General features: G+C 39.0%; 2 protein-coding genes across 2 annotated transcripts; both read left to right on the top strand.

The window, feature by feature from the left end:
* Positions 1-38,926: 38,926 nt before the first annotated feature.
* Positions 38,927-47,145, top strand: LOC122661420. Its single transcript, XM_043856802.1, has 11 exons — positions 38,927-39,252; positions 40,178-40,299; positions 41,263-41,707; positions 41,808-41,923; positions 42,222-42,999; positions 43,337-43,801; positions 43,912-44,100; positions 44,239-44,466; positions 45,309-45,657; positions 45,744-45,927; positions 46,487-47,145. Exons 1-11 carry the CDS (start codon positions 39,043-39,045, stop codon positions 46,974-46,976), a joined length of 3,576 nt encoding a protein of 1,191 aa, XP_043712737.1. The 5' UTR covers positions 38,927-39,042; the 3' UTR covers positions 46,977-47,145.
* A 3,167-nt stretch (positions 47,146-50,312) lies between these two features.
* LOC122660779 (50S ribosomal protein L17, chloroplastic) lies at positions 50,313-51,161 on the top strand. The gene is made up of 2 exons (XM_043856012.1): positions 50,313-50,569; positions 50,715-51,161. Exons 1-2 carry the CDS (start codon positions 50,338-50,340, stop codon positions 51,119-51,121), a joined length of 639 nt encoding a protein of 212 aa, XP_043711947.1. The 5' UTR covers positions 50,313-50,337; the 3' UTR covers positions 51,122-51,161.
* Positions 51,162-59,119: the final 7,958 nt, after the last annotated feature.

Raw genomic sequence — 59,119 nt, 5'->3', positions numbered from 1 at the left:
TATATGTACCCCTTCAAGTACCAATACATGACCACCACCTTTGGGTGTATGACCACACATTAGAGTTGAAGGACATCCCACAACTGTATGAGACCGGTGTTTCACAAATCCAACAAGGAAGGTCGCTTTGGCGGCTGCATCCTGTCGAACCCATGGAACCCTCTCTTGGGATATTCCAAAATTACTTACATCCTTTAACAAATTGTGTTATTTTATACTTTATGACAAGGGGCTCAACTGTCTCAAAATTAACACAAATATGCCAACAGTATTGTTCATCAAGGTAGGTATTCCAGCAATTCAGAAATTGGTTCGGTTCCCAATAGAACGAACCGATAAATTACATAAAGGGCATGCATTAAAAGAATACCAAAAATATTTAAAATATTCATATCTGATCAAAACAGATGGCACCACTGTGTAGAGCACAGAAAAACAGAGCCAACGCAAAAAACGGGACCCCAAACGGAGTCTCGTAGCCCCCAGAAAGCCCGGTCAAAGTTCAAGTCAAAATCTGGTTGACTGTACTGGTCAAAGCGGTCCAAAAGTCAAACCAAATCAATTTGGTTCAACCCCCGGTCTGATCGAACCGGTGCAGACCCGGTCCAACCGGGTTCGGGTCAGACCAAATCGGGTCAGCAGGCGGGTCAACGGGTCGGGTTTTCGGGTCAGAAATCGGGTTGACCCGACCCCGAGCGGCGCACGTTAGCATCGCCTGTACATAGAATCAGGCGCACGATAGCAAAACCGAGATTCCTTTTTTTTTTTTTTTTTTAATATCTGCGGCAGTGAAGATCACCGCGGCTCGCCGCGCTGAGCGTGAGAGCGCGTCGCAGCCGCCGCGGTGATCCACCCACCGAAAACTCGATTTTGCGAGCTCTACGCCCCATGTGATCGGATTCTGCTTTCCGGCTAAAAAATCGACGAATGCCAGATGTCCGTACGGGTTTTTGGAAAACTGAAAAAAACCCTAAAAACCTTGATTCGAATCGAAAAATTCTCGATTCCCTTATTATGTTCTATTATTTTGAATCCATATAGGTTCAAGAACGGATCTATGGAGGCTCTGATACCACATGTTAGAATAAATCAATCCGAATAGGGACAAAATCCCAAAAGCCAGGATCTCCATAGGGCGTTCAAGAACACAATCAAATAAATAATAGAAAATAGGGATAGAACCACTGACCTTGTTTCGCATCCATAGTGATGATTGCAGCGTAAAATAAAGAACAAAGATCTAGGTGCTTCCCCTCTATTCCCAAAGTAACTGGCCTGATGAGAATACCGAATGCGCAGGGACGACGAACACTGAATATCTCCTTCTCTTTCAAGAATGCACTCCTCAATAGTAATTGAGAATAATAAGTTGTGATAGGTAGAGGGGGAGCTCTCCTTATATAGTAATCCCTATAGGGTCTGACTCATCACAGTCCCAATAAGAATCTATCTGGCCACACTAAGCCAGTCCACATTAGACTTCTAATATAACTTAATGACCCCCACTTTATTAGACCAAAACCCTAATTAGCCTGGTTTAGGGATTTAATTATGTCCATATAGAATTTTATTAGAACTAAAATTCTAACATGATTACCATATCAAACCCATCCAGTTGCCATTTCTAGCAAAGGGTAATGAAGTTCTATCACGCCACTACTTGCTATACTTCTCATACTGCTGCTTCAAAAGCATCTGTTCTGGATTCTTCTCTGCCACTTTGTTTTTCTGTTGTACCTGGTAATGAAGCATTTTTGGACATTGGAGATTGTAGAAAAGAATCCATTCTAGTAGTCCTACTTAAGACTCTTACTCTTTCTTTCTTTCTCTTCTCTTGCATAATTGTATATGTTCCTTGCAACTGTTTCCAACCTACCACCAAAATTTGTTACAATTCTCTCTATGTGCTTGATCTGTAGTACATTCCCTGCCCCACTGACTCCTACAAGCTGTGCCAGATACGCTAGGGTTGCCACCAGAAAAGCACAGTTCTTTGTTTCCAAATCAGCAAACACATCGCTGTCGAAGATACGTGCATACTTCCAGGTTCTGATTCCCGGGGATTCTGCTGCACCCTCCTTTGGATAATCATATCTGTCCATGATTTCCATTATCACGGCGAGACCTTCTTTTGTCATACGATGGTGTAGAAGAGCCAAGAGATCTGATGCATCTAGTTCGAGCTTCACAGCATTCTGTATGAACAGTGGATATCCATGCATTCCAGTGACTGCTAAGTGTTGCTCAAATAACATCTTACACATACCTTGATCTATCGGGTTGACATCTCTAAAGCCGTACAGGATTGGGATTATGCTATTCCTAAAAAGCCTGTTGTTCAGCAAAAGATTCCTAAGTGCGTCCACACAGCCGGTGTCAAGTGTAACCTTGATTGGGAGCTCAGCCTGGTAAAAATTCTTATACTGCATCTCTATGTGCTCCCAAGCCCTCTCATAGTTTGCACTTGTTTTGGTTATCATCCTCAGCGCAGAGGCACATATGTAAGCAGCGGCCTGCTCAAAGAGTTCATACTTTATCCCCTTCCTTGGGGTATCAACCGACTTAATGGCTCTCATGACCTCGTCAGAGGGTAGACTTTCACACTTAGTCTCTACCAGTGGGTTTCTTGCCTTGTTATCTTTGTACACCTGCTCATCAGTCTTCACTGTAGACCTCAAGTTCCATGCAGCAAGATACAAACATCCCACAGAGTAGTAACTAACTCTGGAGGTCAAACGGCGTAATCCCTCATCTAGGACAGCCAACCTCTTGTCATCATTCTCCAGTGTAGAGAGCTTGACTAGGGTCAACTTGCTGTGTGCCTTAAGCCCCTCATCTTTCCAGTCGTTAGTGGAGTCCCTGGAGTGTGTTAACTTGATTCTCTCAAGACCCTTGTACATGTTGTCCTCGAGCATCTTGTGGTTTAAGTAGAGCCTGAGCTCATTTATTCTTCTAGTCATCTTATCAGTGTGCCCTTGCGTATCCTGCTGGATCCCTCCATCAGCATCATCTCCTGCAGTCTGGACAACGGTGACTCTTGGAAGTGTTGTTGTAACTGACCCCCCTGCAGCAGCTGAAGATTCCCCCTCATCTTTCCAGTCGTTAGTGGAGCGTGTTAACCTAATTTTCCTGTCAACACTCGTACTTGTCCTTGATCTCGGGGTTTATGAAGATCCTTGGGGCATTTGTTCTTCTAGTCTGCTCATGAGTGTGCCCTTGCCTTCCTGCTAGGTCCGTCCCTCCATCAGCATCATCTCCTGCAGTCTGGACAATGGTGACTCTTGGAAGTGTTGTTGTAACTGACCCCCCTGCATCAGCTGAAGTTGCTGTTTGCTGTATCACAGGTACTGTCTCAATAACCCTCGGAGGTGGTGTGGGTCCTGACATCCTAAGAAGTTGGAGAAAGATAAGAACGTTTATGTGCAACTTTAGGGAACAAGTACTTTTCAGTAAAGCTGAACACTCCAACTATTACTATCTTTTTCTTGAGAGTTGCTCTCCACTTAAGACTCTTACTCAATACAACACAAAGTACAAATAACACTCTCTTAAAACCCCTACTAATACAACTGACTGATACGGTAACAGAAAAGAGAAATTGAATTTAAAAATAACATAAATAATAATTCATATTTTGAGGAACTTGAGAACTCTAACCACTGAATTTTCAGTTGAGCTCCTTTAAGGCTCAGAACTAACTAACAAATCAGGAATCACAATTTTCTACTGTTAGAAGTATCTTGTGGAGGGTAAAATGGGAATGATCCATTCTCGAGAATAGCGTCAGCCATATGGCACTAGGCTTATCTCCTCTCATTTTGGTTTTCTGTTTTACCCTTGCAACACTTTATATTAATGATAATATCTGGCCTCTCTCATAACATTGAGAGTCCAGCTTTCCCATTCTCCTTTCTTCTTCTTCTTTCTTTCTTTCTTTCCCTTCCCCTATATCTCTGTTATTTACATCTACCATAGAGACAAGGGTCCAATTATATCATCTTAAGGGTCTTCAGTACAGGCAAAAGTGAGAGCACTAGAAGACTTTAGAACAGAATTTGATGATTAGATTTAAATCAGAATGACTAGAATAAGTTCAGACACTTACTTGGTTAAAACAGAGTACTGGAATGCTAATTTCAGTCACTACCAGAACTGCAATATAAGAACATAAAACATGGTATATATGTGTAGAACTAGTAAAACTGGCCTACATTATCAGTGGACCCTCAGGTCCATAGCGGGACAAAATGGACCGGGGTATCCGTCAGGTCCCTGACCGAGAGACCGAGGTATCCCTCAGGTCCATACACGGGCAGGATGGGCCGAGGATACCCCCTTAGTCCATAGCTGGTCAAAGTGAGCCGAGGAGCCTTGGGAACTAGGGGTCGAGCAGAAACCCCAGCCGAGCAGAGCTGACCAGGTTAGAGCCCCAGAGCAGCTAAGGACCGAGCAAAAACCCCAGTGCCGAGGGCCGATCAAAAACTTGGCTAAAAAAATCAACTCCCTCGGACCCATTCTGTGTCCACGGGAGTGGGAGGCATCTATTGTATACAAAAATACCCCATCAATGGCCACTTGACACGTGGCTCGAGATCACCATACAAGCACATAACAACTAGGATGTCGAGAACCTCATCAAGGGTGTGATGTCATCAAAGGACATCACCACAAAATAGGGATCGCATACGTCCGTTTCCTAACCAACGCCAACATCACCAATGCTAGCAAGAGCATCGAGATTCGTAACTTCCTTAAAGATAAGTCCGCGCACGATTAGGAGGTGGTTGAGGTAAACCATCAAATCAAGGCTCCAGTACAGCTGAACCTCAATAGTAACTAACCCTCCATTAGGAGACATTTCCCTCAAGTCATTGGGATAACGAGCCCCATTCTGACATGCACAGGGAATATTCAAACAAGGCAGTGCCTCAACTGCCAGGGGGACTTAGCAACCGCCTCGATAATTGCCCCTCCTTTAAATAGTAAAAAGGGGAACCAGGTATGAAATAATCTCTTGAACTTACACACTTATAGCTCTCTCCATACTCCCTCTACTCATTGTCTGTTGCAGTGGGCTGACTTAGGCACTGAAGAGTCCTCTCTCGGAGTCCACTCCAGGTCTCTTCAATGTCCTTTTTGTTTCGCAGGTAATCCACGTCATCAGACCAGATTCCGGCGGCAACAGTGTGTGACACATTGCTCATTGTTTACCAAAAAAAGAACTTTCTAAAAAAACTTATAGAATTAGAAGAACTATGCGTCTTGGACGAAATATTAAAGGAACACCCAAAGACCCATATACAAAAGCTTTGTAAAGTAACATCACAAAGAAACAATACAATTGGTCAAGATGTACAACAAGGGTCATATCCATACTATTTTGCACGTCTTGACAAATATAATCTCTTTCGCCTTTTCATTTACGCTGTATGCTTGATCAGTTGTGAAGAATTTGAAGATATTTTTTTCTCTATAAGAAGACTTAGTGAATGTCTGCTTCATCTCTTGATAGAAGGCTACAAATTTGTTGCAATTACTTCAAAAAAAATAAAAAGTCCCCTCTTCAATTTTTTTGGGAAGGGGACGGGGAGGGGGTAACCGTAGAACTCTTTAAAAGAAAACAAGGCAATCAACTAAGACAAAAAATTTCTGCCCTTCTAATTTGGTTTTTTTTTTTTCTTTGGGCCTGCCAGGAGGATGTGACCCTAGAACTACAAGAAAACAGGGCTTTAGAATCAAAAAATTTCTCCTCTTCAAATTTGGGTTCTTATTTTTTTCTTCCCTGTATCTTCACTTTTTAACCATTGACTACGAACCAGCTGTTTTTGATATTTTAAGGCAATGGTAATTCTCTTAATCATTTTAATCTCATAGTAGGCTTCAATCATTTTAATCACATATTAGGCTTGGTTTAATCATCTCTCTCTATAAATAATATATTACATTCGTATTAGACCAGGTAATATATATAAAAATGTAGGCCTTAATAGTTTTATTTCCTTTCTTCTTCTGGCCAACTCTGTATAGACAACATTAATGTATGCTGGCTACTATATCCATGGTTTCATGGCTTACAAACAAGAATGCAACTGAATTAATGAACTTTTCTTTCTTTTCAGTTCATCAATCTTCAAAATAATAAGCTTCACTGAGAAACCTTAACCTTCAAACAGTGTCTAACTAGCACAAGGGAAAAAATGATACCTGTAGAAGTGAGATTTGAGTTCTCGCAAATAGTACACCTACTGGATTTTCTCGTCAGTGTCTGGTATTAAAAAGCCACGCCACAAATTCCGTAGAAATCCTAGAAAAGAAAAATGATTCTAAATCCTCAGAAAATTAATTATGAAAATTTAAAAAATCTGTGAGAAACAGCAAGTTAATCAACTCAAGAGAGAGAATGACAGGCTGAGAAAGAGTACAGCGGAGATGGTGAACGAGGAACAGCAACTTAATCCACTTAAGAGACAAGGATAGACTGAGTGAAAGAGAGCACAGCGGAGATAGTGAACGGTTTTGTTTTCCGGACAGAGAGAACAAGGGAGAGACAGTGGGAGGAGACAGAAATTAGGACTCGCGGGTTTGGGAGAAATAGAGTGTGAGCAGGAACATAGACAGAAAACATGGTTAAATGTTCAGAAGGATGGGTTAGAAAAATAAGAAATCACACACCCAATAATTTTTATCACCTGCCGTTCCCCTGACCGAACACACTGTTTCGGGTGGGCCAATCAAGGTCAGGGTTGGATTTTTCAGCCTAATTATTGGATCAGACTTGGGCCCAGGTAAAGGCACTTAGGGTTGGATTAGGGTTTTATAAAACACAATCCAACCCGACCTGCTGCAACCCTAAATATAACAGCCCTAAATATAACAGGATGTAGGAGAAGGGTGAAAGACATGAATGGTTTCTACCAAACCAAAAAAAAAGGAGACATGAATGGTAAAGTGATATTGAATTACTTGACTCTCCCACCTTCCTCATCTGATTGGAAGCAATGATTCAAAAGCGAGGAGAGAGAAAAGAAGAGGGCTACCTTTATACCTTTATGACAGATGGTAGGAGGTCAGATCACCTCAGAGAAAGAAAAAGTTAAAACCTCAAAAGTATGGTTATTGGAATCCTGCCCAATCCAACCTTGTAGCAGCCCTAAATAACAGGATGTAGGAGAAAATTGGTAGGATAGAAGACATGAATAGTTTCTATAAAAAAAAAAACAGGAAACATGAATGGTAAAGTGAGATTGAATTACTTGACTCTCCCACCTTCCTCATTTGATTGAAATGAATGATTTAAAAGTGAGGAGAGAGAAAGGAAGAGCGCTACCTTTATGACAGATGGTAGGAGGTCGGATCACCTCAGAGAAAGAAAAAGTTAAAACCTCAAAAGTATGGTTATTGGAATCTTTGCTCATTAATTTGTGTATTATATGTGTATAATATATGCATTTATGATCTATTCGACATTAGGGTCCAACACCATCTCCATCTTGTATATTTGAAACAGGTTGACCTCCTTGTTTCTCTCATGGTACAATCCTCGTCGAGCCTCCCTTTCTCCTCGGTCCACAGAGACAAAATATAAGACTAGCGCCAACAGTTTTTCATCGAAAGAAAAGACTCACCGAACTAGAATCAATCACTAATTAATATTAAAATAATCGAAAAGAATTATCTCGAATTATAATACTTGAATTTTGAATTTTGAATTTTTTTTGATAGATAGAATTTTGGAACTTCAAAAACGTGATCCGACTAGAAAATCCATTTGAAAGTTGAAACACGTTTAATTCGCATATCTGTTTTTTTTTTTAATAATGAGATTTTTTTTATTTTTTTATTTTTTGGCCAATACTGAACAAAGTTGTGAAAGAATTTTAAATTATTATTTAAACTTAATCATTTATTCAAAGTTTTTATAAACATTTTTGTGATGCCCATCAGCTTTGCTGCTCACACATGCTCCTGGTGTGTATTAGGACCATGATTTAAGGAATCGGTATCAGATCGGCCTGATTAGCCAATTCGTATCATTATCAATGGAAATTGATATGACACTAATCCAAGGTACTGACCAAGGATAAAAATGTAATAAAACTATTTTTAATTGAAATTTAGGGATAAAACCATCCAATCAGGATCGATACAAGAAGATTTGGATCAATATCATATCAATCTCGATACCAATCCCAATACCGATTACTAAAACCCTGATTAGGACTACAAAGGACTCCCTGTCGTTTATACATCTAAAATCTCTGCCAGTGGATTTCATTCCTATCTCTTGATTATTCAATTTGGACGGTTTCAATCTTTTCTTACGAGATCGAATCGTTCCCCAACCGGGTCCCATCCCCAGTTCTGTTCACTCTGTTTTTTTTTTGGGTGAGTGGTAGCAGCGCTACCTCTTCCACCTTAAACTCACCCCCTAAGTTTGATAAATAAAGCCAGCAACCTGCTCACCGTTAAAACAAGTTTCTTCTTTTCCTTATCTTCTTCTTCATCGCAGGGTAATGTGGGTGCATGTTTTAGGACAGGGATAATGTGTAGGACGTTGTGAGCAACGGATAGTAAACGAAGCCTTGCACGAAGCGGTTGAAAAGGTTTTAGGGTGCACCAGAGTTCAGGGAGGCTCAAGGAGTGGAGTTCAGTCGTTCAGAGCAGGCTGCAGTAGCTTCAACATAGATGCAGAGACGGGCAACCACAAGAGGCAACAGAGAAGATCGAGCACCCAAAGAGAGCCACGATCCCTTTGTTTCATGTCTCTTTTTGAAACGGACCTGAAATGGTGTCTTTGCTCTCTCAAGAGAGATCAAGAGAGAGAGAGAGAGAGAGAGAGAGAGAGAGAGATAATTTTCTCCTCACTAAAATCAATCTTACTGATTCTGATGATCTTTGGAGATGCTCATTAAGTACATCTGGAAAATTTTCTACTTAGAATGCCTCCAGATTCTTTTCTCCAACTGACCACCATCCACTTTTACTTTCAAATTGGTGGCGAATTTTCTGGAAACTCAATATCCTTCCCAAATTTAAAATGTTCCTTTGGGTGTCTGTCATGCAGGATTACCTGTTAAAGCATCTCTCTCATAATGGATAGCGATCGACCCTACATGTCATTTTTGTGGTTGTTGTGATGAATTCATTTGGCACCTTCTTCTTTCATGTGATTAGACTAAGCATATTTGGGCATCTAGCCCCCTTGGATTGAGAACAGAGCTTCTCTCCACCCTTCTCTTATATAGTTGTGCCACCTTATTCACTTCCCAGAGTTTGGACAAACAATCTTCTATTTTTTTTTTCCCAGTTTTTATTATTATTTGTTTCTATATTTGGTATGCACAGAACAAAGTGGTGCATAGATTAGCGAAAACTAATCCATTTTTTATCATTTGATCTGTAAATAAATGGTTATCGGATTTAAGCATCTCCCCACCTTCATGTAATCTCACGACATCACAGAATGATCCAAGTACACCCCTTGTACCATCTTCCTCCTACCCACTGAATTTTAAGGCATCTAATCAATACTTTCGTTATCCTATCTTAATCTGCGCATGAATTTCTAACCATGCTTTAGGATTAACAGGATAGGCTTTTTGCTTTTTGTTAGCTGGACAGGATACTCTAATCAATACAGGTTTTTTACAAACAAAAGATAGTATGGAAGCTGAGCTTTACAGTGTCCTAGCAGGACGGAAGTTATGCTTTGCAAGAAAATGTGACCCCTAAAGAAATATGGTGCAACAACAGGGACCTCACAGACCTTCTTCATGCTACTAATCGTACCTTAGTTCCTTGGTAGCTTCTAGATAGGTTTTTTGAGTTGGCTGACCTTACTAGTAATTTTACAACTTGTAAATTTTTATGGTGCAACAATGAAAACTCTCGTCTTAACCAAGGTTCTCAAACTCGGGTTTCGACTAGGTTTCGACCAACCAGAAATCGAGTTCGTCTCAGTTTCGACCATATCTCGGTCAAAACCTGGAACTTTTTCTCCAGGCTAATTCGAACCTTGGTTTCGAGGCTCAAAAGTTGTTTTTTTGCCCTGATTCTTGTTGAGCTGCCTATTTTTAACATTTTAAATCCAATCCATGCATTAGTTTCACATAGAGAACATTAAAAATAATACTTGTTGTTTTGATCCAAGTTTGATACTATATATTGTTCTTAAACATTGTATTGAATAAGGTTTGACCGAACATAACACTTTCAATATAAATTAGATTTAAGCAATCTTAGATTTGTTAGAAAGTTTTGTTTTGACAACTTTCCAACAAGTCCAAGATTGCTTAAATATGGCTTATATTGAAGGAGTTATGTACTGGTCAAACTTAATTTGGTGTGCGCAAATGCTATCAAAATCGCTCTGAATGAAAATATTTTTTTGGATTTCAAAACAAATGAATATTTTGTCGTACTTTTGGATTTTAACAATGTTTTACCATATTAAGATTTATAGAATTTTAGATTTGAGAAAGAAAGTTGAAAATTGTACCTGCCGTCGAAAATCCAGTTTTTGTTCTTGACCTGGGGGTTGACTTTTTTTCTTTTGGAATTTAATTTTAACTATTTTTATTTTATTCAAATAGAGGGGTATTTGCTTATTTATGAATAATATATTAAGTAAATGAAAAATAAATGTAGAAACATTTACTTAAATGATATTAGGCATAAATAAGTATCTGTCCTGGTTATTGGCATACTTAAGTATATGCACTGTTTCGAGCCAGGTATCCCCAAGTTTGGGCATAAGTGTCGAAACTTGTGAAATTACCAATATCTCAGTCAAAACTGGTCGAAACCATTGAATTTCGGTCGAAACTCTGGATTTTTTAAAATCACCCTTCAACTTGTCTCGGAAACTTGCGAAACCAAGTTAACTCGGTGGTTTCGATAGGTTTCGATCGAGTTCTTTTTCCATGGTCTTAACTCAACAATTGGCCTATAAGGGTTTGAAGAAATGTAATCTCTCTTATGGTTTTCCTTTTTATAATATATAATATTTTCTTTTATCATAAAAAATAGATAAATTAGATTAAAAGGGCAATATCAAAAAAGATTTTTTTTTTGTGGGAGGGGGGGGGGGGGAGTATCAACATTGAACTAATTATAGGGGCATTCCCAGTGCACAAGACTCCTGCCATTGTAGGGTCTGGGGAGGTCCCCTGATTTTACAGAGAGGCTGTTTTTAGGCTCGAACCCGTGACCATTTGGTCACAATGGAGCAACATTTTCATTGCACCAAAGCTTGATCTCTAAAGTTGAACTAAATATGAGCATACTAAATTCATGGATAATTTTGGTTTGAAAACTTGAAAAGATCCTTGTGAATAATTTGACTTATATGGCTAAAAATATTTACAATGCACAAATAAATAAATAAGAAAAAAGGTTCTCACGTCGACGTGTGGTGATACTTTCCCACGCTCTTTCACATCTTGGCTTTGTGTGTTCCGCACTGATACTTTCTCTTCCTTGACCATGTGGGCCCCCTATTGACGAAGAAACTTTTTCCACCATGTTGGTGTGGGGATCCGTCTCCATATAAAAAAAATTTAACTTTTTTCTTTCTTGCAATTTTTAGATGTAAATATTTCACCAAATTTAACCGTTCTTGACTCTTTGTTTGTTTGTTTGTTTGTTTTTTTTTTTGGCTAAAGGTCATCAAAGAATTATATTGAAAAGGAAACAATGATTCAAAAGTTTAACATCAAGGCATACCCAGACGAATACAAAGACACACAAGAAGGGAAAACCACATCCAAACAAAGAAACTCCAACAAGGAGAATCACAGTAGCAGAATCTATATCGAGGGCGACCTAAGGCATCCTCCAGTAAAGACAAGTTAACAGAAGAGGGGAAGACAGTAACTGAGGGAGAAGAAACCCCAATTTTTGTTGTTGCTTTAGCAAGGTAATTTGTCACAGTGTTAGCCTCCCTAAAGCAGTGAGAGATCTCCCATTGGATGGTCGAAAGAAAAAAAATTGAGATCACTCGATTGCTGCCTGACGAACCAAGGAAAAAACCTTGAATTGAGCAAGTGGCATAAAGGAGCGCACCAATGAAATGTGACCAAACAGTTTTGCACATAGGAGGAAGCAAGAACATTTCATCTAACTAGGAGAGAGATAGAGAGAGGCCGGGTACTATTTTTACCCTCCCCTCTCATAGAATCTTTTCCCTTTCTTTATTTTTTCTTTTGGTGAGGTTGTTTGTTTCAGCTAAAAGTCAAATAAGAACAAAATTTACAAGTGGAATTCTATTTTGTCATATCGATTTTATCAGCTTATTTTCATTTTACATGATTTTTACCAAGATATAAATGGAGCCATTTGGTTACCACTTACAAGAAAAGGAAAATTGAGGGTTCAAAATTGTGTAGTGTGTCATCCAATTAAAAGAAAAACGACTTTAATTGATCAAATAAGTCGTATAACCGAGGAGGAAATGACCCGGTAAATGAAAATCCCCACCAAGACTAAAATCCAAAACTTCCAAATTATGATTAATTCTCAGACATTAATTAGACGAGTATAGAAAATCTAAGCCAACATTCCTAAACTCCTCATCTAAATACTTAAAAACTCTAGAGAAGGAAAAAAAAAAAAAAAAAAAAAACCCTCCACAACTCTTCTAACCTTAATGTTTTTTGGGTGCTCAATGCCCCCTATGGAGCAGCCAGTGGTTGGGAGTATAGGGGGTGGGTGCTGGCCAGCCCTGGCAGCCATTGTGTGGTAGGTTGTCTCGAACACGAGAAACAGCCTAAGACCACGGTGTGGCAAGCAAGGTTTAAACCACCAGAGCAAGCTGGTGTCCGCATCCAACCTTAACTTGAGATCGGATCAAATGGCGATGTGATCTTAACTGCTACTAAAGCTTTATTTTACCAATGGCGTATAAAACAGAAGTGCATTTATGCATTTTTTGAGACAAGTTACTTTTGTTGAGTATATTCTATAACCCATTTATATATTCTTTTCATCTTTCTCATTCGACTGGCCAAGACAATAATTCTTTGGAAAGGATGAACAAAGGATCGAGAGTATACGCAGTGCACTTTGGGAATGATGGCGTCTTTAAGTAAACCTGGTTTCGTCATTCTTGGAATGCATTCTAAGTCAATAAAATATTCCAAGAAGTCATACCAAATGGAGCCTGTCTTTCACCCCTGATCTTAATTTTCTGGACCCATTATTTATTTAACCATATATTTGTCGTCTTATCTTCTCCATCTCAAGATTTTGTGGGTTCTAGGCATCTCTCTATTCCCTGAAGGTATCAATTCTAAATCTAAAGAGAATGAACCATATAATTATGCTTAAAAAGTTTTTGGAATTGTATAATATACATTTTAAATTAAGTTTGCATTTGGTATGATTTTGCTGTGTTTTGTATGCATTCTTGGATGATAAAAGCAACTATTTTTATCATCTGAGAATGCAAAATCGACCTAGAATGCATACCAAACACAACTCATGAAATGCTTGTAGTAGAACTCGATCCTAGTATAACCGCAGATAGAGTTGTTTGGAAGACAAGGACCCATGTAGCCAACCCCTTATAGGGGAATGTTTCTAGGATGCTACTTTGACTTTTTCCTTTACTTATTATCCATTCCTCTTCCTTATACTTCTTGAACGTCTTTTTACTTCTCTTATTTCTTTTACTGTAAAGCTTTATCGGATTCAGATAGCCGACCCCATTTAATTGGGATAATGTTATGGTTGTTGTTGTTGTAATGCATTCCAATAACGCATACCAAACAACACAAATTTATGCACGTGCAAGAATCTTATTGATGACTAGGAGAGCAAGAACCAACTGGATAGGAGTAGAATGATAGATGTAATTACTATGATATCCTTCTTTTTGGTAAAATGACTGCTGTGTGATTATCTCAAATTTACGGAACCCACACTCAAAAATATTGAATGGGCCGGGCCTCGAGAGGGATAGAGGGTTGGGTGTTTTCTTCAGTCATTTGGTCCAGCAATTTATAAGCCCAATAAAAAACTTTCAAGGAATTTATAGTCTGAGTTACGAATTCTTGAAGTAGATTTTGCCATTTTGGATGTACCGAAGCGAGAAAATAGGAAGAAAAAAACAGGTTTCAAAATGCATTCTAGACCCAAAATTTTATATTTTTGTCATGTTACAAAGGGAGATGGGGAGGAGACCAGATGAGGAACAAATGGCTTGAAAACTGCTCTATCATACTAGCTCAATCCAACTGCACTAGCAGCTATCCTCTAGACCCAAAATCTATTCTAAGAATGCATACCAAACACACAAAGTAAGTGCTTACAGTATAGAGCTCATTAATGGATGATATAAATGTTCAAATTCATTTAAATGAGCATTTGTTACACTTGAATTCAAAGACGTGGTTAAAGCAATACTAGGTTAAGATACACAAGATGCCATCTTGCATTATTGTTTAGTTGGTCACGTCTAGTGGTGTCAAAAGCTGGTCTGCATTGGTAGGCCCAATTGAAATCGACCGGGTAAAGCCCAAAACTGATTGACCAGTGAGTTAAATGGTCTGGTTTTGGGCTAGATCTCTTATTATTTGGGTGTTTATGGTGCTTGGTTGTAGCCCGATGGACAACCGATCGAGTTTGACCAACTCGTTTATAGCCTGTTTACAGTCTGTTATAGTCCAATTAACCCTTTTAAAGATCGATTATAGCTTGATTAATCCGACTAACTTGATCCTAAATGAAACCAACCGGGACCGACCGCTTGCCAACCCTAGTCACATCTATGTTGATTGTGGGGGAAAAATAGGCTTGTTTGTAAACTTATCTTCACCTCTTAACCATTAACTGAACTAGCTGCTTTTGTTATTTTAAGGCAATGATAATTCTCAATCATTTTAATCTCATTTAAGGTTTAATCATTTTAATTATTCACTCTTCTAAGGGAGCCCATTAAGATCATGGGTCGGATATTAAGATCCAGAATCATTAGTGATAGGTCCACTCCCTTAGAAGAGTGAATAAGATTAGACTCATGTCCAGCCCATGATCTTAATGGGCTCTAAAATTGAATTTTATTTTAATATTTAAGCTTAATCTTAGTTTATTCCACCCCCAGCCCCACCCCCAAAAAAAAAGAAAAAAAAAAAAAAGATCAGAATCCTAGATAGCGTGTGTGCCTCTCGCCACCCACCTTAATCACTATTCTAATTATTACCTTTTTGGTCAAAGTTTTTAGAATCATTGGCCTTGTTTATTCAATAGTTTTCATCAGCCAATGGAAGAAAGATGGAGGAATCAACATTTACTATTCGTTTATTTCTTAAGAAAAAGTTCACCATTCCTTTCTTAAAAACAAAACAATGCATGCATAAACAATTTGTATTATGGGAGAGGGATGGGTATGCTAACGGTACACCGTATGTTAGCACCCTATGTGTCTATATCTATCTTCTCCCTTTGAAATGACTCCCTTACCCTTCAAAGGGGGAAGAGAGAGAGAGAGAGAGACATAAGGTGCTAGCATAGAGTATACCGCTAGCATAGCCAACCTTTTCCCTTGTATTACAAGAAAAAGTAAAAAAAAACATTTACCTAGTCTTGTGGGCCCCTGCACGTAGACATAAGCGATTGTGAAATTACTATCCTACTCCCATAAAAAGACGAAAATCTTAGAATCGTTATTCCCTCCAATTCATTGCCCTCTTCAATTCCTCCAATTCCTCATATGGGAGAAAAAATGACCACCCTACCCTACCCCTGCCCGAAAACACTGCCCAAGGTGGAGTCCACTCCCTCCTATTAGAGGAATTGGAGGAATTGTAAGTGCCCGCAAATTGGAGGTGATAATTATTTGAAATCTTGTCCTCTGCGATGTTTGCATCTGAGCTTTCATTACCCTACACGAACGTGCTAGTCTAAGAGATCTAGAGAACAATCTCTCGTCCTATAAATAAATTACATTCTCCTTCTTTTCTGACACTTTACTCATATTAACAAACCGTGTGATATCCTCCCCCATACCCCACTAACTGAACATAATAATGATTTCATCCCATGCCGTCGGGTGTCGATCCTCTGCCCTTGTTTTATAATCTAGATTTTTGGTGGTGGTGGACTTTAGCTACATCACCGAAAACATGAATTGATGAGATTGACTTAGAGGATGATATACACAACTGATATCGACAATGAACTAAAAATTGTGACCAGACTCACCATATAACACTAACTTGGTGCTTGGTGAAAACAACAACAAAAGGGAAATACATAGATGTCATCTTCCCAAATTGTCAAGTCATGTTTAGAGTTTGTGGACTTTTTAAAAAGGAAAGAAAAGGATGGGAGACAAGGTGGCATGGGAGGGGTGGCCGTATGGGGACTAGTGAATGAGGTATGTGGCATAGGCATGGTTTCAAATGTCAAAACCTATTTTTATCTACCAATCCATTTCTTTGACAAATCACCATGTATCTTTTAGAATTGATTTTAAAATTCTCAAAGTCATGATTCCTTTGGATAGTGATTCAAAAGTCTTATTGGTGTTATCAAGTTCTTTCAATATGGTGGCCCCTCTTATAATCAAGCAAATTTTTTTTCACATGAAATGACTTATTTGTTCTCTATTTATGAAACTGTTTCTTTGCTCTTCATTGGTGAACAAAGGCATGGATATGAAGATCCACAATCATTAGTCCAACCCATGATCTTAATGGGCTCTAAAAATGAATTAAATTATCATATATAAGCTCTATCTTAATTTATTCTCCCAAAAAATAATCGATCACAATCCTATGCGAATAGCGTATGTGTGCCTCTGGCCAGCCACCCTAGTCACTATTTTAATTATTATCTTTTTAGTCAAAGTTTTTAAAATCATTGACCTTATTTATTCAATAGCTTTCCTCTAACAATGGAAGACACATGGAGGAATCAACATTTACTCTTTCTTTATTTCTTAAAGAAAAGATTCACTATTTCTTTCTTAGAAGCAAAACAATGCATGCATAAATTATTGGACAAAGTTTTTCTCCACAACGATATCCTAGGGTTTTGATATGTTCCAAAATACCCTTCCAATATTCATTCGTCTTTTTACATCCCTTGGTAAATAAGATCTGATTCATCGGGGGTGAAGAGAAACTCGATCCTCAACTATTTGTTCTATGAAAAAATTGACCCCTACAATCTACATCTACGCATCCACGATGTAAGAATTTTTTTCACAGTCTTTTTCCTTCCTGACACTTGTTCATATCTTCATCTTAAAACATCTTTTATAGTCAATAATTTTAGTGGAGTGGTGGTGCACTTCATGTACATCTAAAATAATATGAATTAATGGGATTGAAAAATAATATTAACTTGGTGCTTGGTGAAAACAATAGAAGAAAAATACTTAGACATCATCTTCCCAAATTGTCAAATCATGTTTAGAGTTTGTGGGCCTTGTAAAGGTAAGAAAAGGTTGGGAGGCAAGGTGGCATGGGAGGTGTGGCCAGCACGTGCGGAATGGAGTATGTGGCACAGGAATGGTTTCAAATGTCAAAACCTATTTTTATGTACCAATCTATTTCTTGACAAATCACCATGTATCCTTAGAATTGATTTTAATATTCTCATAGTCATGATTCCTTTGGATAGTGATTCAAAAGTCTTACTAGAGCTATCAAGTCTTTCAATATGGTAGGCCCTTTTAAACAAACTTGTTTCTCTTCTTTTTCTCACATGAAATGACTTATTTATCCCTTATATATGAAATCGTTTCCTCACATTTCATTGGTGAATCCTCTCCGCAACAAATGTTACCATAATATTTTATTAAACCAAATAAATAATTATTACTTTTTGTGATTTTTGAGTTAGACCTCCATGTGTAGTTCTCTTCTTTGTTGAATGAGGGTGCTACTTATTTAATGGGAGAAAAAACGCCATCCAGTCATATGTTGTGATATGTACTTACGCTCAGATTCAATCAAAAGTGAAATGATCACCCTACCCCGGTAAAAAGGTAAGGGTGTATCAATCATTTCGTATTCAATTGTGTCTAAACATAGGTACACGTCACATTACACGATCGGGTGACATTCCTTTTACCTTATTTAATACGTAGTCTCTTTTCTGAAAGCCATTATCTTTATGGAAATGACTTGTGGTTAGGCCCACCCAAATACGCCATTGGTTTTGCTTTCTTCTACTCAATTTATCAAGTCTCAAGAATAATTATAATGATCTCCCCACCATGTTTTAATTTTTAAGATTAGTCTTCTCACATGGGAAAAAAAAGTAGGGACCCCACTTGAGGGTGCAACGAGAGTGATTTTGCATTTGGTGCTAGTTTCTGCCATTAGATGGGAATCAAATTAGATAGGGCAATATCACCTATAAAGTATAAATTAAGTATGAACATAGTTATTACCAAAAAATTTTACTGAGTAAATTCACGGATAATTTTGATTTAAAAACTTAGGGAAGATTATTGTTTAGGGTTTTGAGAATAATTTATAATTTTAGAGGGGTTTTCTTTTTTACACCCCTTAAAGGTATCAAATAATTTGTCTTTTATTTTTTTAGTTTAATGATTTTCTTATTGATACCTTTTTTTTTTTTTTTTTTGATAAACTATTGATACCTTCTTGAAATGTCTAAAAATTATAATTTTACTATTTTATATTTTTAGGGTAAATCTTGTTATTTCACATGTATACAAGAAAAATATACAATAACAACAATAACTTTTGATAATTACATAATGACAAGTAACTTTCAAATTTTGAAAGTCTTTTCATCAAGAGACATTTATAAAAGAGAGAGAGAGATCTATACCTTGACAGTGTTGGATGCTTTCCCACGCACCCTGTTATGTCTTGACCATGTAAACATCACATCAATACTCTCTTTACTCCTTGACCATGAGGTCGGGTCCTCTATTGATGAAATCTTTCCCGCACAATTGGTGTGGCATTGGATATCCTCTCCCCCAACACACACGTATTATCGATGTGGAGAACCCTCTCCTATAATAATTTTAAAAAAAAGAAATACTTAAATTTTTACTTCCCAAGTTTTTAGATGTGTTGTGGCAAAATTTGAGTTGATGTCTACTTGGCTGAGTTGGCCTGCACAAACAAACAACACAAGACAAAAGAGTGCCAGCCTGAACCGGTTAGTACACTCTGATGCCTAAGTCAGATATCCACAACAGATAAAATGCTCAAATTCAAAGAATAAGAAGTAAGAGAGTCCCCTTTACCTAGGATAGGCATTGCTATTTATAAGGTTTAAATGCTAGATCAATATAGGAATTATTCGATTGGAGATGATAAATAGTATCTCATGTAGGGATATGTGTCATCCTTAAGATGAGACACCTGTTGGGTTGGGAGTCATGAGAAAAGTGTGACCTTAACCAGCTCGGGCAATGGTCAGTTTAATTAACCCTATGGGTTTAGAGGCTTGTTGCCCAAGCTTTGAGTTTAATCTGAGTAGACTAGGCCCGTTCTTTTCCTGACTTGGTAGTCGTTCTTCTACTCGGGTTATTTCCCGCTGTCCGGTCAAAGCGTCTGGCTTTACATAGCTTGGTCTACCCATGCCTTCTATGGTTCAGCCTAGGTCATGGGGTCGGTTCGGTATTCTTCTTATTTGCCACATGTCACTTGTCGATTGATTGATCATAATTATGGTTCATCAAGATGTAAACATTTTACCCAAATTAATCCATTATTGAGTTTTTGTCTGTTGTTTTGATGGAACTTTGAGCACTTTTTTGACTTGGTAAATCGAGTTAAACCCAATTATTTGGATTCTGATACATATTCCCCTAATCTGAAATTACCAAGCAGAGGGGTCTGAATGGCATATAATAGACATCTAGTAGAGAAATTTTTCAAATGATTCCAGTGGCTAATTTGTTAGGAAAAATGTCCTTTACATGCATGGCCCAATTCAAGCTCATTTATATGGTAATAATTTTGTAAATGTGTCAGTTTTAGTTGGTATTGAATTTGACATGATGTCTCTTAATAAACCCGTTGTGAGATCCTCTACCCTTGTTTTATAATCTAGAATTTTGGTGGTGCGGTGGTGCACTTCACGTACAGTTACATATATGAATTGGTGAGGTTAGAATATATGATTGGCATTTACAGTAACCCAAAAATGTGACCAACTTAGAGGTTCCCTTATGTGATATGGGCAATCCAATGTCCAAAACTCACCATATAACACTTAGTTGGTGTTTGTTGGAACCAACAAAAGATAAATACTTGCACGTCATCTTCCCAAATTGCTCAATCATGTTTGAAGTTTGGACTTTGGAAAGAATGGGAGGTGTAATCTTGTGGAGAATGACTAAATGAGTGGTGTAGCATAGGTATAATTTCAAAAGTCAAAACCTATCTTTTTCAAAGTCATGATTCCTTTGGTTTGTAATTCAAGGTTTTATTGATAGGTGGCTTGTGCTCCTCTCCAGGGAGCCCAGTACGCCCAGGAGGCATTCAGCCGTTGGGCTGTGCTGTACACATCTCTAAGTGTGTGCATCGAGATGTGTGCGGCACAGTCCAACCCTTGGATGCCCCCTGGGCATGCCCAGGGCTCTGAGCTCCATGGAGAGAAGCCGGATCCTAGGTGCTATCAAGGTTTTCAATTTGGTTGCTCCCTTATAATTCCCTCTCTCTGATCTCTATGGCAAGAGATCACTACTTGGTCGTGTAGTAAGAGGGTCAAAAGAGCATACATTAGGGTATCATCACAGATAGGATTTTAGATTTCAGGAGGGGTTGGGCGATAATTTCTTGCATTTCTATGTTCTATGTTTAGACTTAGGAGCCATGCGACCAAGCACCTTTCTTTTTACATGCATTGGAATTACCTTTTTGTTCCTTGTGTATGACATGGTTTTGTAACTTTTAATTGATGCATTTTCTATGCCCCGCTTGTTTAGAGAACCCTTTCTACAATAAACATTATAGGTTGATTGTAGTTACCTTTCTTCTGGGAATGAATTGGTCAATATTACTTTAGGTTGAAGGGTTAGGACTGATTGCTTCCCCTTGGTTTTGTGACTTGGTTTCTTTGTTTTAGTTAGTTTTTGTTTTTTAATTAATTTGAACGTGAGTGCTATTTTATTTAAAATAATTTAAAATAGAATAAAATTTCAATCTTGGATATTAATTATAAGAGAGGTATAAAGTAGTTGTCTTTTTTTTTTTTTTTGTTTATAATTGTGTAAAGGGGGAGAGAGAATTGGCTTGGATTAAAAGAAAGGGAGAAAATGATGACTGATCACTTTATAAAGTCAGGTTCATGTGATTTAAGCACCCAATAATTAACCATTTTAATTGTACTTAAGTTGGATAAACCTTCAACTTAAAGTATGACATAGGATTTGTATGCTTCTAGTTCTACCAAAGTCTCACAAGTTATATGCAAACTAAAATCTCCGTATAATTGGAAGGAGTTTGAATTTTAAGGATTGAAAGAAAACTTGAAAACTAATTGATTATTAGAAGACTCTATATGACAAATTTTGTCTAATTTATTTTAAGGTATGAGTAGAGTGGTTTCATATGACGCAGAGTGCAGTTTCACTCCAATAGAAAGGGGGTGAGAAATTGTCTTATAAAGAGCATTTATTAAGGAGAGAGACTGTGGGGTCTATGAGTTGGATGTAAAAGAATGTGTGCAAGAATCTACACACTAACCTCCTGCGCTTCCTTTTCCCTTTAAGTTATTAGGGAAAGGATTGAACCTAAGGTGTTTTCCACCTCTACATACATTCCGTTTTTTTTATTCATTTATTCAAGAACAAAAAAAAAAAAAATGAAATGTATATAAACGTTGGATACACTTACGCTCATAGAGCCTTTTCCCAAGTTATTAATAAAGTTTGGGGAAAATGTTCTCTACACTGGGGGTGCTGGATGTACCCAAACACATGGGGTGTGGACCAAATGACTGGGCCCATACTAAACAGATCTTAAGAGAGGCATTAACCAGAAGTAGGGTCGGGAGGTATTGGGACTATCTATCCATCCACGGAGCAGCTAGCGGGAGACCGACCTATTGGACCTGGTAAAAAGGCAAATGAAAGGACCTGCCCCTTGAGTGATCAAAATGATTGCCCCATCCTCCCCCATGTGTTTGGGCGCAGCTTGCACCCCCCTGCACTCCTAAGCAGAAAACATCACCCCTAAAGTTTAAACTCATTAGTAGAGAAAGGTGTTAGAATAAAAAAATTCTGAATTTCAACCAAATAAGCAATAATAGCTAGTTAAGAAGTGAGAAGGAGAGGGGGCTCTCGAGAAAGTAACTTCGCGGTTAATCTCCTTCATTTTCCTACTATTTTTTTTTTTCCATTACATGGCCACTGGTGGCCCACGAAGCATCAATCACTCCTATATTCCCTGTTGAGAGTGGGAATGACAAATGGAGTAAATCAGCATGTTCATGGGACAGCCTATTCCCATGAGGCAAAATACGAGAAGGTAAAGACTTGATTCCCTTCTTTGGACCAGAGGTGATAGATGGGAAGAAGGTCGCTCGCTGCAATGTGGTGGACTTGGCGGAGGAAAAGGATCGGTGGGAACCTGCTCTCGTTGGATATGTCTTTGGCCCCAGACCATCATTTGCTACCATGAAATGTTATGTCTGAGAGAGGTGAGCACACACGGGTGAAGTAGAGATGTTTGGACTTGAAAGCAGAATTTTCATCTTCGACTTCCAGGCTGTTGATTTGAGTCGACAAATCCTTGACAAATGACATTGGACCTTGGGTGCTCAGCCGCTGATCCTATGGCCATGGTCATCAGATATTTCGTTAAGCAAGAAGGAGGAGACTCAACTGCCTTTGTGGGTTCGGCTATATGGCCTCAACCTCCCCTTCTAGGGGAACCGAACTCTAGTTAGAATTGCCAGTGTGTTGGGTAAGCCTATATGTGCAGACTGAAGAACTTTCCAAAGGGAGCGGTTATGATTTGCTCCTTTTTGTGTGTTAATCAAGGCAGAGGATGAACTCCCTTCGACCATTCCTATCGTTTTGGACGATGGATCTGTAATGGAACAGAAGGTGGTGTATGACTAAACTCCACCCACTTGAAATACTTGTAAAGCGTTCAGTCATGGTGAACAATCTTATCCTGTTGTTGCTGCTGAGCAGACACAAATCCATTGGACAGTGCCATGATGTAGTGATGGAAGAGGGTCAATGGCAGGAGCCGAGTAGACGCTGTGCCAAAGGGAAACGACCATTGCCGGCAGAGTTCGATGCTACACCAACACCTAGAATTGTAGCTCCAGCCGGCAATCACATCCCTTCGAGTTCACAATGTACCACAACTGCCAACGAAGGTGGTCGCTCCATGTCCTTGGCACATGATGACGTGACTCGAGTACACTCAGAGAGCTCCAACCAAATAGCGTCGATCGTGGGATTTGGTAATGGACAGATTGAGAATATGCATGCACCATCTATTAACCATCCCACCCATGAAGTTGTTATCCAAACTGGGTTGACCCCACCTACCAACATTGCCATACCAGTAACCGTAATCACGAATAGTGGCAATGGAGCATCAAATTTGGCACGTGCTGGTCGAAATGGAGGCCTGAGGAGTGATGGCCATCCAGCTATTGAGACTTCGGGTCGTGCCATGGCTTAGTCTATTGATGATAATGCTGGTCGCCATGGATCCTCCTCATGCGCGGCCAAAAAGGGGAATCATTTTGTAATTTTGTAGGACACCATTACTACATCATTGACAGAAAGAAACAGGAGTCTCAGATGTCGGAGCATCCCAGTGCATAGCTCCAATTCTACCACCTGTCAATGATTAAGTTAGGTGTCTGGAATACTAGGGGAATTAACGAACCTGGTGATGATATCCATGAGCTGAGCGAGTGCTTTCGAAATTGTATCTTTACACACCATGTGTTAGAAATATCCAACAATCCTAGCTTTCCTTGGCTAGAAATATCCAACAATCCTAGCTTTCAGACTTGTAGCCAAGGGCTTTATAAGTTATAAGGATATTGTTAGAAATCTGTAACAAAAAGGAGAGGTCAGAAAGATGGCCTGAGTCGAACGAAATCGTTCTGTCCTTAAGATAGTATTTGCACTCTCCTAATCCTGCAAAGGGTTGCAGCAAACCTGCCTCCCAAGATAAATCAGGCGGATTGTTACTAGTTGCAGAGATAGTAACACTGTGAAGCTATCAGAGATTTTTTTTTTGACATCTGGACTGAGAAAATTCGTGGCCCATTTATAGGCCCACAAGGCCTGTTCGGATGGGTCACACCCATTGGCTCATATGGCTTGACCTGACAGGTCATGACTATAAGTGCGCCATCAAAGAGCCACATTGTGCCTCACGCATGCGTATGCACACGCGTACGCTCTTGGACGGTTACCGTCCTCGCTCGCAAGTGCACCGTACAATCTCTTCTAGCATTACATGTGATAATAATAACTACTAACTACTAACACATATAACCCCAATGAGCTTTCCTTTCATAACCGATGTGGGATTAAAAGTCCACATCAATATTTTGAAAAATTCCAACAATTTCCCCCAATTTTTTTAAAATAATTGAGCCTCAGTCAATAAACTCTCTGTACTTCTAAATCATACTTACATAAAGGTGTCTTTCGACTTGGACCTTTATGTTGTCAAAATACATTAGTACTTGTCAAAAACGAAATAACCGTAGCCTTAAACTTAGAATTTTATAGCGACAAATGTAATATACTAGACATATGACTTACTTGAACATAGTTTCAATAACACCCGCACATTTATGGCATTGTGCTTTCATCTTAGGTTTTCATAAGTGCCTTAGAGACAAGCTTTGAATCTCGTAAAAGCGGCCCCACTTCCTGCACTTATATAGGTGAATCTAATAAAATGCAATTGTATGACTTGCATTTCCTATAAGGCATAGACTCATTGAAGGATTGATCCTACCCTCTGTCGGTTTCTCCATACAAACATTCACTACCTTGAGATGTCAAGAGATCTTATCTCTACTAGTTAAATGCATAACCGGTTATTACTACAAGTGTTTTTCCATTGAACTAGTTAACTAGATGTTGGTCTAGTGTCTAGTTGGTTTCCACTTGCAGGTTACCTCTCATTTAAAAGCTTTAAACCCATCTCCCTGGAAGTCTTCCATACCACATCCCTACCCAGGCCTTTTGTAAAGGGATCAGTCAAATTTTTCTTTGACTTTACATAACTAATAGTCACAACTCCTTTGATGAGTTGTTCTCTTACATAGCTATGTCTTAAACTGATATGCCTTAACTTTTCATTGTAGACTTTATTATAAGCCCTTGATAATGTTGCTTCATTATCACAAGATATTGATATAGTAGGCATTGGCTTAGGCCACAGAAGAATCTCTGTTAAGAGGTTCCTAAGCCATTCTGCTTCCTTTACTGCCATTGCTAAAGCGATAAATTCAGACTCTATAGTGGAGTGTGAAACTACAGCCTGTTTCTTGGATCCCCAAGAAATTGATCCTCCACCCAAGATAAATATCCAATCACTTGTGGACTTTGATTCATCGGATCCTGTAATCCAATTAGCATCTGTGTATCCTTCTAGTACTGCGGGAAAATCCTTATAACTTAATGCATAATTCATTGTGCCCTTTAAGTACTTAAGTACTCTAGAAACTGCATTCCAATGAATTTGTCCAGGGTTATGAGTAAACCTACTCAAAACACCAACTGCAAAAGCTATATCAGGACGAGTGCACTGCATGGCATACATTAAGCTGCCAATGATACTAGCGTATTCCAATTGAGATATACAATTCCCTTCATTAGAAGTTAATCTAATAGAATAATCGTATGGGGTAGCAACTGGTTTACAGTCGTCATGATTGAATTTCTTCAATATTTTCTTTATGTAATGAGACTGTGTTAAAGAAATACAATCAGAGGATCTAATAATTTTGATTTCTAAAATTTCATTTGCTTCACCCATATCTTTCATATCAAAACACGAAGATAGGAAAGCCTTTGTCTCCAAAACAGTGCTTGTATTAGTACCAAAGATTAATATATCATCAACATATAAACATATTATAACACCATGTCTATTCTTGAATTTAGAATAAACACATTTATCAGATTCATTTATTCTAAATCCATTTGCTACAACCTTTTAGTCAAATTTATCATGCCATTGCTTAGGAGCTTGTTTTAGACTAGATAAAGATTTGACTAGTTTACAAACCTTACTTTCCTGGCCTTTCAAAACAAACCTTTCAGGTTGTTCCATGTAAACTTCTTCTTCTAAATCTCCATTTAGAAAAGCAGTTTTAATATCCATTTGGTGTATAACAAGTTTATTAATCGATGCTAAGGCAATTAACAATCTAATTGTACTAATTTTAGCAACAGGAGCATATGTATCGAAATAATCAATACCTTCTTTTTACTTAAAGCCCTTGGCTACAAGCCTAGCTTTAAACTTATCAATGGTTCCATCAGCTTTAAGCTTTCGCTTAAAAATTCACTTACAACCAATAGGTTTAAATCCAAGAGGTAAATCTATTAAAACTCATGTTTTATTACCCATGAGATAATCCATTTCATCATTTATAGCTTCTTGCCAAAAAACAAAATCTTGAGAATTCATGGCTTCTCGAAAAGTCAATGGATCATGTTCAACATTATACACACAAGAATATGTAACTTCATTTATGTTTCCTTCTACCAAGAATTGATAGAAATCTGAACCAAAGGATTTTTTCACTCTAACTTTTTTACTTCTTCTAAGTTCAACACTCTCATTATTCTCAGAATTTGATTGAACAATATCTTGATCCTCTTTGTTTATATTTTCATTCTTCCGTTTCCTAGAGAATGAATCCTCAAAGAACTCAGCATCTCTAGATTCTAAAATTGTATTTTGACTAACGGTCTCTGTAGATTTCATTGTTAGAAATCTATAGGCCTTGCTATGTTGGGCATAGCCAATGAAAATACATTTAATTACCTTTTCACCTAATTTAGGTCTTTTAGGATCAGTTAATCTTACCAATGTTCTACATCCCCATACTTTGAACTATACAAGAAAAGGTTTTCTCTTCATCCAATATTCATAGGGAGTGATATTAGTCTTTTTATGGGGTATACGATTAAGTATATGACAAGCAATCATTAATGCTTCCCCCCATAAATTCTTTGGTAAGTCAGAAGTAAGTAAAAGTGTATTCATTATTTCTGTTAGAGTCCTATTTTTCCTTTCTGCTACTCCATTCTGTTGAGGATTATAGGGTGCCATTGTTTGATGGATAATTTCATAAACTTCACAAAAATCAATGAGTGGAGAAGTATTCCCTTCCCCTATCAGTTCGTAAGATTAAAATCTTACGATCCAATTGGTTTTTCACTTCGACTTTGTAGATTTTGAATTTCTCCAAAGCCCCATCTTTAGTCCTTAACAGATATACATATTTGTATTTTGAACAATCATTTATAAATGTGATGAAATATCTTTTACCACCTCTAGTTAAAATACATTCTAACTCACACAAATCAGAATGTACTAATTCTAAGAGTTATGTATTCCTTTCTCCTTTCTTAAAAGATTTTCTAGCAATTTTAGACTTGATGCATACAGAACATTTGTCATAACTAGAAGATGTGCATTCTGGTAATAAACCTAATTTAACCATATTTCTCATGCACTTATAATTAACATGCCCAAGTCTAGAATGCCATGTATCAAAAGTAGAAACAATGTAAGCAGAAGATGAATTTTTATTAATCATATTAAATTTATACATCCCGTTTGATGAATATCCTTTTCCAACATAAACTCCCCCTTTGGACACTATGATGTTCTCTGACTCAAACAGGATTTTAAATCCACATTTGTCAAGCAAGCTTATAGACATTAAGTTCTTCCTAATATCAGGAACATGAAGTACATCATTCAAAGTAAGCTTTTTTTCAGATGTGAGATTCAGAACCACTGTGTCTTTACCTGTGACCTTAGCAGTTGAAGAATTTCCCATAAAAAGATCTTGTCCATCTGTTATAGGTTCATAAACTTTGAACAAATTTTTGCTCTTGGCAACATGTTTGGTTGCACCGGAATCGATCCACCATTCCTCATCATCACCCACTGCATATACCTCAGATATCATAGCAACCCAGTCATCATTGTCAACCATGTTGGCTTGGTCCTTTGTTGCTTCTCCTTGATATAAACTCTGCACTGTTTCTTGAAATGATCGGCTTTTCTGCATTTCCAGCAAGCCGCTTTGGGGTTAATAAATGTACCCTTCTTCTTCTCAGAAACAGTGCATTTTCCATCATACTTTCTCTTCTTGCCCTTAGAAGATGCATTTTCTATGACATGAGCCTTTGGAGATTTTTCTTCCAATTCAAGTTTATCCAGTTTGTGAGAATTCTCTTCGACTTTAATATACGTAATCAACTCTTGCATAGTCATTGCATCCTTCTTCTGTTTCAACTCTTTCCGACAATCTTTCTAAGCAAAAGGTAACTTTGAAATAATAGATGACACTTGGAAAGATTCGTCAAGAGAATGGCCCTCAGAGATGATTTGATTCATGAGACCTTGCAACTCATAGGTTTGTGAAATAATAGACTTATCTCCTACCATCCTGTAATCAAACAACTTACTTATAAGAAACTTCTTGTTGCCAGCATCCTCAATCTTGTACTTTTTGTCGAGATCCTCCCACAGTTCTCTCGACGTGCTGTCTACAAATTTGGGCTCATACACATCATAAAGTGTGTTTGATAACCCATTGAGGATGTAGCCCTTGCACATGAAATCGTCTTTCTCCCACTTCTGGCGCTACTGTTTCTGCACCGGTGTCTCTCCACTTGAAGCTTCTGCAGTGGTGTCTGTCGGTGTAGGTGCTACTGGCTTCTTTTCTTTCAGGACATGAGCAAGTTTTAAAGCAGTGAGGAAGAAATACATCTTCCCTTTCCAACGTTTGAAAAATGACCCATCAAACTTCTCAAGTTTGCTTATCTCGTTCCCAGGTATCTTCATGATTGCAGTCTCCTCCATTGAACAAATACTCTCTTAAGATTGTTAGAAATATCCAACAATCCTAGCTTTCCTTGGCTAGAAATATCCAACAATCCTAGCTTTCAGGCTTGTAGCCAAGGGCTTTATAAGTTATAAGGATATTGTTAGAAATCTGTAACAAAATGGAGAGGACAGAAAGATGGCCTGAGTCGAACGAAATCGTTCTGTCCTTAAGACAGTATTTGCACCCTCCTGATCCTGCAAAGGGTTGCAGCAAACCTGCCTCCCAAGATAAATCAGGCAGACTGTTACTGGTTGCAGAGACAGTAACACTGTGAAGCTATCAGAGATTTTTTTTTTAACATCTGGATTGAGAAAATTCGTGGCCCATTTATAGGCCCACAAGGCCTGTTCGGATGGGTCACACCCATTGGCTCATATGGCTTGACCTGACAGGTCATGACTATAAGTGCACCATCAAAACACCACATTGCACCTCATGCACGCGCACGCAAGCACGCGTATGCGCTCGAACGGTTACCGTCCTCGCTCACAAGTGCACCGTACAATCTCTTCTAGCATTACATGTGATAATAATAACTACTAACTACTAACACATATAAATCCAATGAGTTTTCCTTTCATAACCGATATGGGACTAAAAGTCCACATCAATATTTTGAAAAATTCCAACACCATGTTAGAGAGGTCAATTTCTGTATTGATTGGTTGGATTTCTTCAATCCTGCTAGAAAATTATTTTGTATATAGATAGTCTCCTGGAGGCTCTTTCTATTCTAATACAAGATGAGGCTAATGAAAAGAAATATTTTCTATTTTTTCTTATTAATATAATCTCTTCATATTTTCAAAAAATAATAATAATAATAGCTAGTCAAAAATAGGGATACCAAAAACAGGCTAGTCAAGAAAAGTAGATTTTCAAAGATTTTCTCTCTCTCATCTTTGTAAGATATATTTTTGGAAAGAATCTTTTTAAGATATATCCATAGGTGTGGTGGGTGGAGGTGGCTCCATTCCCTCACGAGGTAGATAATGGCTTTGATTGAGATACGAGACTTTACATATGTGTAATCATACAATATATATAGTGGTACTCCCTCACTCCAGTGGGGCCAATCCACGTTTGAAGTCTTTTACTTAATGATATAATACTAGGTGGCAAGAGATCATTGATCTAGTTGTGTGGTCCTTATATCAGTGGGACTGCAATAAAGGCATGTGTAGAAGCATCAACATGGATGAGATTATTGAATTCAAAAGATAGGATAGTAATTTTGTACACTCTTGTGATCAGGCAGCGTTCTTTTCTCCTACATTAATACTAATCGATTTATGGAAATGGTAACGCCCGCCAAAATACACTGATGGTTTTGCCGCCTTCTACTTAATTCTAAGTAGTGTTATTTTATTATAATGGGGAAAAAAATTCTAAGTAGACATGCGTATAGCATAAGGTCCAAATCAACTGCCCAATCTGTGGAAATGGCAACATGGACCACGTGGTTAGGTCCACCCAAATGTGCCATTAGCTTTGCCGCCTCCTACTTAATTTATGAAAGTCTCAAGAATTATTATAATGACCAAACCCCAGCCTTGGCAGATAAAATCAACAAACCAGGGTGACTACTAGTTGTTTTTAAGGGATAGATTTTGGTTATGAGCATTTTGACCAAATCGAAAAAGAGGCCGGTCTAGCTAGGACTTGACCAACTCAACCATTTGATTCAATTTGTTGTCAAAACCATGGTTAATTATAGGGGTGCAAGTTTGGTCTTATCGGCCTAAACCCGTCCTGACCTGCTTTAAGTTCGAACAGGGCTTGGGTTGAGATATTTAGTCCTGAGGGCGGGTCAAGGCTAGAAATTTTTAGCCCTAAATCAGGGTCGGGTCGGACCAGGGTTGAGGTCTCAGGCTAAGCTTGGCCTGGCCCAGCCCGACCCGACCCGACCCTATTTTAAGTTATACTATAAAATATATATTGATATAATATATATATATATATATTATAAACTTTAAACATCACCCACATTTTGTTATATAATATATTATATATGAAGATAATAAGTGATATAATACATTTTATTATAGTGTTATTTTACGTAAAATTGATAAATTCTTCCCCGGCCTATTTCAGCCCATGTATTTCCTTCCCCCTCTCCATGATCAGGCTAGCCAGGGTCAATCCAACCCAATCCTGAAGACTGGTCAGGGTTGGATTTTTCTGGCCCTGAGTCAGGATCGGGCAGGGCCTGGACCTAGCTAAGGGGACTTAGGATTGGACTAAGGTTCTATAAAACCCGACTCTGTTGCCCTAGTTAATTACACAAATGAGATTAGTTCTTCAGACAACTTTCTTGGTCTCTCAAATTGTGAATGTATTAAAATGCACAAGAAGTTTTTTCTAGTCAAGTAAGCGTAGAAAGTATCTCTAAACCAAAACAAGTATTTATCACATGGTAGATTAGACACATGTCAAGTTTTGATCAAAAGTGAGTTAGTCAATACCAAAATAAGTGTTTGATAATTGTTTATAAAGACAACTATACTGGATGTCTCAAAATGTAAGCGAATAAGCAAATACGGAGCCCATATATGCTGAATCTCAGTTTGAATTTTGACATATGGCATTCTAGATTATTTCTTCATAAAGAGAAAATCTTAATGTAACTTTACTTTTTTGACAGGTAATCTTTCTCGTCACTATAGCTAGTGAAGCAGTTAACTTCACTATGACATTTTTACCCTCACATATGTTTTCGTTGATTTGGAATGATATTGATGAAGCTTGATCTCAGTCCAGAAAGTGCAATGGGGATTTTTGGAGGGTCATTTTGACATCGAAACACGTCCAAATGGCCTAAAAAGTGCATATATCAGGACCAGAGGCAGTGAGTCCTGTAGAGTTCGTCTAGACCTTCAAAATGGTATGTATTCAATATATGTTCAGTTCTGGTCCAACCCAGTCCGAGTGGTCTTTTTTGGGTGTCTAGGGGCATTTTTGTACTGTTCTAGGTTAGGGCTTCCTATATAGTGTTCTTATCTCATCGAGAGGATGATGTGAAATTTGAGGATTTTGTAATATTTCTTCAGAGAAGTAGTGAAACCATTCCTATTGCTCGACCATGGATGTAGCCTACCTACTTGGGGGTGAACCACGTAAAATCTCTGTACTGTGTGTTTGTGCCTTTGATTTTTCTCTTCTATTTTTGTTTTCTTTTGCAAACCCTCATTTCTGGATGTTGTTTCTCTAACAAAAGATTCACTACACCAGATCTCTTTCCCCCTTCCTCTTACCCTCCCACATCTCTTTCTTCCCCACTTCCTCTTTCACGGTCACCTACACCTCTCTTTCCCCCTTCCTCTTATCCCTCCCACATTGTCTCTTTCTTCCCCCACTCCAAGCAACACCCCCTTTCACGGTCACCTACACCCATGCCTTGCCTCACCCTTCTCCCGTCTCCGCCCTCCCCCTCTGCCATGATGCTCGATTTTCCTCCTTATTTGTTTCGAAAGTTGCAGTCTGGGGGACAATAAATCTGGGTGAATTTGAGAAGGATCACATGATAAGTAGATCTTACAATGTCAACATGTAAACCGGAGCTTCGATCCAATCGATCTTGAACTTCCCCTCCAAATTAGATTTCAAGATCACAATGATCCAAACTAGATAAAGGGTCAACGACGATCGAATCTTATGCTTCAGAAACTAACGAGGCATGGATAAGGAGAGCTGCCACCATTGAAGCATTGTCGTTCATTTGTGCTTAAGTTTCCAGAACGACATACCCTTTGGCTTGTACCATCACCCACTGTTCATTTGTGTGTGAAATCTCTAAAATCTCTAGTATGGTAAGTTGAAGCTGTTGTTTTTTCAGAGAGAAACTAAATAAAATGGAGCTAGTGGAAGAAGTAGACAGGCAAACATTTGTTTTTTCGGAATGAGATTTGATGAATTTGTTGATGACCAAGGGAGGGATTTGTTACAATAGACTTATTTAAAGTGAATTAACAAGACTACCCTTTCACTCTAACTCAAACAAAATATAACTTGTAAGGGCAAATTGAAAATAATGAAGCGAATTGTTTCTCTTCATAGTGATGAATAGAAGGACCCTACCTTTTTTGTTCTTTTAATAACAAATTTTCTCTTTTTAACAGGCTCTGTTTGTTTCAATGTAAAATTTTCGCTTGAAAAAAAATCAACATAGTAAAATTTTACATGTTGAAAGTGTTCTAATGTTTCTTTTTTTATTGGAAAAAGCATTGAAAATTTTTTCAACATATAAAATTTTGCATTTACGAAGTAAAATTTACCAAGGAAAATTTTTCAGGTAAAATTTTCACTTCAAAAAAATTGGCTTGTAAAATTTTACATGTTAAAAAGTGTTCCAATGTTTGTTTTTTGATTGGAAAAAAGCATTGAAAATTTTTTCAACACATAAAATTTTACATTTACAAAGTAAAATTTACCAAAAAAAAGTTTCCAAGTAAAATTTTACACCGAAAAAATGGAGCAAAGAGAAGGTAAATTTCATTATTCCACATGGAAAATGAACTTTAAAAAATAACATAATGATAAGCTACTTTCAAATTATTTTGAAAATCCATTATATAAAACTTAGAAAACAAGATCGTTGTTTGATCCTCAACTAATGAAACGGCACATTGGGAGCTACGTAGCCATTTCATAATCCCTTGTGAATGGGCATAACAAAACGCAACTCGACAACATTCTTTTTCCTTAAACTTAAATAACTTTTCGAAATAAAACAAGAGAGGACAATTGAATGAAGATTAAACTTCCCATTTCACAACCTTAGTGGGAAGATTAATTATTTACCAGATACCAACCACACCGTGCAGGTTGCTACTTGTTACCAAACGCGCTTTTTTCAGTGTTTAAATCAATCATTGATGTTGTATTCTTGTGGCCTTGGTTTATCCAAATTGCAGGGTTGGAAGGAAACGAATGAGGAGGAATTAAAATTGACACGAAACCCAATCGCACGCAAACAAATCACCTTCACTGAATCCACCCCCTTTTTGTTTTTTTTTTATGTTTTTTAGGTATAGAATCCCCGTGAACCACATAACGGTCTTGTGTGGGGCCCAAGTCTCAAGAGAAGACGTCTCTGGAAAAGGATCGAGCAAGTACACGTGGCGGCTGCAATGATTTCTGTAAACGAATTTACACACGTGTAAAAATATTATGAATGACGGGGAAGCCGTCTTCCCCACATCCCTTTTGACCGGCACCTTCTACGGGAAAGACCGGAAGGCCAAGAGGACGGGGAGCAATTTCTATGGTAACCCTATCTTTTACTGACATTACTTCTGTGGCCCTCGATTACCTCAAATTTATCGAACCCATCCTCGTAAATTTATCTCTTCTAATTTACTGCTCCCTTTCAATTCCTCTAATTTCAAATTTAGCTTGTCTCTAGGGAGCCCAGCACACCCAAGGTGCTGCCAGCTGTTGGGTTGTGCTACACACATCCCTAGGCATGCACCGAGATGTGTGTGGCATAGCTCAACCATTGGATGCTCCCTGGCAACACCCTAGGCGCTTACAATCCTGATCCTCCAATTCCTCATATGGGGCAAAAATGACTTCCCTACCCCCTGCCCGAAAACATTGTCCAAGGTAGGATCCACTCCACCCTATTAGAGGAATTGGAGGGGATGGAGGGGCCCGCAAATTGGAGGTGATAATTATTCAGAGTGGGAGAGGGAGAGGGAGAGGGGGTTTGGTGTTTGCTTAAGGGTCCATTTTCTGATCCAACCGATTGGTCAGATAGAACAAAGCTGAACCTTTTATCTAATGTTTTTTTTTTTGGGTAGAACCTTTTATGAGTTTTATCTAAATGTAACAATTAAAAAGGCTTAACTTAAAGTTGTGGTTTAGTCAAGTCTAGTGCACCTAGGTAAAGAAGGTTTATTGGATTTAATCAACTTTGATTTTGATTTTTAGAAATCGGTAGAAACTTAAATAAATCAAAACAACCGAAAACTAAAACGAAAATAGAAACAAACAGATAAAAAAAAAGAAGAAGGGGAAACATATTAAAAATAAGAAAACAATTATAAATTAATTTTCACTATTTTTAATATGTATGTATAAGGAAAATTTGTAAATAAAAGGTATGAAAATCGATTACACATCAATAAAAAGCCATTAAGATAAATTGATAGAAAAATAGAATTAGGGTGCTATATTGATTTAAAATAAAACTTAAAACCAATAAAAATTTTCAACCATGGCTATTAATTATTAGAGGGTCAATCATGGTTTTCTTTATTGTATATATATTTTTTTTCCAAATTGGACGAGGGAGAACAAAGAATTGGCATGGGTTAAAAAAGGAAGGAAAAAAAAATGCTGATTTGATCACTTTACAATTGGATTCAGGGGAATTCTTTTTTGGTGTGTGTGCAAGGCCCTCATTGGAACCAGAGAGCGCGACTCAGCATGACTATCTGGACTTAGACTACTCCCATTAGGTGGAGGCCTGCCACTGAGCTAGAAGCTCATCCCCGGATTCATGGTATTCAAGCACACAATAATTAACCATTTTAATTGCACTTAAGTTGGATAAACCTTTAAGTATGACATGTGATTTTTATGTTATCTATTTCTATAAAAGTCACACAAACTTTGACAACTAACAATCCCCTCATAATTGGTGGGAGTTTTATTACCCAAAAAAAATTTGGAGGGAGTTTGAATTCTAAGTATTATAGAAAACTTGAGAGCTAATCTAATCCACCTATAGAGAACTCTATAAGACAATTTATGTCTACTTTATTTTAATTATTAAAAAAACAAGTTAAGTCCTTATTAGAAAATTTTCAGAATAAAAAATAAGATAAGATAAATGAAGCTAACAAAGCAATAATAAGATAAGTAAATGAAGTCTTAATACTACGCGACTTATGGAAATGGCAATATGGTTAGGCCCACGGCCCACCTAAATACACGGATGGCTTGCTTTCTTGTACTTTATATAGTCTCAAGATTTATTTGAAGTCTAATGTTATAATATATATGGACAAGAGATCTCTACTTGATCGCATGGTCTCTACATAAGCGGTCAATGGGAGAGCACGCTTGGGTATTTACCTAAACGTTGAAAGTGTCATTTCACGATGCCTGTGAGAGGGCGTAGAAAACACCACCAAGTAGAGATGTTTTTATTAATATTAAGAAGGCATCCATGTAACATATAAGGTCCAAATCAACTACGCGATTTATGGAAATTCTAACGTGATTAGGTCTACCCAAATGTGCTAATGATGGCTACGCTTTTTCCACTTTATCTAAGTCTCCCCCTTGTGGTGGGGGCAAAAGGTTTCATTTTTCAAAGATTAATGTTCTCATTAGGGGAAAAGTAGAGATCCATTAAGGGCTCAGCGATAGTGATTTTGCATTTTGTGCTTGCTAGATTCTTCAATTAGATGGGAATCGATTCAGATTAAAGTGTTAATGTGGTTAACTTGGGCCCAGCCTCATCTCCTGGCCCAGCAAGTTTCGTAAGGCACTAAAAGTGTTACCATAATGTGTGAAAAATATGAAAAACAGGCCCACCACACAACACTCATGTGGACCAATATTGGGAAAACCTAACCACCTCATTAATATATAGAGGTAACAAGTTAATCGTCAATGGACCAATTCATAGGTTTTAAAAGCGAACCGAACCAAAGGTCGAACAAAAGACCCAAACCACCCACTTTTTCATCCGGCTCCCACTCTGGGTCACCCCTATTCAAAAACCAAGAAAAAATTAGGGTGGTTTTTGAAAATTGTCTAGTTTATTTGAGAATCACCCAATAAAGTTAATTGGTTTTTATGATCATGTCTGGTTGTGTTGACCTTACACCAGTGTGGAGATCAATGAGAGTGCATACGAGAGCATCTAATTGGGAAAGAATTTTTCATTTCATAAGGAGAGGGGCAGTTATTTCGCCCTTTCTGTGTCTGGGTGCAGGTGCCATAGTAAACTTCTTTTTCCCTTGTTAAACTTGACATTTTTTCATTTTCAGCGTAGCTTTCATGCCCAAACACAGCTCAGGGCAAAATGACCGCTCCATCCCTCATGAAATGCAAAATCTTATCCTTGTTGATGCTTCATTGCTCCTGCACACATTGTGATTGACGTCAGCATTCGCTACCAGGTAGAGAACCTCCTCCCTTGTGTTTTATTTTGTCTTTTGGTTAAAACGATGGCGTGTTCAGCCAAAACGAATTGAACCAAATTAGACCAGAATTGGGCAGCTTTTTTAATTATATTCCGGTCCGATTTTGAAAAACTATGACCCAAACAACTTTTGTACGCCCATTTAACTCTACCACACAGTACGGGTTGCTACTTGTTACCAAACAGGCTTTTTTCGGGATTTAAATCAATAATTACTCTTGTGGCTGTGGTTTATCCAAGGTTGGAAGAAAAGGAATTTCAGTAAGGGATAAGTTGAAATTCACAGGTGGCTAAACATGGCAGACAAATGAGCCCTACACCATCAATCCATGCCAACGTGTCGACATCCCTTTTTCCATGTGGTCCCCACACAAGTGGCCCCTCCACAGAATCACCCTCCTAATCCCAAAGCATGAAGCATCCCACTACCTCAAAAAGTTTTGATGTGGGACCCACAAGACGTATATAGAAAGGATGAGCGAAGGATCGAGCAGTACACATGGTGGCACTTCGTCAAGGATGACGTGTTCAAGATTTCAAGTTAACCAATTTACGCAGGTGCGAGAATCTCTATGGATGCCGCGGAAGTCGTCTTCGCTCACACCGCTTGACCGGCACCGTCCACGGGACAGATTGGAAGACGCCACTCCGGGGTAAGGGACAATCGGGAACTGAATAACAGTAGAGATAACATAATTACTATGATAACCTTATCTTTTAGTAAAATGACTTCTGTACTCCTCGATTGTGTCAAATTTACCGAACCCACCCTCAACAAGCGTGACTGAGCCTTGAGAAGGGGAAGAAGTTGGGGGAACCTTTTTTATCCAAGGTTAGCTTAAAATTGTGGTTTAGTCAAGTTTACTGCACGGAGGTAAATAACTTTGAATTGAAGTATGTTGGAATTAAAATCCTCTACAGTACCGGTGGGGTTGTTGTGCACATCTGATGGCACAACAGAGGCCATGTGTGTCATGTGTGCCACTTGGTCTCTGCTGTATCGTCGGATTTGCACCGCTGCCCCGTCAATATTGCAGAAGATCCTAGTCCTTTTAGGAAAAATGTTCTTAGTGATGGGGCGGCACAAGCCATGCCTAGACATAATGGGGATTAAATGACTGCCCCGGCCTTATGAAGGCAAAAATCTCACCCTTAAGATGCTAGCGCACTTTGATTGTTGAACACTATTATAAAGGTTTAGGTGATTGTGTAGAAGAACCCACCTACAAAAGGTTAATGGCAATTTAAGTCCTTTAGTTTTTACTAACCTGGCTCAAGTTGAATCTTTAATACTCTTACTTTCTCTAATGTAACTTCTAAACCTCAATCAACTTTAATTTTTATCGAAAAGGTAAATGACAATTTAAGTCATACTCAAGTAACTCAATTTACTAATAAAACAGAGTAACTCAACATAGTGAGAGAGAGAGAGATTGTAAATTTTAGGAAGGAAAGGGCATTGCAGTTAAAAATGGAAAGAAAGCTGGAAAGCAAAGCATCAAAGGAAAAATAGAAAGTGTACCGTTGCAGTAGTTGGTTGTTAGGGGGAGCGTAACCGGTAACGTTTTAGGTAAGTCATGTAATCCAGATACGATACTTGTTTGTATCTCCCTCTCTCTCTCTCTTCTCTTCTCTATATCATCTTGTGTTCATGTATTGTAAATAAATATATATAGACACAGAAGCGTTGTGTTTCTTCGTTTGGGTTTGCTTTGCTTGCCCTGTTTCTTCTTTATCATCTTCATCATCTTCGTCTTTGGGTTTTTTTAGAGTTATATGTGATATTTGATTTTGTGGGTTTGGAGAGGAGAGAATCATCGATGAGTGCTGGAGTAGAGATGACGGAATCCGGAAGGGTAGTTGCAGCGGTTGCGTTGGATTTTCCTGTGAATGAGTCAGGGGAAGTTTGTTCTTCTTCTTCACCACCAAAGTTGCCGAGGAGACTTAGGCAACGGCTTCTGGAATCTAAGAGCTCTTCCACCGTTGAAGAGATTGAAACCAAGCTCAAAGAAGCCGAACGTCGTAGACAGGTATTTTTCCTTGATTCTCTTCTTTTTTGCTTCTTAATTAGATTTTTCGCCTTTACTTTTCATGATTGAAGTTCTATTCCTTTTTACCCTCTTTGGCTACTCTAATGAAATTGGGTTTTTCTGATGCGTTTTCGAGCTCTCTCTTAACTTAAATATTTTAGTTCCTTGTCTTGAAGCTTGCTTCTTTGTTTTATTTTCTTGGTCGATATGTTATTGTTCTGCTTTAATTTTACTGTGTTTCTTCTTTCTTTTTTCTTTTAACGTCAATTGTTCATTGGTTTTGGCTTTTAATTCCCCTTATTTGTGTACTGTTTAATTATTTTTATCTGTTTTCTTTCCTTGTTAGTGGTCAAAATTTAATTCCTTTGCCTTCTCCATTCAATCTTTTTTTTTTTTTTTTTGCGGGGGGGGGGGGTTGTGTTTAGTTTTACTCTTCTTTTCAAGGTCCATCACAAGAATTTTCAGTTCCTGGAATTGTTGTTTGCTCGTTTTGTGTATTCATGTGATAACTATCTTAACAGGTCTGATTATATTCTTGTGGTTTTCTCACTCTTATTTTTTTTTAAAGCTTCGGTGGTTCTCTGGTTGTGGATTTAGGTCTTTCCTTTTGTTGAATAAGTGCTTTGGAAACTGAAAGGAATTTTTTTAAAAAAAATCTCTCTTTTGGCTTTTTCACTACGATGATTCATAGGTTCTCCATACCCAATTGAATTGATATTTACCCACTTATATATGAGTTCTAGTTGAAGTTGCCTTTTGATTCCTCTTCAATTCAACCAAAAAAAAAATAAAAAAATGAAATCCATCAGGTACTTCTTACTATCAATTTCCCATGGTTATTTGTTTATTGGTCTATTCGTAGAGTGGAAGTTTGTGAAGCGTGAACTCAACTAACTTTTCCACTCTCTCCTCTCTTGGAGTGAAGCAATTCCATGAATGGTTGTCAAGCAAAGCTCGACCAAAGCCAAGGAGTCCTTCTTGGTCTTCTCAAGAAGAAGATCTGGCTCAGCGCCTTGAAGCTAAACTCTATGCAGCTGAACAGAAAAGGTATTATTTGTACTGCAAAGTGTTGGCCTTCTTGTCTGGTTTTCTATTTTTTTTTTTACAATTATTTATCTTTGGGTGAGCTGAAGGGGGATGTTGTATTTGGAAAAAGTTGATATTGATGAAAATACTAGCATCCAGGTTTCGCTGTTGTCCTCTGTCTAGGGAGTTAACAAACTTTGATACTGTTAAACCAAAATCAAGAATTAAGAGTTGTGTAGTGCATAGTCATACTTTATTTTATGTTCTTCCTCAATGGTTTTTAGCTCGGTTTTCTAGTATGGGAAAATTGATATTGATGCAGATAGTTGTATCCGGCTTCTGTCTTATGTCTGATGGACTGAAATTCTAATGATATGTGGCACTATCTTGCTAACCTCTCTTTCTGATCACATTAGTACCTGAGGTACTGCCACTCTTTCTAGTTCTGTGCATCTGAAATTTTCTGCTTTCCCTGGTCATATTAGACTTTACAAGGTTCCTGCTTCCAACAAATCTTGTTTCTTTGACTATTTAATGTACTCAGAATTCCATACACTCTTCCCATCTCAGTTGACCCTTTCTCTAAACATTAGGTCATGGGTCCTATTGTGGATTAATCACCATTCCTTTTTGCTTTTTTAAAAATCATTCTTATTTATTTTATGGTAGTGGTTCCCCACAACCCGAGTGTGGGAGCAAATCTTCTTCTCCACACCAGTTGCAACATGGAAAGTGTTATTATCCACATGGGGACCACATGGTCAGGGTAGGAGAGAGAGAACAATAAAAAACCTTATGTGAGAGGATAGTACACTGGCGTTGTGGGAAACTTTTCTTATTTTATATGTTGTTTTATATGTTGTTTTTAATCGTCATTATGTTCATCACCATTGCTCTTATTATTATTTTATTTCTCTTAGGTGGAAATGTGGTTGGGGGAGGTGGTACATTGTAAAACTTACTGCCCTATGTTTGAATCAACAGGTTGAGCATTCTGGCAAAGGCCCAGACACGCCTAGCAAGGTTGGACAAGTTGCGGCAAGCAGCTAAAACAGGAGTTAAAATGCGTTTTGAGAAGGAACGTGAGGAGCTTGGTACGAAAGTGGAGTCACGTGTACAGCAGGCAGAGGCTAATCGGATGCTTCTGCTGAAGGCTTACAAGCAGCGAAGGGCCTTAGCAAAGGAGAGGACAGCTCAATCATTGTTGCGGAGGATGGTTCAGGAGAGCAAATACAAGGAGCGTGTGCATACTACAATTTCCCAAAAGCGTGCTGCTGCAGAGAAGAAGCGGTTGGGATTGTTGGAAGCAGAGAAAACAAGGGCACGTGCAAGGGTAATGCTGGTGCGAAGGGTAGCCAAGTCTGTGTATCAAGAGCGAGAGATTGAGAGAAGTAAATTAAAGGACAAGTTGGAAAATCGTCTCCAAAGGGTATGAGTAGAATTTGAATTTTTTCTTTAAATGTCACTTTGATTTTGGCAATGAAAGTGTTAGTGTCCCTAGTTTCTCAAGGAAATTTAATGATGAACAGGCCAAGAGACAGAGGGCTGAATATCTGAGGCAGAGAGGAAATCTTCATGCTTCCGTCAGTGTCAATTGGAATAAGATGCACAGGCAGGGTGATTTCCTTTCTAGAAAATTGGCGAGGTATGCAAGTTGTTGTCATTCTGAATCTAGTAAGTAAAGACTATAGCAACAATCTGTTCTCACTCATTTGTCTTCTTTTAAAAGAATCACAGTATCTCTCATTTTTTTTCTTCCACTTCGTATTCTTTCAAAAGAATTTGAGTGCCAACTAAACTAGAATGACATGTATAGCTGCACGTCAGAATAGGTTTCCTCGACTGACATTTCAGTGATTATTGTCATCATTATTTTTTTTTTGGGGGGGGGGGGGGGTTTGTTTATATATTTCTTCCTTCTAACTGTATTGTGGTAAATTTAGGTGCTGGAGGCGATTTGTGAGGCTGAGAAAAACTACTTTTGCTTTGGCAAAAGCTTTTGAAGCCGTAGATATTAATGATAAATCTGTTCGATTAATGCCATTTGAGCAGCTAGCTCTCAAGATTGAATCACCTGCATATCTTCAGACTGTGAAAGCTTTACTTGATCGATTTGAGAGCCGATATGCCATCTCACATGCTACTACAGCTACTAGCGGTCACAGTTTGGATAACATTGATCACCTCCTCAAACGCCTTGCATCTCCCAGTCGCAGGGGCACACCCGGTAATGCATCCAGAAGCAGAGCATCAAAGAAAGCAGCATCCACTGTTGCAGCTCAAAATCCAGTTAAATTGTCAAGGTATCCAGTTAGGGTGGTGCTTTGCGCTTACATGATACTGAGTCATCCAGACGCAGTTTTCAGTGGGCAGGGGGAGCGTGAGATCTCTCTCACCAATTCTGCGGGAAATTTTGTTAGGGAGTTTGAATTGTTGATTAAGATTATATTAGATGGTCCCGCACAGATTACTAATGAGGAGTCATCCACCACATTGCCAAAGGAGCGGACATTTAGATCTCAGCTCGCTGCTTTTGATGCAGCGTGGCGCTCATACCTATATTGCTTTGTGGTGTGGAAGGTTAAGGATGCAAGGTCACTTGTAGAAGATTTGGTGAGAGCTGCATGCCAACTCGAGCTCTCTATGATGCAGACGTGCAAGATGTCTCCGGAAGGGAATAATGGTGATCTTACTCATGATATGAAAGCTATTCAGAAGCAGGTATTCTTTGCTCACCTCATTCAAAACATCCTTTTATTTTTTCTTTTTCTTCCCCACCCCCCCCCCCCACCCAAAAAAAAAAAGTAATGGTTGCTTTAAGGTATTATCAGACCAATAGACATTAGCAATAGCATTCTGGCAAGATGTTGGACAAGCATAAGGGTGATACCACAGTCTCCTATTTTTTAAGTGATATATATGTTTAACCCTTGGATTGTAGTAATTATTGGATAGCTTTCTGTCTTTTTGCTGTAAAAACTAATCTTAGGCTTGTAGAATGGTAAGTGGTACAGAAGTGGCTAAGTCTGCCCCAATGACATTTGCTTCCTATTGTTAGGTTGCTGAAGACCAGAGGCTTCTCAGAGAGAGAGTGCAACATCTGAATGGTGATGCTGGGATTGAACGTATGGAATCTGCTCTGTCAGACATCAGAACTAGATTCTTTGTAGCAAAGGAGAATGGAAGTTCGTTGACACCACAAATCGCACATATTTCTCCAACTCTGCCCAGTTCTTCAGCGTCGGCTGGTTCAGCAGGACGTTCATCAGTTGTTATCTCAGATGAAAGTAGTAAGCCAGTTGAGCCTTGTAGCCGAGTTGTTCGCTCCTTGTTTAAGAATGATACATCTCCTCCTACCAAAGATGTTGATGCTCCTTCCAGGAGTATGGATGGATTGTCTGCTTCTTCTACTGAAAATTGGATTTTGGAGAATGAACTGCTAGTAAACGAAATAATCCATAATTATCGCTATGCTTTTGCTGATACATTGAATGTCAGTGATGTGGATCAGAGTGGTATTAAGGTTAGTTTGTAATTTAAGTCATGCTTATTCAAATCAAGTAATGGTTTTAATATATGTATGTCTAGATAAAATCATTAATTTTGTTTGCTTCTCTCTCCTTACTTGACCAGGCAAAGATAAAGGAGGCAATGGAGAATGCTTTTTGGGATGGTGTTGCAGAATCTATGAAACAGGATGAGCCTAATTATGTGCGGGTAGTTGAGCTCATGAAGGAAGTCAGGGATGAACTATGCCAAATGGCTCCTCAGAGTTGGAAGCAGGAGATTCTTGAAGCTATTGATCTAGACATTCTCTCTGAGGTAGATTACCTAGTGCTGTAGACCTACAGACAATATAATAAACTTAGTAATGGCCACGTGCCCAATTAAATTTTGTCATGCTATCAAAAGCATATTAACTAGTGATGAGTTAAATTAACAATTTATTTCTATTCTTAGGTGCTGATGTCGGGAAATCGTGACATGGTTTATCTTGGAAAAATCCTGGAGTATGCATTGGTCACTCTGCAGAAGCTTTCTGCTCCAGTGACTGAAGAAGAGATGAAGAAGACCCACAAGAAGTTACTGAATGAGCTAGGCGAGATTGCAGAAGCTGCAGACAAATCAAATGTTTCGTTTATCCTTGCAATAATCAAGGGTTTACGCTTTGTTCTAGAACAGATTCAGGTTGGTTCTTGTCCATACTCCTCCCATATAGATGGTTTGCTGGAGAATAAGAAATTAAGTTGAAATGGCAACTTGAAGTTATTTAACTTACTCTTACTCTTTTGTAAATTGTAAGAAATAAAATTGCAACTTAATTCATTCCTTATAATTAGAAACTAAGAACATAAGCTTATTTATTACGCATGGTCCTGGCCTCCTATACTGGGTGGCTGTGGTTAATTAATTAGATTGGCATGCCATTTTGCCTGCTGATGCTATGAATCATAAGCCCAATACTGAGTAAATGCACTAAATTGACACTGAAAAACAAGTTCTATTCTGTTATGCCTAACTTCTTGGTTTGACCACATCTTTCTATAATGGATTTGCAGAGTGGACTTAATCCATTGGTTGGTGTAGGGAAAGCAACTTTTGTCTCCCATTTTTCACGATTTGCCATATGAGAAGAAATGCTCAAATTTAGCATCTTTGAATTGCCCATCCAACTTTATTTATTCATCTAAATTAACTAATAGGATTAGTGATATCTCCCCAACCAAAAAGGGGGGAGGGGGTTAGTGATCCCTTGAGCCCAAACATGTGAAGGAGGCCATGAAAGCATGCTGCATTGATACAGGTGCAGGGTTTAAAATCTGTTAATGAGTATGGATTATTGAATGTTGAATGAACCAGAATTTCTCATTGCCATCCTTAGATTCCATTTATGGTTCATCAATCATTATAAACATTGTCTTTGCATCAGATGTGTTGGTCAGATGATATCATTGTGATAGACCTATTATCCAAAGTTGAATATTGTATTACTGCACTTCCTTTCTCAAAGCTGTGATATATTCGTACAGGAACTAAAGCGGGAGATCAGCAAAGCACGTATAAGAATTATAGAACCACTCATAAAGGGGCCAGCTGGTTTGGAATATCTTAGAAAAGCTTTTTCAAACCATTATGGATCGCCCTCTGATGCGTTGACCTCATTACCACTGACAGTCCAGTGGCTTTCATCCATAAAGCCCAGTGGAGAGCAGGAGTGGAAAGAACACACTGATTCACTCTCAGCTTTGCCAACCAGTCACGCAAGTTCTTCTCAGGATCTTCTCCCTTCTGCTGCCCTTAGAACTGGTGGCAGTGTCCTTATTCCAGCAAATAGAAGCCAAGTGGTTTCTTTACCTCCAACTTCAACTAGTGTTTCTGGTATTGTGTTCTTTTTGTGTATTCTCTGGATACATAGTTTCTTCGATAGTGTAAGCTTAATTGTTTTTTTTCTCTTGTTTTATCAGGTAATCAACAACCAGAATGCAAGGGAGAAAGGCTTGATTTGTTGGTGAGACTTGGCTTGTTGAAATTAGCAAGTGGGATAGAAGGGCTGAAGCTTGAGACTCTTCCAGAAACCCTTAAACTAAATCTCTCAAGGCTAAGGGCTGTTCAGGCTCAACTGCAGAAGATCATTGTCATCTCTACCAGGTTTTTATCTTCCCTTAATGCATGCTGGGTCTTCGAAACAGTTCAAATCCTTTCAATTATAATCAGTTAACATATTCACTTCTAGGTAGGTGTACACGTGCTGAAGCCACGCAGAGTGCAATGCTTAATTACCTTGTTACAGATCTTGAGCTTGAATTTACTGTAAAAAAATAAAAAAAATTATGACCATTTGATGGAGTGCATTCTGGCTGGGGGTTGTGCATTTGTGTGGGTCGTGCTAGCAAAGTACTCAATGTATATGTATAGCAAACTTTTAATGAACAGATTGTTGCTAACGAGACAAACTTTGCTGCATTCTCATCAACAGTAGGAGTGCGATGATTCTGTAATACATAGTGATTCTGATAGTTGTGTTTTTATAGATTTGCTGAATTGAAGACAGAATGTTAGCCGACCCCATTAAGTTTGGATAAGTCTGAGTTGAGTTTTGGCTTTAGAATTAGACTGGGTGGTCTGTGGGACTTAGTCGTCCTATCTTTATTGTCTGAACTATTTGCAGTGTGTTTTTACTGATCTGAATTTTGTGTGTACTGTGCAGCATATTGGTTCTCCGGCAAACCCTTCTCAGTGAGAACTTAGGGATCAAACCTTCAGAGATGGATAACATGGTATCTGAATCTGTTAAACAACTCTCTCAGCTTCTGGACCGTGTTGAAGATGTGGGAGTTGCTGAAATTATTGAAATTATCAGCGTTGTCCCAGAGAATGGTGACAGTGTCGTGGATGCAAAGAAGCTCCAAACGAGGAAAGAGGTCATGGCAAGTCTATTGTCTAAGAGCCTTCAAGCTGGGGATGCAGTTTTTACATGCATCACCCAGGTGGTTTACCTCGCAATCAGGGGTGTTGTACTTGGAGGAAGCGGATCGCAGGGAAGGGAACTGGCACATATAGCTCTTCGGCGGATTGGGGCAGCAGCTGTTCTTACCGAGAGAGTGATAGAGGTAGCAGAGAAGCTGATTGTGGTGGCTACTGTATCAGTTAATGTTCATGGGCCGTGGTATGCACATATTGTCGATAATATCAATTGATGTATCTAAGAAGATGGATATTTAAGAAGTAATTACTACTAGTTTTCTCTTGTACATGGAAGTTTGTAGGATTTTGTCTAAAGCCCATTGCAAATATGTTCAGGGGGAGAAGGCAATGTGATGTAAAGTGGGTGGAAATGTAAAGTGTGTCCATTGGTCCATAAAACAGCAAAAAGTTGTAAATAATTTATAGACTGAAATAAAGGTTTCTTTGCTGTCTACTAAAATTACTTCCTTGTACTGGCTTAATGGGTATGTTGGAATACAAAGGCATCACAACATATGCCATAATCAATGGGTCAATCCTGATTAAGATTTGGGGAAAAGATCCACTACATGGTTGGTTAGACAGTCATGATTATGTCCTTATATATTTATATGTGACGAAAGTTATGAAGCAGCTCTGGTAATGGTGGATGGGTTTCAATCTTTTAACTCTCAGTTTGTGCTTTCTGTCTGGGAGTGTGGCCTACGCCAGCACTCCCATGTGTCTATCTCTTTCCTCCTCAAAATAATGGGCAGAGGTGTCTTTTCCTAAAGAGAAGGGAGAGAGAGACTCATGGAAGTGCTGGCGTAGGTCACACTTCTATCATGTAAATATTGTTAATCAATCGCTTACCAAAAAAAAGAGATAGACACATGGGTACTGGGTATTCAGAGATGATACTGGATAATGTTTCTAGTTACTTATTTAAAAAAAATCAAGTTGTTCTCTCTCTCATATGAAATGACCTCGTTACCTTTTTATGTATGATATCATTTTAATGCACCTCATTGATGTGCTTCTCTATCCTGTTTGCTTAGAGAACCCTTTTTTTGGTTTCAAAAAGTGGTAATGTTCCGAAATATTTCAAACTTTCGTGGTTGATAAATGGTAGATTGTTTAGGGAGATTTTATTAAACAGGTACATGTACAAGAGATTACCCCAAATTAATTATAAAAGATGCAAAAATTTTGTAAAACGTAGAGATGAGGTTGTAAATCCACTATCATTATCTGTGGTGGTGCAATTATATTTATAACGTGTACATAAGATATGGTTTGTTACAAGTGGGATAGAGTCCATGATAAGCTATAGGGCGATGTTCTCTGTGCCATAGCGCAGCCTGTGCCCAGGCACATGGGGGTGGGTGCAATGACCATCCTACCCCCTTGCACAGGCTGCCCATGTGCCTGGGCGTAGGCTGCGCTGCAGCATAGTGAACATTCTCCCTAAACTATAATAGGGAACATTAGTTATCAACAGAGACGGTCTTGGTCGCATGCTTATCACTAACATGAGGTGCGGAGACTTCCTTAGCAAGAGTTGGAGATAGTGTTGGATTGATATCCGAAATACACCCCCTCAAGCGAAGCGGGTGTGATCGAACAGTGAGCATGTCCCGAATAGCACAAAACCGTGGAGTAGGGAGTCCTTTGGTCATGATGTCGTCGAACTGATTAGGACTGGCAACAAAGCAAACACACAGTTGGCTAGTAGCAACCTATTCACGAACAAAGTGGAAGTCGATCTCAATGTGCTTTGCGAGCATGAAAGAGAAGATTGGCAACAAGGTAGGTAGTGCCAATATTATCACAGTAGAGCACTGCGGTAGGAGATAAGACCCCCATCTCATGGAGAAGTTGGCGCAGTCAAATGAGCTCAACGGCAGTATTGGTGAGGCCCTTGTACTCGGACTCGATGGAGGAGTGAGTGACAGTGTGTTGCTTCTTAGAGCTCCAAGAAATGAGGTTGGGGCCTACATAGATGCAAAAACCACTGGTGGAGCACCAATCATCAGGGCAGCCAGCCCAATTAGCATCATTGTAGGCATGGAGCTGAAATGAAGGAGAAGGGCGAAGGTGAAGCCCAAGATGCAAGGTGTCCTTCAAGTAGCAGAGAATGCACTTAATAGCGGTCCAATTATGGGTCGTGGGAGAGTGCAAGAATTGACACACCTTGTTGAGCGAGTAGGCGATCTCAGGATAGGTCAAAGTGAGATATTGAAGGGCGCCAACAATGCTCCGGTATAGGGTAGGATTAGTGAAGACTGACCCCTGGGTGTGAGAGAGCAGGGTGGTGGAACTTAGTGTGGGCATGGGTTTGCCACCATCCATATGAACCTAGTTTAACAGATCTTGGACGTATTTGGATTGGGAGAGGTAGAGATCAGCGGGGGTACGGGGCTAATAATTTATTGATGTATTAGCAAGGATTGACTCCTTTATCTTGGACTGATATCGTGTGTAGAGTTTTAAATTTTCAAACCCCTTGTGTATGGAAGCTCTCGGATTTTAGCAAATATATGCAAGATCTGTTAAAACTGAGATAGAAAACGTAGAGGATGATGAGATTGCCTGAGTCGAACGAGTACTTATTTGCACATCTTATTATTGCATTGGGTTACAGGAAATCTGCTTCCCAAGATAAATCAAGCTTGATTGATTACTGATTTGCAGAGATTGTTGGTTATATATTGGCTGACATATGGCTGTTCAAAGGTTGCACCTTTAGATTAGACACCGATCCAACGATCAGATTCGAAATATCGCACTGGTACTCCATCAAAGCGCCATATTGCGCCTCACGCAGAGGTCACCATCCTCGCAAGTACACCTTAGAATCTCTTCTAAATATAACATATGATAGTTGAGTATTAGCATATATAACCCATATAATTACTTTCTTCATAACCAATGTCGGACTAAAATCCCACATCAATTATTTGAAAATTCCAACAAGATCAAAAGAAGACTCCCAACACATTTGCATTCTAATGAAGAATGTGAGACACGAACGTTTTGTGCTACAAACCAAACTCCTTTCTACTTACGTCTTACAATCATCAAGTATGATCTTCAATGGAATGGGAAAAAGACGCACAAGAGCCTTTCCCCTCTAGGTGTTGTTGCTGCTAATACCCTTTATAGCAATGAGGTGAGGGATTCCCCTTCTTACCAAGAGGTCCGTTCTCCCAATTGCACACTGGTTGTTAAGGCGTGCCTTGAATACACTGTCTGAGTGGAGTCCACCTCCTATTATAGGGACTTGAAGTAATGGACCGGGTAGAGAATTGCAGGAGATATTTTTCCAGGGCATGGGGGGAAAGGGAATCGTTATCCTCTCCTATAACTGTATGATGTAGTATTGCATCGTACGGTGCAATAGATGCCATGTGGCACAGCGGTCTTACATGATGCACATGGCCTCTACTGCCGTCGTACGGTGCAATACAGAACCGTCCAGTTACTGCAGAGGATAAAAATTCGAGGAAAGGGGATAAGATAAGCAAACAGGGTCTTGCAGCTAATAAGGGAACGGTCGATAGCAGAGAGGGAAGAGAAGATTCCCAACTGCCGTGGAGTGCTTTCACCGCGACGATGACGACAAGTGCCCCCTCTTGTTGGGTTGGTCAGGCATGGAGCATGGCATCTGTGAGGTCGGCGCTCCCATCCGTAACCTCTACTCCATGTCTTTCTTTCCGATTCCCGCGTACAGCCTCCTTTCCTTCGTCTGTGCACCTCCGCTTTTCTCAGTGGAAACTCAAGGCTCTTCCATCTTTTACGGGCCTCTCTCTGGACAGTCATCTTCTCTCTTTCGGTTCACGGCAAGGTAAAGCAAACTGTTTATTTTTCTTTTGCCCTACTAATCAGAGATGCTTGCTTCATGGGGGCTTCCCATTTTCCCTTCTAAAGTTAGCTTCTCTGCCCAGCAACCCTGCAGTAGAACACTCCTTTTATCTTTTTTTCTGTTGCAGATTACCTCTCTGAGTATAATCTCACTATTATTGACAATGGCGGTCGATTCTACGCCATGAGACACGGGAAGCGAGTGCCCAAACTCAACAGGCCTCCTGACCAGCGACGGGCATTGTTGCGAGGCCTCACAACTCAGCTCCTTAAACATGGTAGGATCAAAACCACTAGAGCAAGAGCGAGTGCCATGCGCAAGTATGTCGATAAGATGATCACTTTAGCGAAAGAGGGATCTCTTCATAAGAGGAGACAGGCTTTGGGTTTCATTTACGAGAAGCAGATAGTCCATGCATTGTTTGCAGAGGTCCAAGATAGGTACGGAGAGAGGAATGGAGGGTATACGAGAATCATCAGAACGCTGCCAAGGCGAGGGGACAATGCACCCATGGCCTACATCGAGCTCGTCTAGGTACTGTTCGTCTATTTTTTAAATAGATAGATATAATTTGTTCAAGTTCAAGGGAGGCCTTTTACTCGGTTATGTATGGTTTTACATGCACGGGTCTCAGACTCTGCACAAAAAACTGAAAAATGGGAATGTCCTGTTCAAGCAGCAATTCTGGACCCGTATGAGAGCATCCTTTTCAGCCACTCTATGAAAACTTATATCATCATTCTGTTCCTCTGTTGGATGATTTAGAGCGCATCATGTTTGTTTAGACCGTGGGCTTTTTTTTGAACTGTTCATAGGATTGGTTATTAGTGAGTTAAGACGAGCCTTAAGATTCTCTGTCGGATTGTACTCCCATTACCTGTGGGAATTCCCATGCTTAATTAGAATTTGAACTCCACAGTTTTAGGTAAAGGTTTGACTTCCTATTGGTCATAGGAGTTAAATCTTGGTTATAACATGACTAGCTTCCATAATTTTCAACTTCACTTCCTTATCCTATGACAAACAGGTATTTCACAAATTTGGATTCTCAATGATGCAAAGACACCAAACAAATGTGTCATATGGTACTGGATGTATAACATACAGTATGAGGCTGTGGCAAGTATCTTTCTCTGTACTCCTGCTGCTGCATTGATGACTTCTATGGTCTTATATTTTCTGGATGTTCCTTGTACTGATATTGCATCATACATGGTTCTAGATTTGTGATCCTGTCAAGCTGAATGCATTCAGTGTAGCATCTTCATAGTTCATAAAATCTTTTCTTCTTTGGTATCCTGTTTCCTTTTCTTGAATGAATCATGAGATTACATTGAAAATCAAATATAAAGTAATACCAAGAGTGAAATTCTAATCTGTTGAATAATGTACACTAGAATACCGTGGGGGTATTCTGGTTTTTTTGGGCCTTATTTTTATGTACTGCCGACTCTCTTAGTAGAGTAGGGACAATTCTGTCCTATATTTTGTAATCTTTTTCTTATAAATAAAAGGGTTTGCTTGGTCGAATTGATCAATCAAGCATTCCATTCATTGTGTTCTGATTAGATGGCATCAGAGCCAATTCTCTGATCTCATTTTTCAGAACTCCCCCCCATCGTCTCTTCTTTTTTTCTCCCTTCATCTTCTTCTTGATCTCTTCTTTCTCTCCTTTTTTTTTTTTTTCCCTCGGTTCTCTCTCCTACATTAGGACAGCAGTAATGAGGTGATCACATGATGTAGTGCCTGCCCCTTTATTCCATCTCTTCAGCTAATGTTCTGAACAAAGTTTGCAATCGATAGCTGCTGCCTCTCTTCTCTGCGTTTTTTGGATTTCTCTTGTTCTTGAAGATCGAGCCTCTGTATGTGTTGAAGGTTGATCATGTCTTGTTGGAGATCCATTCAAGCAGCCTTGGACAACACCTATCATAGATTTACACCACCTATTGAAGACATCTCCCCTCTATCGATCTCAATTTCTAGGTTTTTCCAAAACCCTGACTCATCGGTTTTGGGGTTTCAGACTTTTGCCCTTGCTGACCCCATTAAGTTGGGATAAGGCTGAGTTTGTTGTTGTTGTTGTTGAGTTCTGCCCTTGCTGATTGTTTGAGGGCTGTTTTACTCAACTTCAAGGAGTGCTCGACCCTGCTGGTGACCCATCCTATTGAAGAATTTTCAAGTTTTTCTAGAATTCTCATTCAAGGATCGATTTCTGTTCCTATCGAATTTTTTTTCTGGTTTTGGTTCTTGGCTGGCTGCATCAATTTATTGCTGATTTGATTGTGTCAGTGTGTGTGGTTCTGTTATTACTGCTGCTACCTTCGGCATTGAAGGAAAGCCAAGGAATGAATATCTCCCTTTCGCTACTGCTATTAAACTCTATGGAACAAATTATTTGATGTGGTCCAGATCTACCTAATTGACTGTTGCTGGTCATGGTCTTACAAGACACCTCGTTGGCACTGCTACAAAACCATTTGACCCTGGTCCTCTTCAAGACAGATGGATTTTGAATGATGCTATGTTGATGTCTCTCTTGCTGCATTCCATGCAATCAGACCTCTCTAGTGGTTACTTGTTATTGGACACTGCACATCAGATTTGGGCTGCTGCAAAGGAGACTTATGGACAGGTTGGGGATGATGCTCAAGTGTATGAAATCACGAAGCAGGTTCATGACACCGCTCAAAAGGAACTCTCTATATCCCAATAGTATACTGCCCTCAAGAATTTATGGCAACAGTTAGACCACTATTCTGATTTCAGCCTACGAATCCCACTGACATTGCTGCTTATAGAAAGCATGTTGACAAAATTCGGGTATATGATTTTTTGGCAAGTCTGAATATTGAGTATGATTCTATCTGTGTGCAAGTTCTTAGTTAATCTCCTTTCCCTTCACTGGAGCAGTCCTATGCTTTGGTACATATTGAGGAGACTTGTAGGGCTGCTGTGCTACATACTTCCACTGTAGATCGGTCTGGTCTTCAAGCTGGTTCCAGTCCTACTCCCATAAATGATGACTGTCCTAAGACTAATACTTCCTCTGAGGAACCTGTTAAGTGTGAACATAGCAATAAACCCTATCACACTAGGGCTACTTGCTGGAAATTACATGGGAAGCCTGTTGATTTTGAAGCCAAACATGGTCATGGTAAAACTAAAAACAAGGCTAATCACATTGAAAGTGTAGCTATAGCCCCCACTACTAAAAATGATCTCTCCCAGGAAGAATTACAAGTTTTCAGGCGTATGTTACAGGCTTCTGTTGCCTCTACTACATCTCTTCGTGCCACTTCTTCCACTCCATCAGGTTTCTACTTTGCCCGTTCAGGTATTTCATTTGCTGGTCATTGTGCATCGGTTGTTTCCACTCCATGGATTATAGACTTCGGTGCCACTGATCACATGACAGGTTCCTCAAGCTTCTTTTACAAGTATTCTCCCACTTCTGGCAAGGATAAAGTCAGGGTGGCCGATGGCTCCCGCTCATCTGTTTTTGGAAAGGGATCCATTAGTTGCTCACCTTCCATTACATTGTCTTTCGTTTTATATATTCCGAATTTTACTACTAATCTTCTTTCCATTAATAGTCTTACTGTTAGCAGAACCGTGAGTTAGAAAGAGAGAATGAGAGAACGGAATAGCTTGGATGGTTAGAACTCCATCCCAAGCCTTCTATTTATAATATTTAAAAGCTTGAAAGACAAGTAAACTTGGGAAACAAGTAAACTTGGGGAACAAGTAAACAAAACAGATAAAATACCCAAAATACCCTTATTGGGTTACATATCTCAACACTCCCCGTCAAGTTGCTGCATAAATATCGCACATGCCCAACTTGACTAAACTAGGATGAAACAACTTCCCAAATAGAAAACTGACTCCGAACTCCTAACAATTAAAGACATAAACTAAAGAAAACCACAATGGACTCAATCACAATAGGGACATTCCCCCTATAGTGGTACACTTCTCAATACTCCCCCTCAAGCTGGAGTATACAAATATCAAAAGAAAGGTTCCAGCTTGGGCCAAAAAGAATAGAAAATCAAACTCAACACCAGTTGTAGACTTCAGTGAGCACAGAGGAAACTCTAATCAGCCATCATAAAACCAGTAGAAATATTAGCCCAAACATTGGATGATAGATAACATCAATCGCAATCCAAAAACGACAGATAGATAACGATGACAAATGTTCTCCAATAATTGCGGAACTTGATTTCTAATAAGAGAAGACTCGATCTTCAAACAAAGGAAGAATCAATCTAAAGTTACTGGTTACAGGTCCTAAGTTTTCTACATGGTATCAGAGCTAGGCAACTAGTGACTGATTCTTTCCAAGATTGCCGGTTTAAGAGTTGTTTCAAGGTTCTTCGATTTATGGAGAAACCCTAGTTTATAAAAGAAGGAGAACTAGGGTTTCATTTCTGTTTTGTTTTTGGTTTCTTCTTCTGATTGTTTCAGCACCGCATACTATCATTCTTGGTCTGCATCTGCTGCAACTGCTATCGACATGTTATTGCCGCGGCGATGATTATCAGGTGCTTTTATGCCCTTTTTTTGCCGTTGGAATTGACTCTAAAGGAGTTGATTGCAGAATATGGTTGAGTGGATGCCCTGCTGCGACTGTGATACCCTTGATCGTTTGAAGCTTTTTTTATGAGGTCCCTGTGATCAAGCTGCTACCGCCAGATTCAGTTGCAGGGTTTTTTCTTCTCCATCTTGTAGGGATTTCCAAAGTCGATTTTGTCTTCCTGGTTTCAGATCTGGTTTTTTGAAGAACATACATCGATTTGTTGAATTGATTTGTTGGAATTCTCGTTTTTGCTGCTTCAAATTTGTTCGAATCTGCTTTCATCGTTCCCTGCCTTGGTCCATGATTCTTTAAAGTCCTTCCCTAGTATTGTTGCTACAATCAACCTCAAAGAGGAGATGCTGTTTTCGCATCTGGTTCTACACCTCTGGCTGCCGCTGCTAGGGTTCCGATGGCTGCTATTGATTTGGATTTCTGGTTGAAGAATCCTGTTGCTGATTTTTTATTCTTGTGGAATCGATTTCTGGTTCACGCTGAAGATTTATTCACTGGATATTTTTGGAATCTTTTCTGGTATCGCTATTGCTATCGTTTCTGGTTTTCTGGAGTCGATTGGATTCTTGTACGATGGCTTGATCTGGAGGTGTTTACAAATAGGATTTCTGCCTCTGGTATGTCATTTTTTTTATAATTCCTGAATACCAGCATACCTTTGATTTTCTATTGTTAAAGACAACACCGCTAAGAAGGCCTGGTTATCCCCTTGGTTTTTGCCGGATTTCCCTCCAGCTTTTGAAAGTGGGTTGGTATAAACCCTCTTCTCTCATGCCCCTGGTTTGCTGCTGTGCAATCGAACTCTGGTTCTCTTAATCTTCTTCTTGATTTGATGGTGTATTTCAAAGGATATTCTCAACTGCTACCTGTTGAGAGTTATTGAACCTGCTGATTTATTCCTTTGGTATCGATTCTGATGCCCTGGCAAATTTCTGAAGATGGTTTTCTTGCTATCGACTAGGGTTCTTTCTTGATTTCTGATTTGCTGCCCATTGGTTTCTTTTTTCCTGCTGGTTTGCAATGTTGATAGGTAGGAGACGACACCTCCCCCCGTCTTCGGTTAAATCTCTTAATCTTTTAAAACATAAGTTTCCATATTGCCCTTCCCTTTCTCTTTATTTCCCCAATATCCTTTAATTATTTTTACTTCCAAACCTGCCCTCATTCAATAATTATAATTGCTCTTTTTCCATTACCGTATTTGAATACCAAATTGACCCCTTGCAAATTCTGGTTTATTACCAGATTGCCACTCCTCCCTTAAATTTTGCCTTGCTTATGCATATATATGGATTTCACCTAAATTACGGTTCTGCCATTACCTCTTGCTATTGCCTATTGTATACTTGGATGGGTCCATCCCGAACGAAATTGGGTATTTTGACCCGGTTCCATATCAATTGGAGATTGCATGATATAATTACAGAATTGCTATTGGGTTACATATCTCAACACTTACTAAAGATCTGAATTGCAAAGTAACTTTTATTCCCACTCGTCGTGTTTTTCAGGAACTGGAAACGGGGAAAACGACTGGATGTGGTAAAGTGCATGGTGGAATGTACCTGCTTGATGATGGTCGTCTTCCTCCAACAACATTACCTTTTCAATTGTGTTAGACTTCCTCCTTCTCCTATGAACTGCACCAATGGCATTTTAGATTAGGACAACCCCCCCCCCCCCTTAGGAACTTTATCACATTTATTTCCAGCATTGGTTAAAAAATGTAATAAGGAAGATTTTTTTGTGAGGCTTGTGTCTTGGCCAAACAGGCACGCTCAACTTATCCTATTTCTAATAAAAGATGTTCTTCCTCTTTTCATTTGGTTCATATTGATGTGTGGGGTCCTAGTCCCAAAGTTTCTCTTTCTGGTCATCATTGGTTTGTCTCCTTTATAGACTGTTACTCTAGAACTACTTGGGTCTACCTGATGCACAAAAACAATGAGGTTTTTTCGTGTTTTCAGCATTTTCATAAGATGATTTAGACCTAGTTTAATGCCACTCTCAAAATTTTGAGGAGTGATAATGGGACAGAATATATGGAAGCTCAGTTCCAAAAATACCTTGCTGCCCATGGGATTATACATCGGACTAGTTGTGTTGATACTCCAGCCCAAAATGGTGTGGCTGAGAGAAAAAATTGTAGAGCCCTAATGTTTGCTCGAAATGTTCCCTCTTATTATTGGGGGGATGTTGTCTTCACTGCAGCCTATTTGATTAATAGGATGCCTACTCGAGTCCTTGAATCCAAGTCCTCAACTGAACTGTTACATGGCTCCTTTTCCTTTGTCGTTCCCCCTAGGGTGTTTGGCTGTGTTTGTTATGCTAGGGACACTAGATCTCCTGTTAAACTTGAACCCCGTGGCCTCCTACCAGATGTACTATGGTGAGTATGTATGTTGTTTTTCATGTGAATCTTTCATATTATTCGTCCCCACCTCTTCAGGGGGAGAGTTTTAGTGAAGATATGCTGACTATAGAACCCCCTCTTCAGTATGTGCATGATGAGTTTGTTCCTGCTCCTGTTTCTCCCTCTACTTCAGGGGGAGAGGTTCCTATATAGGGGGAGACTACAGATAATGATAATAATGAAATTCTTATACAGGGGGTGCTCACTCCAGTCCAGAAAACCATTAGTGAATTTCAGAGAAGGATTGATGATTCTAATTTGAAGGTCTACAAAAAGAGCCGTATCAAACATAAGCAACTTCAATCCACTACAACACTAGTACCCTATTCAGTTGCCAAACCCGAATCCAGAACCTACTTCTCCACCTGGTAAGACTTCTTCTCTTGAGCTACCTATTGCTATTCGCAAAGGTGTTAGGGCTTGTACTCAACACCCTATATCCCATGTTGTTTCCTATGACTCCCTTTCTCCATCTTTTTGTGCATTTGTTTCCTCTCTTTTTCTGTACGTATTCCTCCAAATTGGCAAGAAGCTCTATCAGATGGAAAGTGGAAGTAACAATGATGGAAGAAATGAAAGCCTTAAAGAATAATGACACATGAAAGCTTGTGGCTCTTTTACCAAGGAAATCAGGGAGGAGTTTGAAGAGGCATGTTTAGATCAGTATCCTGATTTAGGGGACCAGGATTATGATGATGAGGAGCCAAATAAGTATGATGATGCAGAAACTCCAACAAAGGCTGCACATTTGAGGAGGGCAAAGGTGGTGAGCAGAGAGCAACAACAGATTGATGATGAGAGAAGGTTACAGATGGCCAGGGAGCTGGTTCATCTAGACAGGCTAGAGATGAGCCAGTGCCAGAGCAACCTCGTAGGAGGAGGTTGAGACTTAGAGAGCCAGAGATTCCATTGAGGAGGATCTTGAGTGTGAGGGCCCCAAAATCGGACCTAGTACTAGTCCCACGACCCCCAGCCCGACGGACCCTAGCCCGACGGCCTGTACCCCCACCCCCACCCCCAATGAGGGACCTAGATGTTAAGATACTCCGGATAGATTTTGCACTCTTTCGACAACCAGAGTTTAAACAAAAGAAACTGAAACAAATGTGGACTAATGTGAAGGAGAAAGTGGGGATTGCTTTCTCCAAGTGGGCTTTCTACCACAACATTCCAGTCAATGCCACCTAAGGGCCATACTATCATCAGGCAGCTGCCTTCAAAAAACACACGAGTAAACACAATGAGAATTATCTATTTCTCCATATAAGAATGTAGTGAGATTAAATTAGCTCAAAACAAAATTAACAAAAGGATCAAGCAAAGGCATAAGTAACATAAGGATAGCAAGTTTGACAGATTGTTGGTTTTACAGGCAAGGATCGAAAACAATTTCTTGAGACACCTAACAAGGTTAAGAGATTGGAACCGGAGGATCTGGACAGGATCTGGATGGATTTCCCTAATCCACTTGAAGGACTGGACGAACCAGCAGGTCCCTATTAGAAGTTTTATAGGATCAGCTAAT

Source organism: Telopea speciosissima, chromosome 5, assembly GCF_018873765.1.
Source record: "Telopea speciosissima isolate NSW1024214 ecotype Mountain lineage chromosome 5, Tspe_v1, whole genome shotgun sequence".
NCBI lineage: Eukaryota > Viridiplantae > Streptophyta > Magnoliopsida > Proteales > Proteaceae > Telopea > Telopea speciosissima.
The sequence above is the reverse complement of the archived record's forward strand: the minus strand, read 5'-3'. Positions and strand labels throughout refer to the sequence as shown.

Coding starts and splice junctions, on each gene's coding strand:
- LOC122660779 (XM_043856012.1), top strand. CDS start 50,338: ATGACGACAAGTGCCCCCTCTTGTTGGGTTGGTCAGGCATGGAGCATG. Junction 50,570..50,714: donor CTCTTTCGGTTCACGGCAAG/GTAAAGCAAACT, acceptor TTTCTGTTGCAG/ATTACCTCTCTGAGTATAAT.
- LOC122661420 (XM_043856802.1), top strand. CDS start 39,043: ATGAGTGCTGGAGTAGAGATGACGGAATCCGGAAGGGTAGTTGCAGCG. Junction 41,708..41,807: donor TGGAAAATCGTCTCCAAAGG/GTATGAGTAGAA, acceptor AATGATGAACAG/GCCAAGAGACAGAGGGCTGA. Junction 44,101..44,238: donor ATCTAGACATTCTCTCTGAG/GTAGATTACCTA, acceptor TTCTATTCTTAG/GTGCTGATGTCGGGAAATCG.